This window comes from Schistocerca piceifrons, chromosome 8, assembly GCF_021461385.2.
Source record: "Schistocerca piceifrons isolate TAMUIC-IGC-003096 chromosome 8, iqSchPice1.1, whole genome shotgun sequence".
In the NCBI taxonomy this organism is placed as follows: domain Eukaryota; kingdom Metazoa; phylum Arthropoda; class Insecta; order Orthoptera; family Acrididae; genus Schistocerca; species Schistocerca piceifrons.
In genome coordinates, this window is record NC_060145.1 from 164,330,865 (window position 1) to 164,402,953 (window position 72,089).

The window sequence follows — 72,089 nt, forward strand, 5'->3', positions numbered from 1 at the left end:
GTCCTCATAAATCATAAACGGTTTCAGGTATCGAACAGAGATTTTAGCAAATGTTAGCAGGCAAAGATTATAATTGTATAAAACTTCACTATCTACCGTGTTATTGCAATGACTACAGACTTTTTCGGAGAAAGAATGTAATTTTAAAGGACCATCATAGTTGAGGAAACGAGAAATGCTGTGGGTTTTGGAACAACGTGTGTGAAGACATTACACTGTCCTTTATCATAAGCTACTAACTTTACTTTTCCTCAGTTCCTCATTTCATAAACCTAATAAACCACTGTTTCAGAATTCTGTCGCAACTGTGCTTGCACAACATGTTAGTGAGGTGAGAAAGTATAAACTCCACTGTGTTTTGGCAAAAAAAGCAAATTTTAACATGGAAAACCGAGAAATGTGTTGGTTTTAGTCAAAATTCGCCTCTCATGACGCTTCTCTGAAAGCTACAAGTGGTTAACAAGCCAGTCGAAAATAAATCGCTGCATTTCAGGGGAATTCTTTTTAGATGATAACGGAAGCAGAGGTGGTACCCGCCAGGTTAGCTGAGAGCGCTAACGCGCTGCTTCCCGCATTCGGGTAGGCGCGCTGGCCGCGGATCGAATCCGCCCGGCGGATTGGTTTTTAGGCGGTTTTCTACATCCTACTAGGTGAATACCGGGTTGGTTCCCACGTCCCGCCTCAGTTACACGACTCGCAGACATTTGCAACACATTCACACTATTTCACTATTTACACTGGACGCAGACAGCTGGGTTACACTAATTCCGTCCCGGGGGGTATGGGGTGGCAGCAGGAAGGGCATCCGGCCACCCCTTACAATTAACCATGCCAACTCCGTACTTAACCCTGCCGACCCTGCGCACAATGCGGGATAATGGCGGTAGAAAAAAAAAAGAAAAGAAAGAAAGCAAAAGTGACAGTATATGTTTTTAATGGTCACCCCTCAAGTGTGGAGGTGGAGTGGCTCCGATTAATATTTACAAAAAATATGGCTGTAGGCTTCAGTTTAGAACAGTACTTCCGCTGCACGGCATTTCCCGTACAGCACTCTGAACGACACCCCACCACTTCCGCTCTCCCTACGCTTCCTCAGCCGACCGCTCATCTAGCGGGCATGGCACTTTGCGCGCACTATACCAACGGCTTTGAAGTATGTCTGATCAGTGGCGAAAAGCGAAAATGTGTGCCGGACCAGTATTCGAACCAAGGATGTAGTTCTTATTAGGCAGTTTCAGTAAGCACTGCGCACCTGCACACAGTGTTTATCGCATATGCGCGGAATATCTCTGCACGCTCCCCGGCCGACTCACATTCCCACCTAGAACCACCTATCCGCATTCGCCATCCATCACTAATTTTAGATTCCCGCTGGAGGTTGAACGTAAATGTCCATCCGCTCTGAAGGTTCTTTATTCATTGCCCATCGAGGCAAATCAATTGTACGAATGTATGGTTTTTGTTGTTTCGGACGTGTCCACAACCTTCAGTGTGGATACAGATTTACTGCTGCCTACCAGTGGAAATAAAAAACAAACGAACTTGCAGGACATGGACAGCGACTGTGGATGCATGATAATAAACGCTCTGTACGGGTGGCGCGGTGGGTAACGCAACTGCCGAGTAAGCAAGAGATCCCAGGTTCAAGTCACCGTCGGGCACTGCCTTCACTCGCCACCGCTGATTCCCATAAAGTTCCGATGCAGCCGATATCATTAGATACTTCCCTTTCATTTTTTCCCCTCGACTTTCAATTTACATGATAATAACTTCGTGTGGCTCGCCACTTCGGCGACTTGTGTGCCCGCAACCTGCCTCAGTTACCCACTAGGGGAGAGGGGACCAACGGAAACCGAGCCACGTGTCGTTTTTGTCGAATCTTTACATGTTTAAGAGGAGAAGACTGGGTTAAAGGTTCTAATGGCCCTCCCTTGCCCACTAGAAAAATTATGAAATATTCCTGATCGAGAAGATCAAACAGACAGGCAGCCTCGAAACTTTTCACGTAATTGTAACTACTGCTGCCTACTCTTACCATGTCCTCTTCCCTTCCTAGTATTAAATGATTTATAAATCTGGCCTTTGGTGTTACTTTTTAATTTGAAAATTGACCTTTTCATTAAAAATAAAATATTTAGTACTGTTGATCTTAATTACTGTCTTCTTGGCTAAAAAATAGTAAATTATTAATTTTGCAGTAATCCGTGGCGACTCCGGAATGAAAACGAGCGCACCCAAGGTTCAAGTTCTTCTTAGCAGCCAGCGTAAGAAACAGTTTTTCATGATCTGCTTCGTAATGTAGATCTGAAAAAGTCTTGGCCATGTTATTGAAGATGAAGTGAAACGGATACGATTCTGAACAACTATAATAGTCTTTGTCGGTAGGGCAAGTTCTACAAATTTTTCCCTTTTCAAAAAAGAGAATCTGTTCATTCCAAAGGACCGTGATATTAATCAGGGATCGCACAGTACTACATCCTAAGTCTTCTGCTTACTTGCACTTTGAATTGTAATTACCAAGAGAGGAAAGATGAGCATAATATTCACTTCAAAAATGAGAAAAATTTTACCTTTCAAAGTAACAATTATTATTTCATGTAACGTTCTTCTCAGTGCTCAACTATTACAGCATATATCTATCTTCTTACAAGAGCGTATACTGACAAAAATTAAGATTTTCTTATATCTCGCAGCAATGGCGGCTGTCGATCCTTTTTAACAATAGAAGTACACCACTTCTTAAAATACGTCCTTCTGTAGTCAAGTCTACCATCAGAGAAAAAAAAATAAAATAAAAAATAAAAAATAAAAACATTGGTAAAGTCACTGAATACACAAGTGTGTTAAAAATCGGGGAACACTAACAAGCCAACATTATTTACAATGCTGCGCTCTCGCAGGCGAAAGCGATAATTCAGGTTATTAAGGGACACTATAAGATAAAATGGTTTGAGTTTTCGGGATTATCAAATCATAAGTATAAGCTAATTATAAGTACGAGCTAAACTACTAAATTTATATGCTCTAGAAGCCGCTCATTAACTGCACCTCAGTTTTCGAATCATAAGTACGAGCTGAACTGCCAAATTCATATGCTCGGGAAGCCGCTCATTAACTGCGCCATCAAGCTACCTAGATACGCACTCCGCCCACGGCTTACAACGCTCAAAAATTCCAGTTATATATCGCGAATATGCACCCCACATATCCACAGAATTGCCGACCGGATTTGTGTCGGACTCCCCGGCTTAGAGGCAGAGGTGCACCGCTAAACCATTAGGCCCTAAAAGTCGTTGGTTAATTCTAGGTTATCAAGTTACCAAGATCCTTACGTGCTCCGCTCATAGCGCAACAGTTTACAGCGTATGAAAATCTTTAGATATAACGAATATGTATCTCACGTATCTACAGAATTATAAATAACGCGATTATTCCAAAAGTGACGTGACGTCACACAACACATCCCTATACTACCCGCGATCTGTAGGATTATATTTGTCTTAGAAACTTCTTATTCGCTGTAAATGCATAAATTGTACCCTTTGTTTCCAATTTCTTTAACCGATCGTTTGATCTCTAGGCCAGTTTGATTTCATTCTTTCGACGATGGTTTGTGCATCAGGTCGTAGGATTTTTGTTTTGCACGTTGGTATTTCGGTTGCTATGGGTTTCTTTATCGATTGTCATTTTTCGTGTGTAACTCACTGTTGCTATTTGAGTTCACATATTTTCATTTTCTCATTTCGTGAGAGTAAGTGCAGCTGTGGACTCTAGAAAATTGAGTACGAAGTGGAAAAATCGGAATGTTTCCGACATATTCCTCTGTTTGAGTTCAATAGAGGGATGACAACAGCGAAGGCAACCAGAAACATTTTGCGCCTTGTGTGGAGATAATGCCAATGGACAGCGCACGGCAAGAAAGTGTTTTTTTAGTTTTAAGAAGGATCGTTTTGACACTGCCCACGTTCGAGAATATCTCCGGGGTTTGAAGAAGATCATTTAAACGCATTAATCCACAATGATCCGCGTCAGTGTATTCGAGAACTGGCCAGTATGATTAACTGTAATCATTCCATAATCGTGCGACATTTGCATGCTACGGGGAAGATTCAAAAATAGGGTGTGTGGGGGTACGGAATGCACTAAGCCAAAATCACAAAAATCAGCAGGTGACCAGATGTGCATCTCTGCTTGCTCGTCATCAGTTGGCTGGTGAACAACTCCAACCATTCCTATACTGCATCGTTACTGGTGACGAGAAATAGTGTCTTTATGCTAATATAAAGAAAAGAAGGGAATGACTGAGCCCAGACAAATCAACGGCTTCCCGTACAAAGACCCACGCGCATTCACAAAAGGTAACGTTATGCAGCTGGTGAAACAGCGATGGTGTGGTGTACTACGAACTGCTTCCCTGAGGTGTAACTATCACTGCTGACATTCATTGTCAACAACTGAGACGTCTTGCAGACGCAATCTGATCCAAGAACAACGGCGAAGATGACTGCGTGAAATGATGCTACTCCCCGATAATCCCTGCCCGCATTCTGCAAGACTGGAAAGAAAACACTGTACCGAAGCTGAGTTAGGAAATCATTCAGTGCCCACCTTATTCACCACATCTTGCACCCTCAGAATTTCACCTTTTCCGGTCTCTATCGAACAACCTTCAAGGATTAAACAACGCCTTCAGTCACAACTTTTTCATGTTTTATTAACTACGCGATGCAGGTGTAATATGTCTTAATAGATGTTTTATTTCTTCTCTTGAATGAGGTGAAACGCATATTCGTGTCACGAAAAAAGTTTAATGTTAGGTTATGAATTTCGTAAGTCGAACGCTGAAAATATGTGCAAAATAGTGGAAAGTGAACAGTGTAAACTTACCATAATCCAAGGAAAACATTTTTAACGTTTTAGCACCGGCAAACATTCTTTTCTCCGTCCGAAATGCATCGTGCAGTTAATAAAATGTGAAAAAATTGTGACTGAAAGTGTTGTTAAATTCATGCCTCCAATGTTTTGAATACAGTCACGTTTAAAGTTGCAAAATATGGATAAATTTTTTTAAAAAAAAGAAAAAACCTTCAACGAACTTCCTTTCCGAATGAAAATCCGCTCTGAACATTTCTCGAGAAGTTCTTTGCTTCAGAACCATGTAATTTCCTTAGTCCTTGGCGGATAGTTGTAAACAGTGAAGGAGAACGTATTATTGATGACTAAAGTCTCTGTTACGCGTATCTGATGTGTTCATTGAACTTACGGAAAAACGCTACGAGCTTATGTACCAACCCATAAATTAAAAATTAAATTTGATTTTTATCTAAGTTTTGTCACTCATTCCGCCATTGTTGTTGTTGTGGTCTTCAGTTCTGAGACTGGTTTGATGCAGCTCTCCATGCTACTCTATCCTGTGCAAGCTTATTCGTCTCCGAGTACCTACTGCAACCTACATGCTTCTGATTCTGCTTGGTGTATTCATCTCTTGGTCTCCTCTACGATTTTTACCCTCCACGCTGCCCTCCAATACTAAATTGGTGATCCCTTGATGCCTCAGAACATGTCCTACCAACCGATCCCTTCTCCTAGTCAAGTTGTGCCACAAACTTCTCTTCTCCCAATCCTATTCAACCCCTCCTCATTAGTTATGTGATCTACCCATCTAAACCGCCATTTTCCAGCTTAAAATTCGTGCGCTGCCACCAAAATAGTATTACATAGCATAAAATAATGCCATCTAGTAAAATAAAAAGGGTGCGACGCGTACGGGAGATGTTCCCGCGTCCATGTCTGTCGCTATGGAAGCCGAGCAGCGACGGCACTCGGCAGCACTGGCAGCGGTTTGATGTAGTTGACGCAGCGGACCATAGATGGCTGGACTGGTACGAATGCGTGTTGGCGGCCGCTGGCTCGTGCGGCACGATAATTACAGACAAGGCAGGCGTGGACGGGCGAGAGGCGCTTTGTTCCGGCTCCCCGTCATTTCCATGCAAGAACACAGCCGCCTACCCACCTCCGGTTGCCTGCAGCTGGGCTCGAGGCGACGTAAAAACATCCACAATTAGTTCCGTAACACTAACTTACACACAACACTACATAAAAGCTGTAGACTACTTTCCTTTATTTCAAAGTGAGTTTCGAAATCAGCACTGCCATTGAAAATACGTTTCACTGATGTATCGAAGTATTCATTATCCCCTGATGCATTTTATGAAACTGTAAAAATTTTTTCCGCCGTTTTCTACAAAGCATAAACTTTTTGCGATTGCATCCTATAAATATGTTTGACCACACATGCTTAGCTTTATTACATGACTGTAAGTTCTTATACGATTTTATAACAGAGGGTCAGAAAGAGATTTTTCTCATTGTGATGTACTAAATATGTTAATTTACATAAATCGTTTTCTAACTTCAGTTTAAATAGACGTCACAGATAATTGTGTTTTATGATATGAAGCTGGTGGTATGGGTGATATCCAAGAGCCATTAATAAATTTAAAAAAAAATTAAAATACTGTGTCAACAACAGTGAGAAGTGAGAGCTGAAAATTGGACCAAAATAGTTATGCATGAACTGTATTGGCAGTTGCGAATATGGGCAGCATCAGCTGTATAATGAAATGACGACAATGAAAAATAGTGGCGAACGCTTATTGCTAGCTGTCGCCTTACCGCCGATAAATGCGATATCGCAGTGCCTGTGTTACTCCGAATTACGACGCAATGTTCCTTCGGAAAATCCTGGTTGGAGTCCCGGCCTGACACGAATTTGCATTGTCGTCAGTCGACTGTGTAGCTGACGGTTTTCCATAGTCGCAACTGCGAATACGTCTGATGTATTTCATGATGGCTGTAGTTGCCGCAGTGCCGTAATTTGGAGTAACACAGGCAATGCAATATCGCAAAACGAGTGTTATTGTTGCTATTGCGATTATTTCACCTCAAATATGAGTTTACCTGGTTTTTAGATCATTCATTCTTTTTGAATTGGTACCCTGACATAAGCCACAGCTTCACAGTTTCAGGAAGAATTGCTTGAACTCCGTTCATTTTAAGTCCGGTACTGAAAGTTTCCGCTCAACGCATACAGCTGAAGCGACTGTCAGTAATTTTCGATAACCTTCCTAAACAGAATTATCTCGTTACACACGAAATGCTCTCTAACGCAAACGGATGTATGTTCAAAGATTCAAATAAACCAATAATTCGGATAGGAGAAAACACAATCATAGCAACAAAGAAAATATATTAACCCGAATATATCAGCTTTGGGCTGTTAACAAATTTCACTGATGCCAGTTACAATTTAAACTAATTGTCACTATAAACCATATATAAAGTGTGCTAGAGCATACACTGATAATGCTAAGCAACGAACTACGTGGTCGAAATCCCAGTCAGTGACGACGGATCACAAATCTACAGTCTGGAACCGAGCGACCGCTACCGTTGCAGGCTCGAATCCTGCCTCAGGCATGGATGTGTGTGATGTCCTTAGGTTAGTTAGGTTTAATTAGTTCTAAGTTCTGGGTGACTGATGACCTCAGAAGTTAAGTCGCATAGTGCTCAGAGCCATTTGAACCATTTTTTGATCGCAAATCTCATTTGTTGTCCAACCACCACGAAAATAGTACGAGAGACGAAATAAGTCGTTACATTATTATTGTCGGCCATTCACTCCTTTGTTGCCGATGATTGGGATTCGGCCCATATAGTTCACTTAGAGCGTTATCATTTTGTGCAATTTGGGTATGAGCACCCACTGTGTATGCTTGATACTAGAAATGGTCCACCGTATTCTTCGAATACCCTTAGATCAAGATGAAATAATAAAGTAACTGAAACATTAAATCAAATTGCAGCAGCTAATAAGCATGAAACCAAAAACGCCACTTACATCTAAGAGTATAAGAAATTAAAAACAGAAAACGGGAAACGGTGATGACAATAATTCGACTAGGAATAGTAAAGGAAAGCTGAAATTTAAAAGTGTTGCCATTACACGGGAAGAAAAAGTCTAGCAGAGAAGAGAGCAATGCTTTCAAAAATCTTGGTTGAAGAGAGTCTGAATTGAAGACAGACTTCCTAACCAAGAACAAATGGCTCTGAGCACTATGGGACTCAACTGCTGAGGTCATTAGTCCCCTAGAACTTAGAACTAGTTAAACCTAACTAACCTAAGGACATCACAAACATCCATGCCCGAGGCAGGATTCGAACCTGCGACCGTAGCGGTCTTGCGGTTCCAGACTGCAGCGCCTTTAACCGCACGGCCACTTCGGCCGGCTAACCAAGAACACCCTACAATTACGGCTACTTCATAAAATCAGTCCTAAACGTGGTAAGTTTCTCGTTTCAGGAATGTTCGTAAGGATAACAGCAGGGATTGTGACCAGTATTAGCTGCCCGCCAGACCCGCGCGGGATTAGCCGCTCGGTGTTAGGCGCTGCAGTCATGGACTGTGAGGCTGGTCCCGGCGGAGGTTCGAGTCCTCTGGAAAGGCGACAGGTAAGAGAAGTACACTATGTGATCAAAAGTATCCGGGCACTGTGCATTGTGCTGCCACCTACTGCCAGGTACTCCGTATCAGCGACTTCAGTAGTCATCAGACATTGTGAGAGAGCACAATGGGGCGCTCCACGGAACTCACGGGCTTCGAACGTGGTCAGGAGAATGGGTGTCACTTCTGTCATACGTCTGTACAGAGATTTATACACTCCTAAATATCTCTAGGTCCACTGTTTCCGATGTGATAGTCAAATGGAAACGAGAAGGGACACGTACAACACAAAACCGCACAGGCTGACCTCGTCTGTTGACTGACAGAGACCGCCGACAGTTGAAGAGGGTCGTAATATGTAATAGGTAGACATCTATCCAGACCATTACACAGAAATTCAAACCTGCATCAGGATCCACAACAAGTAGTGTGACAGACGGGAGGTGAGAAAACTTGAATTTCTTGGTCGAGCGGCTGCTCATAAGCCACACATCACGCCGGTAAATGCCAAATGACGCCTCGCTTGATGTAAGGAGCGTAAACATTGGAAGATTGAACAGTGGAAAAACGTTGTGTGGAGTGACGAATCACGATTCGATGGCAGGGTGTGAGTATGACGAATGCCCGGTGACCGTCATCTGCCAACAGCAGAATTCGGATACGGTGGTGTTATGGTGTTTTTCGTGGAGGAGGTCTGCACCCAGTGTTGTTTTGCGCGGCTCTATCACAGCACAGGCATACATTGATGTTTTAAGCACCTTCTTGCTTCCCACTGTGCAAGAGCAATTCGGAGATGGCGACTGCATCTTTCAACACGATCGAGCACCTGTTCATAATGCAGGGCCTGTGGCGGAGTAGTTAGTCAACAATAACATCCCTGTAATAGACTGGCCTGCACAGAGTCCTGACCTGATTCTAATAGAATACGTATGTGATGTTTTGGAACTCCGAATTCGTGCCAGGCCTCACCGACCGACATCAATACCTCTCCTCAGTGCAGCACTCCGTGAAGAATGGGCTGCCATTACCCAATAAACCTTCCAGCAACTGACTGAACGTATGCCTGAGAGAGTGGAAGCTTTCATCAAGGCTAAGGGTGGGCCAACACCGTACTGAATTCCAGCACTACCGATGGAGGGCGCCACGAACTTGTACGTCATTTTCAGCAAGGTGTCCGGATACTTTCGATCACATAATGTATGTGAGCGGAGCAGAGACGAAAGGCGAGTCATTCTAGCGACGGTAAGGAGCTCAAATGCGGAAATCTGCCGACTCAAGCGACTTCGACAAAAGCCAGACTGTTGTGCTTCAGCCGGCCGGAGTGGCCGTGCGGTTCTAGACGCTACAGTCTGGAGCCGGGCGACCACTACGGTCGCAGGTTCGAATCTTGCCTCGGGCATGGATGTGTGTGATGTCCTTAGGTTAGTTAGGTTTAATTAGTTCTAAGTTATAGGCGACTGATGACCTCAGAAGTTAAGTCGCATAGTGCACAGAGCCATTTTTTTGTTGTGCCTCAGTGCCTGGGAGCGAGCATCTCAGAAACGGCGAAGCTGGTCCACTGTTCGCGTGTTACTGTCGTGAGCATTACGGAAAGTGGTTGAGGAATGCTGAAACCACGAGCAGGCGACAAAAAGTAGGACGTCCAGACCTCATCACAGAAAACAGGGATTGGAGGCTTACGGGGCAGTCCGGCCGTCTTGGTGCAGGTCTTATTACATTCGACGCCACATTTGGCGATCTCCAGTCCTTGAGCGGAGAAAATCCCCGACCCAGCCGGGAATCGAACCCGGGCCCATAGGACGACAATCCGTCACGCTGACCACTCAGCCCTTTCTTTTTTTTTCGATATAGTTCCTTGCGTTTGGTCTGGGCGGACGTCACGAGACATCCGTTCAAGTAGATCGTTCTATCGGGGCGGACGGACAGAAACAGAAATCAATGTGTGTGAGAAGCACTTGGAACTGACGACTTCTCTTTGTTTAGTTTTGTTTGTTTGTTTGTTTTGGACGTAATTAGAACTGCACATCGTTCAGTGCAGTCGACTGTATATTTTATATCCTTAATATATATATATATATATACATATATATATATACATATATATATATATAGGGTGAGTCATCTAACATTACCGTTGGATATATATCGTAAACCACATCAAATACTGACGAATCGATTCCACAGACCGAACGTGAGGAGAGGGGCTAGTGTAATTGGTTAATACAAACCATAAAAAAATGCACGGAAGTATGTTTTTTAACACAAACATACGTTTTTTTAAATGGAACCCCGTTAGTTTTGTTAGCACATCTGAACATATAAACAAATACATAATCAGTGCCGTTTGTTGCATTGTAAAATGTTAATTACATTCGGAGATATTGTAACCTAAAGTTGACGCTTGAGCACCACTCCTCCGTTGTTCGATCGTGTGTATCGGAGAGCGCCGAATTACGTAGGGATCCAAAGGGAACGATGATGGACCTTAGGTACAGAAAAGACTGGAACAGCACATTACGTCCACATGCTAACACCTTTTTATTGGTCTTTTTCACTGACACACATGTACATTACCATGAGGGGTGAGGTACACGTACACACGTGGTTTCCGTTTTCAATTACGGAGTGGAATAGAGTGTGTCCCGACATGTCAGGCCAATAGATGTTCAATGTGGTGGCCATCATTTGCTGCACACAATTGCAATCTCTGGCGTAATGAATGTCGTACACGCCGCAGTACATTTGGTGTAATGTCGCCGCAGGCTGCCACAATACGTTGTTTCATATCCTCTGGGGTTGTAGGCACATCACGGAACACATTCTCCTTTAACGTACCCCACAGAAAGAAGTCCAGAGGTGTAAGATCAGGAGAACGGGCTGGGCAATTTATGCGTCCTCCACGTCCTATGAAACGCGCGTCGAACATCCTGTCAAGGGTCAGCCTAGTGTTAATTGCGGAATGTGCAGGTGCACCATCATGCTGATACCACATACGTCGACGCGTTTCCAGTGGGACATTTTCGAGCAACGTTGGCAGATCATTCTGTAGAAACGCGATGTATGTTGCAGCTGTTTGGGCCCCTGCAATGAAGTGAGGACCAATGAGGTGGTCGCCAATGATTCCGCACCATACATTTACAGTCCACGGTTGCTGTCTCTCTACCTGTCTGAGCCAGCGAGGATTGCCCACGGACCAGTAATGCGTGTTCCGTAAATTCACTGCCCCGTGGTTTGTGAAACCCGCTTCATCGGTAAACAGGTAGAACTGCAACGCATTCTCTGTTAATGCCCATTGACAGAATTGCACTCGATGATTAAAGTCATCACCATGTAATTGCTGATGTAGCGACACATGAAACGGGTGAAAGCGGTGACGATTCAGTATGCGCATGACACTACTTTGACTCAGTCCACCGGCTCTCGCAATGTCCCGTGTACTTATGTGTGGGTTCATGGCAACAGCAGCTAACACACCAACTGCACCCGCTTCTCCTGTGACGGGCCTGTTACGGACCCGTTTGCGTGCTACGACCATACCTGTTGCATACAGTTGGCGGTAGATGTTTTGCAATGTGCGGCACGTTGGAGGTTTCAAGCGTCAACTTTAGGTTACAATATCTCCGGATGTAATTAATATTTTACAATGCAACAAACAGCACTGATTACGTATTTGTTTATATGTTCAGATGTGCTAACAAAACTACCGTGGTTCCATTTAAAAAAACGTAGGTTTGTGTTAAAAAACATTCTTCCGTGCATTTTTGTATGATTTGCATTAAACAATTACACTAGCCCCTCTCCTCACGTTCGGTCTGTGGAAACGGTTCGTCAGTATTTGATGTGGTTTACTGTAACGTTAGGTGACTCACCCTGTATAAATATATATATATATATATATATATATATATATATGTATGTATGTATATAAAAATAAGAAAATCTGGCCGTGTAACTTCTGCCCTTTTATGCATCCAAAACAATTACTTTTGATGTAAACAAAAAATCTGTACAATTGTTGTTGTTTTTTTATACTCAATAGAACGTTCTTCATCATGATCAAAGGCAATGGTTTCCTGTTATAATTGATAAGTGCGTAAGCTGTTTGGCAATAACAGAAATATGTTTTGTATAAACTCGTCGAGGTACTAAAGCGATGTTTGATATGTTTTTGTTTTGCATTCTTTACTTTCCTTTTCTTTGAGGAAATTTCGTTTTCTAGCATTTTGTGATAAATCTGTATTTTTTTTACAACAATATCCCTCTGTTTCACGTTGCAAATCAACAGTTTTCGAATAAAACCTGAATTAAACAATGACAGTTTCAATTTTACTATAACTATTGCTTATTCTGAAGTAACAGACGTGAGGATAATTATACAGAAAAAAATATTCTGTAGTTTCACAGTCATTTATATATCCACACTTACTTTGTAAGTGGTTCACCGCTTCCGGTATCTAGGGGAATTTAGTAAGAGAGTCATCAGAACCGCAAACAAAATGATAAAACGAGGTAACTCCCGATAGGTATACAACACACCTAACGTATTGGTAACGCAGTTACGATCTTTTTTTTCCCAATGTATTGACTTCCGGGCAGTGTCCAGTCAGTAACTTCAGTAATAATCTCCATTTTGACGATACGAAAGTGAGGACAACATAACACCCAGTCCCGTAACGGAGGAGAGCTCCGAATCGTCCGGAAAACCAAAGCTACTACCGCAGTCTACGCTTACGTACGACAGTTTATGGTAGCCTGTGGTAGTTTTGTAGCTCTCTTTCTATATATTCTGGAACATACCGTATGAAGACAGCGTTCATTTGATTGTAGTTTTCATCTAGAATTTTGAGTATGTGGTGAAGAAAATGGCTGCTATAAGGCAAGTAGCATCATACTGTTTCATTTATGGGTAAATATACAGGAAATAAAATTAGTTGTCAGACAATCATGAATATGTGTTCCTTGTAGTTTGTGTGTAGCAAGTTAACAAAGAGAAAATGGCGAAGTTGCCTGCAACGTACTGCTATAAGTCTCTGATTTTTATAACGTAGAATTTAAGAATCGTATTTAGTATTACTGGTACCACATGATGTTTAGAAGTGATATGGTGAACTTTGTAACGCGTTCTGTATTTTAAGTTATTAATTAAATAATTTTTTGTATTACAGTATGGCAACTGAAAGCCATTATGGAAATTGGAGCAGAGATCAATAGCATTTAGTTTTAACGGTGTACCTAATGGAGACTATGAAATAGATAAATGTGCATGAATATAAAATGTGCGTAAATCAACAGTTAAGAGGCACAATGAAAATAAAAACGAACCTGAACACAGGGGATATAAAAGTTTTCCACCAAAATTGAAAGCGAAAGAGAAGAACATTCTTACCTTTGATGAGATAATATTTGGTTTAAGCATGTCGGCCGTAAGAAAATTTGGATTCAACTTTGCAAAACGAAATGGATTATCCTACAATTTCCATCCAGAGGAAGCCATGCCAGTCAAAAAGTGGGTTGAAGATATCCATCCAAGAAAAATCGCCGAATCCGAGAGCAATGATAAAAGCTCCGAGCAAAGCTTCAACACCTAACTGAGGAGTCTGCGAGCTTATGAGTAACCCATTCAGAAAATTCTTAACAGAGACAAAGGAGAAGAATCTAGAACTACAGTTCCATTTATGAAAGAGAAGTCTTTTGGAGACCCTGCGGGGAAGTCACCACAGAAACACATTCCTAAAACAGAGGAGTGATGTAGCAAGTTATGCGAGGAAGATTGAATAGACGAAATGATCAGAAGCGTGAAATGCAAAATGTTCATTCATGCAAAGTGTGTAGGGTTGGCGCAAGAAGGGAAAAAGTGATATTGCTCTGACTGCAAATATTGACGTAAGAACTAAAATGTGGAACATTTCTTTAAACTTGGGATAGTACGTATCTTTGTCAGAGACATAGCTTATAAAGATGGTATAATTTAGGCACCCACTGGTAGAAATTAGGTTCAAATGGCTCTGAGCACTATGGGACTTAACTTCTCAGGTCATCAGTCGCCTAGAACTTAGAACTAATTAAACCTAACTAACCTAAGGACATCAGACACATCCATGCCCGAGGCAGGATTCGAACCTGCGACCGTAGCGGTCACGCGGTTACGGACTGAAGCGCCTAGAACCGCACGGCCACACCGGCCGGCTAGAAATTAGGAAACGATTCCTAATATTTATGAGATATTCAGGAAATTAAGTGCAATCTCTTCATTTTTCTAAGAATATGCATTCTTTAATTCGAATGTCTAGAAAAACGTACAACAGTAGGGGAAGCTTACTGCTCAGGCTACGATAAATAAAATCACAAAAGTGTTAGAGTTTACGCATTATAGCTTAATACGAGGTGCGTCCAATAAGTAATTCAACTATTTGTTTCTGTAAACAGGTTGGTTTTATTCATGATTCCTATACACCATATTATTCCTCATACTTTTAGCTACAAAGTCCTAATTTTCAACATAATCTCCGTGCAATGCGACGGCCTTACGTCACCTTACTGGGAGGGCGCATGTGCCAACCTGGTATCACTCTAGTGCATGACGTCAGAGGCGACGTCCTGCTGCATCAATAACCTCGCCAACATCCTTGTACTGCTTTCCGTGGAGAGTATCATTCATTGGGCGAAAGGGATGGAAGTCATAAGATGCGAAATTCGGGCTGTAGGGTAGATGAAGAATAACACTCTAATGAAGTTTTGTGGACTCCTCCCGGATCTACAGACTTGTGTGAGGTCTTGCATTGTCATGCAGAAGAAGAAGTTCGTTTGCAGTTTGGTGGCTACCAACACGCCGAAGTCGCTCCAACATCGCAAATGTGTGCGGCCGGCAGGCACAGAAGAGATCGGACGGGTTTACGCGGCCTTGTTGCGATGATGCGAAACGTCTCGCTCAACGACTCACCGTGGTTTTGTTCACAGCGGGGCCTCCGCAGAACTCCTGCGACGCTGAAGTTTTCCGCCGTAATAAACTCAACTCATGGAACGCATCTCCGTTACAGACACCACTCTGAAAGCTGTGTATAGTGCCGCCATAACTCGGAACTTCATAAAACTATTGGGGCTGCAGCAAGAATTGTTGTTGTTGTTGTGGTCTTCAGCCCAGAGACTGGTTTGATGCAGCTCTCCATGCTACTCTATCCTGTGCAAGCTTCTTGAAACCCAGTACCTACTGCAACCCACATCCTTCTGAATCTGCTTAGTGTATTGATCTCTTGGTCTCCCTCTACGATTTTTACCCACCACGCTGCCCTCCAATGCTACATTTGTGATCCCATGATGCCTCAGAACATGTCCTACCAACCGGTCCCTTCTACTTGTCAAGTTGTGCCAAAAACTCCTCTTCTCCCCAATTCTATTCAATACCTCCTCATTAGTTATGTGATCTACCCATCTAATCTTCAGCATTCTTCTGTAGCACCACATTTCGAAAGCTTCTACGAGGTGTGGCTAGAAAAAAACCGGACTAGTACTGGTGAAACAATAAAACGAATGCAATAAGGCTGAAAGTCGCGTGGCCTGTCACGTGACTCTCGCTCCGCCTACTGCTCGAGTTTCATCTGCCTCCTGCACTCAGTCTGTCCGTGGCGTCTGTTTTAAGTAGTTGACGTTTTGTCTGTGCGTCGGAAAATGTTGAGTGTACAGAAAGAACAGCGTGTTAACATCAAATTTTGTTTCAAACTAGGAAAATCTGCAAGTGAAACGTTTGTAATGTTGCAACGAGTGTACGGCGATGATTGTTTATCGCGAACACAAGTGTTTGAGTGGTTTAAACGATTTCAAGATGGCCGAATGTCAAAATGGAAATTCAAGGCAATGATGATTGTTTTTTTTGACATCAAAGGGATTGTGCACATTGATTGGGTACCAGAGGGACAAACAGTGAATCAGCATTACTACATTAGCGTCCTGGCTACCCTACGTGAGCGAGTACGGAGAAAACGGAACGATTTGTCGAGAAAAAAGTCATGGATGCTTCACCAAGACAATGCCCCAGCTCACAGTGCGTTGTCAGTGAAGACGTTTTTGGCAAAACACAACATTCCCATCTTAGATCATCCACCCTACTCACCTGATTTGGCCCCCTGTGACTTTTTTCTTTTCCCTAAAGTCAAGTCAGCTTTGAAAGGAACTAGATTTGAGACTGTTGAAGCAGTAAAAGAAAAAGCGACGGAAGTAATGTATGGACTTACCGAAAATGATCTGCAGCATTGCTATAAACAGTGGAAAATTCGTATGGAGCGGTGTAGAGACCGAGGAGGAGAGTACATTGAAGGAGATAACATGAAATTGTAAATAATTGTAAATAAATGTTTTTTCCAGCATCAGTCCGGTTTTTTTCTAGCCGCACCTCGTATTCTCTTCTTGTCCAAACTATTTATCGTCCGTGTTGCACTTCCATACATGGCTACACTCCATACAAATACGTTCAGAAACGACTTCCTGACACTTAAATCTATACTCGATGTTAACAAATTTCTCTTCTTCAGAAACACTTTCCTTGCCATTGCCAGTCTACATTTTATATCCTCTCTACTTCGACCATTATCAGTTATTTTGCTCCCCAAATAGCAAAACCCCTTTACTACTTGAAGTGTCTCATTTCCTAATCTAATTCCCTCTGCATCACCAGACTTAATTCGACTACATTCCATTATCCTCGTTTTGCTTTTGTTTATGTTCCTCCTTTCAAGACACTGTCCATTCCGTTCAAGTGCTCTTCCAAGTCCTTTGCTGTCTCTGACAGAATTACAATGTCATCGTCGAACCTGAAAGTTTTTTTTTTCTTTTTTTTTAGCAGGAATATGTCCGAGAAAAAATTCCGCAGTTTTTCGACTGAAACGGGCCGAGTAAAGAGATATGCAACATCAGTCATTCAGCGCCCTTCGTATATCAGACCGAAGTCCTGAAACTTGGTGAATTTAGGCTCAGCCTCTCACATGTGGTGCGTAATTCGCCAGAAAGAAGGTGCCTCTTGCAGGTTGTGGTGTCTCTTCTCTGGTACCCGTACATCACCACCCGCCGTGCGGCAGCTAATGTCCTCCCGTCCCTCTCCCCCTTCCCTCACCCTTCCCCCCCCTACACATACACAACTCCTACACGGCCACACTCCCACTCACGTTCGTCTGCCATCATGGCGCAGCGCACGTTTCGCCGGCGAGCGGTCGTTAGGCGTGTTTACTGGAGCAGCAGCCTTCAAACTCGTTAATACCAGCCGAATAAAGAACGGCTCTTTGCATCTTAATTAGGAGGCTGCTGAACTACAATAACCAAAGGAGCCAAAAAAAACCAGAGCCACGTCCGTTGTTAAATATATCGGTGCGCTGGCGCTAGCGGTTCGTACGTAAGCCGCCGCCGGCCACCGCCAGCTTCTGCGAATTAATATGCGGCCGCCCGGAGAACGCGTCGCCCCGGCAGAGATCCGCGCCGTGGGGTCGGCGGCCTGTGGTGCGCACCAACGCTGACCGCCATCACTTTCACACTGCAGCATTGTCTTCGTCACCAGCTCATCTCCACCAGTGCTCGAGTAAAGTCTTTCGTCTGCTTGTCGTGAATGTACAGAATATCCGAACAGATAACGGGGAGGATTGAAGACATGCTGTGTGCAGTACTTTTCATATCGTTCTTGTTGAAGAGGCAAGATAGGATAACTTCCAAATTTCCCATTTCTCAGACTCGTGTGCTCTACAGGAGGTAGGGATAGGGAAAACCGATACCGCTATTCAGCCGCGAATAACAAGTATTTTTAGCTTTTGTTTGGGCTCCATTACAACAGATGTTTTCGATTTTTCACTAATAACCGAGTGAAAACCAGAAATATCACTTAGCCATAGCAGGGTGCTATAATTTATCGTTTTTAAATAAAGGAGCAATTCGTCCAATCCAAATGTGGCATACAGTAAACCAGTGCTTAACAGTATTGGTTAAAAACAGAAATACCAAATTAAGGTATTTGCTCTTTCAATAGGTGATCTGTTTATACATGCTTATAGGTTATCCAAATCTGCACAACGCGATCGCGATTCTTAAACAGATGTATTTGTTCTTTGTTTTCTATGTAGATAACCCGAAGATGCCTAAATAAGGCGAAACGCTTCGTTGAAAAATAAAAAAAATTAAAATTGCAACCAAGACTGTTTTTAACTAATAAAAGGAGCAACTTTTGTGTGTAAAATTCGCATTGGTTTTGAAGTACTGCGTTATTATAGAAAATGGGAAAACCGGTCAGTGCTATTTTAATAACAATGCCGACAGAAACGAGCAATAAACACGTGGCATGAGAACTGGTACAGCATTGCTGGCGTGAGACAATAACGTCCTCATTCCCGTTTCTCGTGGCTTGAGGTACGTGTTTAAGTGCAGTTTAAGTGCACCTGGTCTATAAAGCAATTTCTCGTTGTCTTCGCCAGACATCCGTCGAACTGTAGAATGGTACCAACCCTAGTCTGGAAATATTTTTACGAGGTGATGTAGCAATGAAGTATAATGCTTTATTTGCTTTAAAAGGTTAAAGATTCGCCAGCTATTTCTATAAAATAATAAAAGAAGGAAATTATTGTAACAGCAACATATTAACAACTTAACAATACATTCATAGTACGTAATAAAGATGGATAGTAACTGGTGTGCTGCCTGTGTCTACATAATATGCCTTTATCTGCCCTTGAAAACCGATGGAACAGAGTTCTTCACTTTCATTATTCACCCTTTAGCAGTGGTTAACTATAATTCCAAAATAGTAGTATTATCCCCAATTAAACATGATTTTTGAGCAGAGCTATAAAAAAAAATTAGAATGACGAGGAGAATACTGATGATTTTTTTGTAGTATTCAACTACCTGTTATTTTTCGAGAAAATCGGAGAACGGTAGACGGATTAAGTTTTGTTTTATTTGCCTATTTAATTTGATAATTTGAGTCCCTGTGTCTTGAAACTGCGAGTGTCCAGATTTTTCAGACTTTGTTCGATTTATTCATTTATTACAGGAAATAACAGTAACAAAAAACCGAATATCGGTTATTTTAGAAATCAGTTGTTTTGAGCTGTTTTAAAAGTCATGTTAAAACTGTCATGTTAAAAACCGATATGACGGAAAACTGTTTGTTTCAGCTATAACTGCCATCCCAGCCCATGGGATGGGCACTACTTGCAGCAGTCGTCGTCGAGTTCAGTTCTACATGGTGAAGGATGTGCTCTACAAAGTCAAAAATGCTGCGCGTCCGTGGAGCTCCACAGTAAAACATTGTAGTTGCGAACCTAACAGCTTCTCGCAGAGGTAATCGGTCAAAATGCTGTGTGACGTCATAGAGGCGCACGACAGAGTCCTCTTCTGAATTTTTGTGCGCACCGTGGAGCGGAAGGTTTGAAAGTAATACCATCTTAAAACTTATTTGTTTTATCTTTGTACCTCTTCGATAAGAACGACTCGATGATATGAACATAGGAAGTTTATATCCAAACTGCACATTTGCGGTCATGGGTTCCTCATTAAAACTTTATTTACTAATTCCCTTCTACAGACCCTGGAAGGCTATGACAGGACTTCAGTGAAACGCCCTAAATCAGGTGCAGAATATTTTTATTCTTGAGAAACATTACATCAGTATTTACTTCATATGTAGACTAATAATTATAGCTGTTAGAAATAATAATTTTTTTAGGTTGGTCAGTACTTCCAAGTACATGTAGCAAGAGTAGAGCTGTGCGCTATCAAAATTACGATTCTTAAGTTTTGTTGCAGTACATAAATGACGAACTATTTCGATAAGATTTAAGGAACACGGTTTCTAGGACAATCTAGTAAGACAATGTTCGCCTATGTGAAGGAAGTTACTGAAGTGAGGTGAAGCCTGATAGACATGCAACACGCCTAACGACCATGTAACGCGGTTAACATCATAACGACTGAAGCAACTACGAAAATTATTGTAGTCTATGCTTACTAACGGTAGTCTACAGTAACCTTCAGTAGTTTTACAGCAGTAGGCGAGAGCAAGCCTATAATACTTATTTTCCTCTGGGAAGCAGGTCAAGTGATGATGTATGGTCATATGGACGCAAAATGGGAAGTCTATACTGACAGGCATGGTACATATAGTGGTGTAGTTATGACTGTGGAGAAAACATGGAGTAGTAAATTATGTGACGTGTTCACTGGAAGACTGTTAGACATAGAGAAGAAAGAACTAATACACTGAAGCCGGTGCATTTTAAGGTACTAATGATCACAATATTCTGCACTTATACCTCTAACATGCTTTACCTTTCCACAAGACAAAATATTAGTCACTCCATTAAAAGAATACACCAGTCACCTAGGAGAGTTGTAGATGGCTTAGTTATGTGACCCTCCAAGTCATGATAGTGAGAGAGTGAAATATGCCAGTTGGTTGTATAGAGTCAGAGCAGTAAGTTAAGTCGACATAGATGTGTGACAGAGTTTCAGAAAGGTGCTATTAGGTTAGGACAGTTTTTCCTGGGTAGCCTTGTGCTCTTCAGTGACTTTGTTTTGTCGACATATTGTTATACAGTAATGAGGCTTTGGGACAGTATGCAGCTTATGTACACCCTTACTTGCTTTCTTTTCAACGAAATCGATTTATGCAGTTAATTCAGTAATGAATCTCAAAATGGATAGAGCATGAGTATTAGCTTCCCTGATACTTTTGTTGAGTGTTTCACTTCTTGTAGAATGACGTTTGATACTATCTTCGGGGTTTTGAATTTTCACGTTAATGTACATACGAATGTTCTGCCTTTCCCTCTCAGATACACTATGAGCAGGGATATGTGCAAATTTGTCCATAATGTGATGTGTAATGGTAAAATTACCTCGTTATATATCACAGTACAATCTTTTAAAAACCTTGTGTATGTTCCATTGGTATTGGTTGTCATTTAGTTGATTTGTTTTATCAATAACCAGAAAGTCGTGCTGTGAATGATTTCAACAATCTATACATGAAGTTGTAAATTCTTCGCGTGTAATGTCATTTCCTACATATGCCGATATTTGTGTTTTTAATCCACATTATCTTATTTGAAACTGATAATAAGGTTTGTTTTATCCCTTAACAGTTGCTGTCATATCCTAGAACATGTCTGACTCAGATAAAAGACATCAAGAGCCATGCATCACCCACAGCAGAAGTTTTTCCATATTTGATCTTGATTTTCCACTACATCATCACATGTAAACACAGTCCTGGCCTTTACTCTTTCAGGCATTGTTACATCACTGCTTTTGGTGAAAGTTATGTATGTTATATAGTAGATTCCTCAAAGTATCTCTTGCAATATGTTTGTATTTTGGTTGGAATAATTTTTCTGAAAATACATGTACATGTTCGAAGTGAATTCTATGTGATGGCATTAGCAGTGACATGAACACATTTGTCTTGCAGCAGTCTGATGGATTATCATCTTGTACTGTAAAGTAGAAGAGAACCATTTTTCTTATTTATTTTTACATAGTATTCTCATCCAAATCAGTTATCATGAAGTCTATGTGGAGAGGGTGTTTTGTCCAAACGCTCATAGTGGTGACTACAAGACTGCATTAGCATACATGAGATTTTATAGGGTGAAAACAAAGAACACACATGTCTTACACATTAATTTATATTTTATAAGATCTTACTTGTACACCCGCAAATAAGACTGTAATTCTATGCCTTTATACGATTTGTAAAGTCATACATAGTACCATCTACTGTCACCCAATATGCATGAAAATGCTGAGCTATGTTTCCTTCGATGGTATGTGGAGTTTACCGTGACAGTTCTATTAAACTGGTCCACATATTTACATAAAAGTCAGATACATGCAGCTGCCAACTCAATCTCTGGTCAAGTGCATACTGCATGGCCCAACTAACAAACATTAAATTCATAAAGGTCTGCTCCTGCATGGAAGTGGTTTCTGTTTCACTGAAAAGTTTAACTGTTCATAGGAAGTTGCCTGCACTGATCTTAGAATAGCCTAGTAACACCATGGGTATTTCATTATACTGAGGAAACATACCCACAATACTCATTGAGTTACTGCACAACTGGTGCCACTCTGTCTGGGACAACATCACTTTACTGAAACAACATCAGGGGTGTTCAAAATTCGCAGCTGTGTACCATGGCAGCCATAAAATAGTTACTTACAGGAGTGGGGGTACTGTATCTGGGGATATGGAGTAGTTTTAATATTTTGAAAGATAAAATGTGACTTGTAAGTGGCCAAAAATGTTCCAATACCAACCCTGCAAAAACCTACGGAATAACAACTTTCAGATCATTTTCTTGAAAGAAAAACATGTGACTACACTATATTTTTCCTTTCCCTAAGAGCAAAGGGGTGGGAGACATGTCACTCTCTCCTTGTCCCCAGCCATATGGGCCCTTGGTTGAGCAGAATTCACAATCAGACATCATCCCAACACTGACACATTTAGTTTGGCTAGAAATCGCTTAATAACATGTTGCACACTGGTATGTGCTCCTGCTGTGGCGTACTCATCAATCACCTGGAAATAAAAACATGTGAACTAAACCAAACACATGTATACATAAGCAAGCACATTGACACTACTTATGTGATGTTAATTGTTTTGGCACAGAATGCTTCATTGTGGTTCTGATAACTCTTCAGAAGCTCATTACTGTATGAAATCGCCCTTTATTGCCGTTATACATATTATTTCTTCATTGTATTATGGGTAATCTCAAAAACGTGTGTGGTTGTTATGGTACAAATAATTAGGGATTTTTTTTATACAGATTGAACTTAGTAGCTCTGACAGCTGCACCACATTGACCACAGTCTCTATGAACTTCCATGTAGCTGATAATCTAATAGAAAGAATACTACAGTAAGACTAACATTTTTTAGTTTCTTTATTCTCTATTTGACTTTCATCAGTTTTGACTCAACATGTTCTTTTGTTACCACATCAGAAGTTTTACAACGATCAAAGATTATAGATTTATTCATTATTTGGTGAACTGCTTGACTTGATGCCTCCCAAATTTATCCATTATGTGTTTGTGCGTGCCATGACTTGAAAACAACATACATATACACTCCTGGAAATGGAAAAAAGAACACATTGACACCGGTGTGTCAGACCCACCATACTTGCTCCGGACACTGCGAGAGGGCTGAACAAGCAATGATCACACGCACGGCACAGCGGACACACCAGGAACCGCGGTGTTGGCCGTCGAATGGCGCTAGCTGCGCAGCATTTGTGCACCGCCGCCGTCAGTGTCAGCCAGTTTGCCGTGGCATACGGAGCTCCATCGCAGTCTTTAACACTGGTAGCATGCCGCGACAGCGTGGACGTGAACCGTATGTGCAGTTGACGGACTTTGAGCGAGGGCGTATAGTGGGCATGCGGGAGGCCAGGTGGACGTACCGCCGAATTGCTCAACACGTGGGGCGTGAGGTCTCCACAGTACATCGATGCTGTCGCCAGTGGTCGGCGGAAGGTGCACGTGCCCGTCGACCTGGGACCGGACCGCAGCGACGCACGGATGCACGCCAAGACCGTAGGATCCTACGCAGTGCCGTAGGGGACCGCACCGCCACTTCCCAGCAAATCAGGGACACTGTTGCTCCTGGGGTATCGGCGAGGACCATTCGCAACCGTCTCCATGAAGCTGGGCTACGGTCCCGCACACCGTTAGGCCGTCTTCCGCTCACGACCCAACATCGTGCAGCCCGCCTCCAGTGGTGTCGCGACAGGTGTGAATGGAGGGACGAATGGAGACGTGTCGTCTTCAGCGATGAGAGTCGCTTCTGCCTTGGTGCCAATGATGGTCGTATGCGTGTTTGGGGCCGTGCAGGTGAGCGCCACAATCAGGACTGCATACGACCGAGGCACACAGGGCCAACACCCGGCATCATGGTGTGGGGAGCGATCTCCTACACTGGCCGTACACCACTGGTGATCATCGAGGGGACACTGAATAGTGCACGGTACATCCAAACCGTCATCGAACCCATCGTTCTACCATTCCTAGACCGGCAAGGGATCTTGCTGTTCCAACAGGACAATGCACGTCCGCATGTATCCCGTGCCAGCCAACGTGCTCTAGAAGGTGTAAGTCAACTACCGTGGCCAGCAAGATCTCCGGATCTGTCCCCCGTTGAGCATGTTTGGGACTGGATGAAGCGGCGTCTCACGCGGTCTGCACGTCCAGCACGAACGCTGGTCCAACTGAGGCGCCAGGTGGAAATGGCATGGCAAGCCGTTCCACAGGACTACATCCAGCATCTCTACGATCGTCTCCATGGGAGAGTAGCAGCCTGCATTGCTGCGAAAGGTGGATATACACTGTACTAGTGCCGACATTGTGCGTGCTCTGTTGCCTGTGTCTATGTGCCTGTGGTTCTGTCAGTGTGATCATGTGATGTATCTGACCCCAGGAATGTGTCAATAAAGTTTCCCCTTCCTGGGACAATGAATTCACGGTGTTCTTATTTCAATTTCCAGGAGTGTAGAAACACCCAGATGCTGGAAACTAGCCTTCACATTCCTAGTGAGTGAATGTTCGTGGGGAAAAAAAGTGTGTTTTGGCAAATAGTATTGGGGAAACCACATCAGGTAGTGGAATTTGATAGCATGGGAAAAGAAAAATGTTTTTGCACTGCTAAGTGCTTTCCTATGTTGGCATGTGACATTCCTGGCAAATGAAAAACATGTTTTTGTGCTATAATTAGTGATGTTGCTAAGAGCATATTCATGTTGGGGACGCGGCCGCACAGTTAGGGACCCATATCACGAACTGCGCAGCCCCTCCAGCCGGAGGTTCGAGTCCTCCTTCGGACATAGGTGTGTGTGTTGCCCTTAGCGTAAGTTAGTGTAGGAATTCATACACACACATCATGTTGGGGAAAGTAAGTCTCTTATGATTAGCGAACCTGCGATGTTGTTCGAATGTGCTGCAGGTACTGGCATGCACACACAAGTTTTAGGCTGCAGGGAGGAAATGTGTTTGAAACAGCTATAAACAGAGTGGGGAAAACGCCAGCATCACAAATATCATGCTTGTTTGGATGCATATAAGATTAGGATCGCACAGGCTCCAGCCTGTCGGCTAATATACACGAATACCAGTGCAGTGTGCTACTTTCCACGGTCGGTCGGTGTCATCCCATTTGAGTCAATTGATGTTTCAAAGTACTGTACTGGAAAGGTGTTTGAATGTTGTGCATGTGTGGTTAAATTTAACGGAGCTAAACTTCTAACTGTTGTTATTTATAGATCCCCAGACTCCGATTTCACAACATTTTTGCTAAAGCTAGAGGAGGTTCTTGGTTCACTTTATAGGAAATACAAAAAGTTAGTTATATGTGGTGACTTCAATATTAATTGTATAAGTGATTGTGCAAGGAAGAGGATGCTGGTATACCTCTTTAATTCATATAATCTTATGCAAACCGTATTATTTCCCACGAGAGTGCAAGGGAACAGTAGAACAACCATAGACAACATTTTTTTTCATTCCTCATTACTTGAAGGGCATTCTGTTAGCAAAAAGGTGAATGGCCTTTCAGATCATGATGCACAAATTTTAACTCTAAAAGATTTTTGTGCTGCATCACGTGTTAAATATAGTCATCAGCTGTTTAGGAAAGCTGATCCAGTTGCTGTAGAGACCTTTGTAAACCTCATCAAGAAACAAGAGTGGCAAGATGTTTATAGCGCTGATACAGTAGACGATAAATATAACGCTTTTCTCAAGACTTTTCTCATGCTCTTTGAAAGTTGCTTTCCGTTAGAACGTGTAAAACAGGGTACTTGCACAAACAGGCAGCCTGGATGGCTGACTAGAGGGATAAGAATATCTTGTAGAACAAAGTGGCAATTATATCAAAACGTTAGAAACAGTCAAAATCTAAATGCAGCAGTCCATTATAAACAGTATTGTAAGGTGCTTAAAAATGTTATTAGGAAGGCAAAAGGTATGTGGTATGCAGATAGAATAGCTAAGTCTCAGGATAAAATTAAAACCATATGGTCAGTCGTAAAGGAAGTTGCTGGTCTGCAGAGACAGGTCGAGGATATAGAATCAGTGTGTAGTGGGAATGTCCGTGTTACTGATAAGTCGCATATATGTACAGTATTTAATAATCACTTTCTGAATATAGCAGGTGAACTAAACAGAAACATAGTCCCAACAGGGAATCACATAGCGCTCCTAGAAAAAAGTGTTCCGAGACTGTTACCTGAAATGCTCCTCCATGATACTGACAAGAGGGAGATTGAGTTAATAATTAAATCACTAAAGACCAAGAACTCTCATGGATATGACGGGGTATCTAGCAGAATACTGAAGTATTGTTCTATGTATGTTAGCCCAGTTCTCAGCCATATCTGTAACTTTTCCTTTAGGAGTGGTCGGTTTCCTGACCGATTAAAGTACTCGGTAGTGAAGCCACTTTATAAAAAGGGAGACATTGATAATGTTGACAATTTTAGACCTATTTCTATGCCATCGGTGTTTGCTAAAGTTATCGAGAAGGTTGTATATACAAGGTTACTGGAGCATTTAAATTCACATAATTTGCTCTCAAATGTTCAGTTTGGTTTTAGAAATGGTTTAACAACTGAAAATGCTATATTCTATTTTCTCTGTGAGGTTTTGGACGGATTAAATAAAAGGTGGCGAACGCTAGGTGTTTTCTTTGATTTAACGAAGGCTTTTGACTGTGTTGACCACAAAATATTACTGCAGAAGTTGGATCATTATGGAGTAAGGGGAGTAGCTTACAATTGGTTCACCTCTTACTTTAAGAACAGAAAGCAGAGGGTAATTCTCCGCAATATTGAGAGTGGTAGTGATATTCAGTCCCAATGGGGCACTGTTAAGTGGGGCGTTCCCCAAAGGTCGGTGCTGGGGCCACTGCTGTTTCTTATTTATATAAATGATATGCCTTCTAGTATTACAGGTGATCCAAAAATATTTCTGTTTGCTGATGACACCAGCTTGATAGTGAAGGATCTTGTGTGTAATATTGAAACAGTAACAAATAATGTAGTTCATGAAATACGTTCGTGGCTTGTGGAAAATAATTTGATGCTAAATCACAATAAGACTCAGTTTTTACAGTTTCTAACTCACAATTCAACAAGAACCGATATTTTGATCAGACAGAATAGCCATATTATAAGCGAGACAGAACAGTTCAAGTTCCTAGGCGTTCGGATCGATAGTAAGCTGTTGTGGAAAGCCCGTGGCCAGGATCTTGTTCAGAAGCTAAATGCTGCTTTATTTACCATTAGAACAGTATCTGAAATAAGTGACACTTCAACATGAAAAGTAGTCTACTTCGCATATTTTCATACGCTTATGTCGTATGGTATTATTTTTTGGTGTAATTCTTCTGATTCAAAAAGGGTATTTTTGGCTCATAAACGGGCTGTTCGAGCTATATGTGGTGCAAGTTCGAGAACCTCTTGTCGACCCCTATTCAAAAATCTGGGAATTCTGACATTGCCCTCACAGTATATATTTTCTTTAATGTCGTTTGTTGTTAGCAATATTAGCCTATTTCCAAGAGTCAACAGCTTTCACTCAGTTAATACTAGGCAGAAATCAAATCTGCATGTAGAATGCACTTCCTTGACTCTTGTGCAGAAAGGAGTGCAGTATTCTGCTGTATCCATTTTCAATAAGCTACCACAAGAACTCAAAAATCTTAGCAGTAGCCCAAACTCTTTTAAGTCTAAACTGAAGAGTTTCCTCATGGCTCACTCCTTCTATTCTGTCGAGGAGCTCCTGGAAGAGCTAAAAAATTAAGCAAATTCCAGTGTTACATTGTTGATTTTCTTCATTTAAACTTACGACTTGTCACCTGAATATGTTTTTTTATATTTCATTTTATCTGTTTCTAATATCGTGTTATAATTTCATGTATTGACTCGTTCCATGACCATGGAGACTTCTCCTTAATTTGGTCCCACGGAACAATAAGTAAATAAAATCATGCTGGGCGCTGTCCTCTGTCTTGTGGTCATGGGCGTGATGGATGAAGTGGTAGGCGGAAGTGTTATCCACTACCCAAAGCCACACATGTCTGAAAAACAGCTTTACGCAGTCCCGTGGTGGGTAGTGACATACACCGACACATTTTGCCTACCCAGTAGGTGGTAACCATCTTCTCTTGGCCGCACACGTTGTGGTGGAGATGAACGACCAAGTAGCAAGTGACATCGTGCAGGGGCAGCGGCATGGGAAGGCAGGTGTCCCTCTTGTGGCACATGTTTAAATAAAGAAGCAGTTGTTTTTATCCGGTTATATTAAGTGTACTACAAATGTTTAAAAAGCACAGATGAGTTACATAGTTTTAAACATAGTTTAACTGGTGGGAGCATATCGTTTAAACATACAATCTTAGTCAATGAATTCAGGTCCCAGAGGGGTGGAGGAAATTGTTTAGATGTTATTTTAGGACAACTAGAGTATCTGGATTTTCCACCATGCGGGCTGTGCTAAGGTCAGCCATCTTTGATTATAACATCATAGGGCTGGGGAAAACCCATGATATTTGGCAACAATGCAGCCTGCACTAAAGACAGCCATCTTGGATTGTGATCCATAGGGCTACACTAACATCCACATAATTGGACCGCCATGTTGGATTTTGACATCATAGAGATGCACTAAGGTCAGCCATCTTGGACTGCGATGTCATAAGCCTATGCTAAGGTCCGTAGTCTTTGGCCACCATCTTGGGTTCTAACATAGGATGTGCTAAGGTCCGCTATCTTAGATTTTATACTTAGAAAAATCGGGTTAGATCCAACATCTTGGATTTTTTAATTTTCTCTTATTTTATACAGAGGTAAATTGTGCTATTTTGTATTACCCACTGTGTTATAATAGGACAGTTAGCATATGATATCAGACGGGTGCATGGAGGAGATGGAAAACTGGTAGTAGTGCACGGTGAGGTCATCGCTTTTCTCCAAAGGTCTCTTTAATTTTCTTATCTTACTCTTAGTTACACACACTTCTCCAACTTTGCATTTTTCTGCTAGCGATTCCTGATAGGCCGTTTTGGACTTTCTGCCAATCTCTCCTTTTATATATCTGTATTCCCTTTCGCCTACTTCATTTGCTACATTTTCATATTTTCTCCTTTTGTGAGGTGTATTCAACATCTCCTGTGTTAATCAGAGCTTTGCGGTAAGCCTTCCCTTTGTACGTATTTAATCTTCTGCTGGCTTCATTCCCCATTTTTTTAGTTGCATTCTCATGCTTTTGTCAAAGGTTTCTTAATGTTCTCTCTGAAGCTCTCAATAATCACTGGTTCTTTCATGTTATCCATACCCAATTTCCTTAATTTTCTAACCTTTTGCACTTTATCATGTCTTAACTTATCAATTAATTAGTTAGAACCTACATCCACCCTTGGAAGTATTTTTCAGTTTAAAATATGGTTTCGAAATCTCTGCCTTACCACTACATAATCAATCCGAAACCTACCAGTGTTTCCAGCTCTCTTCCAGCTAAACAGACATATTGCATGATTCTTAAACCAATCGTCAGCGATGATTAAATGTGCTCTGTGCAAAGATCTACGAGGTGGGTTCCTCTATCATTCCTTTTCCCCCACTCATCTTCTCCTACTATTTTTCCTTGCTTTCCTTTTCTCAGTATCTAATTCCAATTCCTCAACATAATTGAATTTTCCTTCCCTTTAACAATCGAAACAGTTTCTTTTATCTCGGTATACATCCTTTCAATCTCTTCATTATGCATGGAGCTAGTTGGCCTACAAACTTTTACTAATGTGGTGAGCATTGGCTTCGTGTTTGTCTCGTCTGTTATGAAGAGCTCACTATGCTATTCGTGGTAGCTTACCTACGTTCATACACCCTTATCCACCATCAGACTTATTCCTGCATTACCCCTGATGGATTTTGTGTTTATAATCCTCTACTCACCCATCCAGAAACCCTGTTCTTCCTGCCACCACACTTCACTGGTTCCCACTATATCTAACCATCAACCTACCCATATATATTTTTTAATTCTCTTAACCTCGTAACCCATTAAAGGATCTATATTTAAAATTTCCGACTCTTAGAATTCCAGTTTTGATTTTCCTGGTTACGATATCCTCCTGAGTAGTTACATGCCAGAGGTCCTCAATGTGGCTATTTCACCTTCGGGATATTTTACCCAAGAGGATGACGTCATCATTTAATCCTACAGAAGTGCTGCATGCCCACAGGAAAAGCAACGGCCATAGTTTCTCCTTGCTTTCAGCCATTCGTAGTACCAGCAAAACATGTTAGAAGGTCACGTCCGTCAATCATCCAGACTGTTGTCCCTACAACAACTGAAAAGACTGCTGCCTATCTGCAGGAACCACATGATTTTGTGGTCTCTCCACAGATACCCCTCCATTGTTGTTGCACCTACTATTCGTTCTCCTATATCATGGAGACACTCAAGCAATCCCACCTTGGCAAGGTCCATGGTTCATGGCGAGGTTCTCTCCTATAGTGTGAAAATAAACTGCACAACATGGAACACGAATGAGGTCCTTTCAATCTATGCCGTTACTTTGGAGACCATATCTTATTATCTGTGTACAATGTACAATTCATATCCACTTATGATCTATTACCCAGTTTTCTCATTAAACCGAGAAAGTTATAGATCTGTAGGCAGCAAAAGTTGGATCGTTGAGTCCTCCAGCACTCATCATGTTAACTAATTTCACATATGTTATGTGATATACCGTAACGGGCTTATTTGACGTATGTAACTGTATTGTACTTCTTCCACTAGTAATTGTTTAGAACTCTGTAAAACATTAATGAAGTATGTATCTAGTTAGTTTTCTGTTAACATTGCTTGTCTTGAATTATAATGACTTGATGTGTACAAATGCAATATAATTTATTATGTAAAATCAAAATTGTTACTTATTTTCATGCATGTATGTAATTTCACTGTAATTTTAGGACCTTCGGCCCGTTATGAAAATTAATATCTGTGGCTAATGTTACGAAGAGACAGTTGAGGAGCGATGGTGAACTATATTGCGTTGCAGCAACGATTAAAGCTTAACACTAAGAGTGAAACGAACTGTTGTCATTCGCGGCAGTGAACTGTCCATGGTCTGGTTTGGTATGCTCAAAACTGTATCGTAATCTGGTTGAGGAGCGAACTCCTGAACAATTTAATGTTAATGGTGTAAAGAATAAACAGGCAGACTGCACGTTAGGGTGGATATTCGGCCAGCCATCCACTGCTGTTGCTGGAAATTATCTTATGTTTTAATACAAAATTAACTCGATTGGCCAATCCTGTTCTGCTTTTTAATCAGTGAAAGACTATTTATGGTGTATTCTAGCAGACCAGCGAACATCGAGACAACGGAGCATCGGCACCAGAGATCGTACACCAACCGTTTCAGATAGGGAGTTCCAGTATCCACATCTCTGCAATCACAATGTCAACTGTCAATTGACGTTTTCATTACTACGGGGTGCCAATACGAAAGCCCATCAATAAATATTATTAAAGGGTATTACATACAGTCAAGTCAGATTTCAATTTACCGTTCAACAGGTCTCCTTCAGTAAAACCTCAAATTGAAATATATTTGTGCTATTAAGGCTATTTCTATTTTAGAACTTTACGTAGTTTTCACTTAACGAAGTGCGCTGACATAGCAATCATGCTGAGGACACTAGTTCTCCATTGCTGTGTTAATTCGTGGTAATACAAAAGACATAATTTAACTAGTGATACTTTGAAGAAATTGGACATGGAGACTGAACAATTTTGTTCTAGTGATATGTGAACCCATGTTATTAAAGCTAGTGCTCGTGAAGCAGTAGTGACATTTGTAATCAGTTAACAAAGGCTTGAAGTCGAAACTATTTACTGCTGCGTCATTTCAAACCAGGTCATCACTCATTCTTTAGTGCTGACATTAATTTTATTGCAATCAGGGAACATTTACTTCTTTGTAATGCTAGATAATTAAAGTTTTTCACCAAAGACATACAGAATACCAACAGGTTCAAGTTGCCGTCAGCAATAAGTCAGTTACTAACTAGCTAGGTGAAAGACGTTTTTGTATGATAAAGTTGCACTGCTTATCCACATATAGATTTTCAACAACAATCAGTAGCCCAGAGTTATTTGTCGTTATAGCTTCTCTTGCTAATAACATTTGTACACAATTTATCTGTTTGTGTGTCTCGTTTATATGTATCTATTTTGTATGTGATTGAAGAGTGCTTGTTTTCCGTATTTGCGATATCAGTCAATCTTTCTTACAGACAGACGCTATCTAGTAGATAACATCGCACACATATTAGTGCAGGATAGAAATAGTCTGCTTAAGGGTTGGATTAAATGAACGGTAGCGTTACGCTATAATTCCAGCAGTTTTCGGGGTGTTTTGGTGAATGTTTTGATACAGAAACTTTACGTGTTACTTTCAGAAACACAATTTCAAGTTTTACGAGCTAATTGACAAGGTGGGGGAAGGTATCAGCTACGTATTTACTGGTAGGAAACTGTGGAAATCATTAGAGAACACGTAGCCTTATGACAGTCCCGGCAACTTTTTCATAAACAGTAGTAAATAGGAATAAGTCAAAGTAAAGAAGAGAAGTTAGGACCGTTTCAATACTCCATAAAATTGCATTGCAGCTTGAAAAATGTATTGGTTCTAGGTAAACTACGCCGACCGGAGTGGCCGAGTGGTTCTAGGCGCTACAGTCTGGAACCGCGCAACCGCTACGGTCACTGGTTCTAATCCTGCCTCGGGCATGGATGTGTGTGATGTCCTTAGGTTAGTTAGGTTTAAGTAGTTCTAAGTTCTAGGGGACTGATGACCTCAGAAGTTGAGTCCCGTAGTGCTCAGAGCCATTTGATTTTTTTTGGTAAACTACAGTACACAAATTCTCTCGTAGTGTCTGGATTTTAAGAAATCTACACTATTGGAACGTCAACTGAAAATTTTGAATGAATTTTAGAATGAACTTGGATTAAATTTGTTAAACGTCTCTGAATAGCGATAATAACTTTTGTTGTAAATCAAAATGGACCGACAATTACGCTGTGTACCTTGGAAAACGAAGAGTGCCGTAAGATAGAGTACCTAAATTAAAATAACCTTCTCTAAGCCCAACATCGCATCATCAACCTTAAGGTTGATTTGAACCACCCAGTTCTTTACCAGCCCTTGTCTTAGTCAAGGTGGTATGGCCTTGCCGTCCTCTGACCCCTTAGACGTTGTAAGACGTATGCATTGCCGGCGATGGGCGAGGCATGGCAGAGTCTCTGACCAGAGAGTAGTATGTATTTAGTTGTTGCTTGTCGCTAGTCGGCGTGAGTCGGCAGTAGTCTGTAGTAGTCGTCAGTCCGTGCTAGTAAGCTGTAGTCGACAGGAGTCGGCGCGTGCCTGCGCTTGTCGGCAATCTGCTCTGGTCGGGACTCTGGAGGATGGGTATTGTTGTAGAAGGTAAAGAAGCAGTCTTGCGCATATCTAGTAATGTATATTAAATGTCAATTTAAAAAAAAAATGCCCCAAATAATAATTTTTATAATATAAAGTAATTTTTTTTAAAGAAAAGCATTCATTTCAATTTAAAGAAAATTTCCATTGCATGATCATTCCCTCCAACAATAATATATATATATATATATATATATGCCAGCATTGCATGAAGCTGTGCCAAAAAAAAAAGGTTCTACATAAGAGCAGATATATATATTCGCAGTTTTTATTGAGGTAAGAATTTTTCCTTTTTTTATTCAGAATACAGGGCCGAGGCACAGCGCTGCTGTCGTCATAAAATTTACCAGGTTACTGAATTTTTTATTATTTCCGCGTTTAGGAATTGAATTTTGTGGTTACATTAAATGTGAATGCATTTCTGCACGGAGACTATAAATGGGAGCTAATTTTGTTCAGAGGTTACAGTTCGTTTATCATTTAATTATTATTTTATGGGGAGTTTACACATGGTTCATTTTTATTATTTCTGTGGGGAGGTTACACTTGGTTCTTGGTTTCTTATAATTTAAATAATTTTGTGGGGAGGTTACACTTGGCAACCCTGCCAGGATCATATTTCTTTGTGAATCTTCTGATAAGTAGTCATATATCTGCTCTTATTTAGTTAAATGTAGTTTGCATCTGGCACAACACATTTACTAATTTGTCACTCTTTCTTTCACAGATCATCGGCAATTTGTTGCTCTTTCTTGTAATTGTGTTTGTTGCATTTTTTGCATTGTCTTTGTTTCATTTTTGTGCTTAATTTTGATTTGTGTAAAAATGCCACGAAAAACTGTTAACAGTGCATCGCGATGTGCAATGAGCGAAATAGCTGACTCGAATAATTTGACCGATAATATTTGCGACACTCAGTGTAATTATGACAATCCTCCATTTACAGACAATCAGTGTGTACCGACCACTGATATTGATTTTGATCCTAGTGATGAAAAAACAAATTCAATTGTGTCCTCTGTTAATTTAACGACAATTGATGATGCGGGACGTATTGTTACAATGAACACTGCCCAGCTTGACACACCTGGTTTGCAAAATTTACGTAATGAACAGATAAATTTTTCTAACGAAAATGAACAATGTACCCAAAGTACGTCAAATTTATTTGATTCCGATTTAGCGACCAATAGTGTACATCTGATGAGCAAACCTTTTTAAGAATTGCAGAATGACCAAATGGTTACAGATAACATGACACATGCAAACACACCATCACACAGTACAGAGAATAGAGTTGCTAATTTTAGCTTGGATCAAATTATGGCATTCTTGCTACAAATTAATGAACATAATAAAAAACAAGACGAAAATTCCAAACAACAGAATGAAAAACAAGACAACAATTTCAAACAACTTAATGAAAAACATGACAACCTCAATGAAAATTTCAAACAACTTAGTGAAAAACATGACAACCTTAATGAAAAATTAGACAACAATTCCAGACAGCTTAGTTAATAGATTGCAGCCATTGCCGCACAATGTCATGATACTAAAGAACAATTACATGAAGAAATTAAGGCTTGTGCTAGTAAAAGTAGTGAAGAAATTAGATCTGTTGCACAAGAATTAAGTAATATACAAGCAGCCACAACAGAATCACTTAGACACGAAATTAGTGCAGTCGTTAAACAATGCTCTGAAAACACAACACAGTTACGCGAGGAGTTTAAATTAATGTCAGCAGAACTTTCGCGCACACTGGATGCAAAAGTAGAAACGAAATTCGACCAACAGAACAGTCAAATTGACGAACGTTTTAATCACCACCTACAAAACAGTGAAACGCATTACCGTAAATTCATACAGGAACAAAATAAAGTAAAACGACAAGTCATGGAAACAATTACCGCACAGAGACAGGAAGATAAACGTAAATTGTTTACGAAAGCAAAAACATACGTAGAACTTTCGCGCACACTGGATGCAAAAGTAGAAACGAAATTCGACCAACAGAACAGTCAAATTGACGAACGTTTTAATCACCACCTACAAAACAGTGAAACGCATTACCGTAAATTCATACAGGAACAAAATAAAGTAAAACGACAAGTCATGGAAACAATTACCGCACAGAGACAGGAAGATAAACGTAAATTGTTTACGAAAGCAAAAACATACGTAGAACTTTCGCGCACACTGGATGCAAAAGTAGAAACGAAATTCGACCAACAGAACAGTCAAATTGACGAACGTTTTAATCACCACCTACAAAACAGTGAAACGCATTACCGTAAATTCATACAGGAACAAAATAAAGTAAAACGACAAGTCACGGAAACAATTACCGCACAGATACAGGAAGATATACGTAAATTGTTTACGAAAGCAAAAACATACGTAGACAACAATATTGCTACAGTATCAGACGAAATTAATACTATCAAACAGTTGAACACCGAATTGCGTGATGAAATTTCCGACCTTAAATCAAAAACAGATACACACACAGTAGACTTTCAGACAGTGAGCGACAGACTTGAACAATTAGAATTAATACAGGATCCCGATGCCATCAAAGCAGACATTAAAAAATTGAACGAAACCACACGTAAGATACAAAAACAAATTAATGCTTGTGATAATAAAAACGATGATCAGGTAAAAATACTGACTGAAAAATTTGATGAATTGGCCAGTCGTATTGACGTTATTGAAAGTAATAATGACAGCAAATCAGATGATTCTTCACCGATTTCGTTTAATCAAACACCTGAATTTCAAAATATACAGCAGATGATCAGTGAGATAGATTCGTCCAGTAATACATTACGTAGAAAATTGTCAACTTTACAGCAAGAAGTGACACAGATGAAAAATGTTTCAGTCAACAACACGTCACAGCATATGGCATATTCCGAACATTTGTCACACTCACACAGCCAGTATAATTCAGGTAATTTACAGAGAGTACGTGAGTTAGATTCCGAACAATCACAGACAAATAGATTCTCATACAATCCTGAACCTGTTCAAACATTCCGAGACGATAATTTTGATTACAAACATTTTCTATCCGTGAGAAAATTTAAAGTATTTAAAAATGACAGAACACAGATCCACCCCTTGGATTGGATACAACAATTTAGCTTTGCTTTTCCACCAGCTTGGCCCGTAACACATAAACTTGAATTTATTTACAGTTTTTTGGAAGGCGAACCAGCAACTCATATGAGACCGATCGCGAGACAATGCTACTCGGTAGAAGAATTTCAGAATGCTTTTCTGTCAGCATATTGGTCGAAGACGACACAGCGCAGAATTAAGGATCAATTAATTAGTTTACCGAATTATGAGAACTCGAAATTTTCCAGTGTCACGCAATTTTTTGAACACATGGTCCAACAAAACCAGTACTTAAGTGAACCATATAGTGAATCTGCACTTATTCAATGATGCATTTCTAAATTGCCACGATCATTAAGAGTGTCACTTTTAACGTGTCAGCAGAAAGAAAATATTTCGGCATTCAGAGATCTGTTACAACTTTTGGAAGTGCAGCAATCGGATTATTCCTTTATAAACAAAAATTTTTCATATAATAACCAAGGCCAACAAACATACAGTAATTACGATCAGCCACGCAATTTCAATAGCAAAGGTAATAGACGCTTCAGGAACGACAACCACCAGCATAACTTTAATAAGAGACAAAAATTTAATTATCAGTATCGTCAAAATTATCAGCAACAGGAACCACATTTTGGCAACAATAGAGGTTTTTCCCAACAAAAACATCAAAACCAGCCGGTTAGCATACCTAACCAACAATGTAATGTACAAGGTCAACCAAACTTTAATGTTTCGCCGACTGCACGTATAGCGTCAGCTCCAACAAATAGTAACGCACAGCAACAAGGGAACCAGTACGTACAGAAAACACACTATTTCAATTCCTATCGCAATGCACCGTATAGAAATGACTATCATGACAGACGTAAAAGTAATGAGCACGATTTTCAGCGTACGTTTAATAACAGTCGGTCTTATCAGCAGCAAAATCATCCGGAACAACATATTATCATGAATGAACCAGACAGTAGATATCATCCCGAACGTAATACGTCAGGAAGAAATAACAGAACAGTTCAAATAGTGGAAATGCCACAGCATCCTCCTGAAAATAATAGCACGTCAGATAGAATTTGACTAAATTCAGTACAGGTTGCATCTTCCAGTAACGTAAGCGATACTTTTGACACAGAGAATCATGCTCACGAAAATGTTATTACTTTTGACGACATCCGAGACACTCTTTTGCAGGAAAGACCAGTTATTCAAATAACCATTTCACACCCTGTCATCGAAGTAAAAATTGGATCATCGAAATTTTCAGCAGTAATCGACTCTGGATCTCCTATGTCAGTCATAAATGAGGAAACTTTCAACGAATGTAACAAAGAGAATACCTATCCTACGTTACCATTAGGCAAAACGAAAGTAAAAGGAGCAGTATCTGGTAAAGGAGTAGATGTAAAATTACAGACACATTTATCATTTTGTATTGCAGGTCATACGTTTCACTCAAATTTTTGGATTGTTCCCTTACTGACGATAGACGTTATTTTGGGTACGAATTTTCTGGTACAACATGACACAATTATTGACTTTCAAAATTCCTATTTAATGTTGAAGGATGAAAATGTGCAACTGGCTCTAGAATTTCAGCACTCTTTATCTGCAGAAGAACAAACAATTAATCGCACAGAGGTCATTTCCGCATCACGTAACTTAGACTGTCATTCCACATTGTTCACAGATACGTACGTACACAACTATAATATTCCAGACGAAGCCGACTATGACGTTATGCAAATGATTTCTGATAAAGTTAAACAGAGCAGTGCAAATACAGACGACGAACGCACGCAACTACGCAAAATTCTTTTACAGCAAGCTCCAGTTTTTGACAACGTTCCTGGTACTATGTCCAGTTTTATGTATGAATTTCAAGTTAAACAGCACGACACATTTAAAGCCAATCATTATCCCATTCCGTATATTCACAGAGAACAAGTTAAGAAAGAATTGCAAGCTATGCTTAACCAAGGAAGTATTGAACCGGCAGTTAGTCCGTACATAAACCCGTTCCATATTTTTAAGAAAAAGGATGGTTCACTTCGCCTCGTACTTGATTCGCGTCACATCAATGACATTATTATTAATGAAACGGATCGCCCACAGACACTAGAAGAACTACAGAGATTTCATGGTACTGCTATTTATTCCACATTAGGTTTGAAATCGGGATTTTGGCAAATTCAACTCCATCCGAAATGCAGAAAGTACACGGCTTTTCTCTATTTTGGTGACTGTTATCAATTTTGTAAATTACCGTTCGGTTTAACTATTTCTTCAGCAGCATTTATTCGCGGTTTGAATACAATACTTCCGACAGAACTTAAAAGACAGAATCACAACGTACGTAGACGACATTCTTATTGCAGAAGCTAACTGGTCTGAACATAATCTGATTCTTGAACAACTGTTGGAAACTTTTCGTGCACAAGGACTCACAGTTAATCTCAGTAAATCGCACTTTGGCTAAACCTCTATAAAATTTCTTGGACATGTAATTTCAGCAGAAGGCATTGCGCCTGAACCGGAAAAACTTCAAGCTTGACGTGACATTACTGTTCCTACGACGAAGAAACAACTACGCAGCTTTTTGGGTTTAATTAACTTTTTTCCTAAATTTATACATTACTCTGCTTTAGACACCCCTAGATTATGTCAATTGACAGGTAAAAACTCTATTTGGCCCTGGCATAAGCAAGTACATTCTGAATTTATGAACCTGAAACATGCTTTGTTGAATGCACCACTGTTATCACATCCAGATCTTACTAGAAATTTTTCCATTGCGACCGACAGTTCTAACACCGCTTTAGGCGTACACATTTTTCAGGAAATTGAAGAAGATGGTTCTATAGTAATTAAAAACATCGCCTTTGCGTGTCGCATACTGTCACCTGCCGAGCGCAATTACTCTGTTACAGAACTTGAAACATTATGTGTTGTATGGGCATTTACGAGATTTCGGCATTTCCTTTATGGAAGACATACGACCGTTTACACAGACCATAGAGCTATACAGTTTTTACTTTCGGCTAAATTTACTCACGACAGATTAAGCAGATGGAAACTTTATTTACAGGAATTTAATTTTACAATTGTTCACATTCCCGGCACACAAAATATTGTAGCAGACGCACTATCCCGTTCTCTCAGCAACAATCAGCAAGACATCGCAACCAACTACTGCAAAGCAAATTTCAGCGTCATGTACATTCAACAAGTTGCATTTGAAAATTTTATTTCGTCGTCATTACAAGACATAGCACAAGAGCAGAGTAAAGACAACGTATGGAAAGAGGTTAAACGCCTTTGGCAAGATAGGAATAATGTTACCATTAGAAACCATTACACTGTACGCAATAATATTCTGTTTCGCCGCTCTCACCCTGACAGCAACAATTGGTTATTATGCATTCCTGACGAACTTGTTCACAAATTAATTTAGTATACTCATTTAAGTTACGCACATTACGGAGCCAGAAAATGTTTTCTTATACTGAGACAGAACTGTTATTTTGCGAACATGGAGAAACGTATTCGACGAGTTTTAGCGTCATGCAAAATCTGCCAGAAAGCTAAGTCAGATACGATTTCACATATTCCTCCATTACATCCCATTGTACCTGTTAAATTGAGACACATGGTCGCTGTAGACATTTTTGGTCCGATTCCCAGAACTAATAGAGGTTTTTGCTACATCTTTGTCGCTGTTGAACTCACTTCAAAATTTGTTACCTTCACACCGTTACGCAAAGCTACTGCTAAAACTGTTTCGAAAGCATTTGTAAAACATTTTCTATTTCAAGTAGGGCATGTGTTGAAAGTAATTTCCGACAATGGACCACAGTATCGATCTGCTATATGGACACGTATGTTACGAACTAGAAACATTTCTCCGATCTATATATCCAGGTACCATGCTTCTTCGAACCCTTGTGAACGATTAATGAAAGAAATTGGTAAACTGTGTAGAATATACTGCCATAAAAAACATATTGATTGGGACACACACATACTTTCATTCCAAGATGTAATTAATTCCATACCAAATGAATCTACTATGCTATCTCCGTCTGTTATACTGAAGAATGTTGAACCACCTAACAAAATTAAAGAATTAAAACCTTTCCTACATCTCGTCGACTACGACACCATGAAATAATTGACATTGCGCTGAACAACATCAAACGTGCCGCAGAGCGCCGGAGAAGACAGCAAAAACAGGTTTGTACACGCCGTTACTTTCACATTGGTAAGAAGATATTAGTACGTACACACTATTTATCCAACGGAGGAAAGAATAGATGCAGTAAATTTGAGCATCTATATGTAGGTCCATATCGAATTCGCAGCATTCCTCACCCCAATGTAGTACACGTTGAAACTTTGAGAACCAAAAAAAGCAAGGGCAATCACCATGTCTCCAACGTCAAACCCTTTATTGAATGAACATACTTTATGATTTATCACACTGTAATGCCATTTCCCAATTTTTTTTTTATGACCACTTATGCAATTATATTCACATGAACACTTACTGATGATTATCGTATTTTTTCTTGGCAAGTGCCCGGCAAGGTAAGGTTAGCCGGTCGCTCTTCTTGTTGTTACACATCAGACCGTGCATATTTTTCCAGATGAACTTACGCATTTTATGACCCTTATGCAATTATATTTATGTGACTACTTACTGATGATTATCGTATTATTTCTTGGCAAGTGCCCGGCAAGGTAAGGTTAGCAGGTCGCTTTTCTTGTCGTTACACATCAGACCGTGCGCATTTTTCCAGATAAACTTACATATTTTATGAACAATTATGCAATTCTATCTAGTGACATATTAATCTTATCAAATTCTCTCTCCATTAAAGTCTTCAATTCTCGCCTCTATTAACTACACAATATACAAGCTGAATACAAAGAAAATCATTTCTTGTCGTTACACATCAGACTGTGCACATTTTCCATTTTTTATGTATGTATGATTGTTTTCCTGTTTTGTTTGTATGCACTATGAAAGATTTAAGATATAACAAACACCAGTTGACTTTAACATTTTGCCTTATGATATCTCAACGTCGTGACTATTTTACATTTTTTTTTTTTTTGCTGCTACATTGTAATACTCTGTGTACATTTTTGCACCTGTACACTGTCTGTGTTTTTGACATATTACGTTTTCCGTCATGCTTTGCTGTATGCTCAATTATATCACTAGAAACCAGTTTCTATCTAATGGGTATATGATTTAAATGCAAGACATTAATCTTTGTTCATCATTTTCAGAAAGAAATCACGTGTAAAAGAAATAAATTAAACAGAAATGGGAATTTCACCTTCGGAATGAACGAAAGAATATGCAATACCTCATCACGAAGAGTAAATGGATCAGAATTAACAAGCATTAACGAGAATATACTATACACATCGTATGATAGCAGTCTTAACTAATCTTTTTCTTTCAGAATACAAGGCGATTGATGCAGGCTGTCGGACAGAACTACACATCTTAGTTTTAGTGATGAAATATGCTAGAAATAAGGAATAGTTGTATAATGAATAATGAAGTGACTTTTTTGCAGATGATAATGAATGGTGATGAATAATGATGAAGAATATGTTAATATGGATAATGAAGTTTTTCTTTACAGGTGATGATAATAGTGGAGTTATGATGATATGGATAATGAAGTTTTTCTTTGCAGATGAGGATAATGTTGAAGTTTATGTATTTATGCTATGTAGTTATTTAAGTATTTGTTGCAGTTCGTTTTGACAGTATGTCTTATGTCGCGTGGTATGATGACTGAAAGTTTTGGAAAGGACAGCTAGAGAACATATATATTTTATACACATTTCACTACCTGTTAATTCGAAGTTCACTACTTTTCAGCATAATATGCGTTTCTTCTTTCAGCTTAATAATCCATTTTGTATTTTTCTAGGAGAAGCTACTCACGAAATTAATACGCTATAAGCAGTTAATCATTAAATGTGTGTCATTCATGAATGTGATCACATATACTCTGCTTGTTTCATAGCCTTGCTACAGCTGACTCATGACGAATGACGTTACACATCTTCATTTGCAGCAATAACTCAAAAGCAAATATTGTTATGCCCCAGTTATTAATTATCGATCCCAACGCTATGCATTGCTAGCACAAAAAAAAGTGTATTACCTGTCCCAAATAATGCTACCAGTTTAAGAGAGTTCTGAGTAATACTGAATGATGTTTTCTAGTCACAGACGTTGAATAATAGTTACAGTATGTTACATTTTGAATATGTCCTATGTCACTTGAATAATCAGTTCTGAGTAATACTGAATAATGTTTTCTAGTCACAGACATTGAATAATAGTTACCGTATGTTACATTTTCAATATGTCCCATGTCACTGGAATGATCAGTTCTGAGTAATACTGAATGATGCTTTGTAATAATGCATACATGCTATGCCAATAATTTCTGTAAATAATAATTTTGTTATACTCTATAAATGCTATGCCAATACTTGTCTCTCATTTTGAATGATAACTTCTGAATAATACTGAATAAGGTTTTATAAAAATATAAGAATACTTTGTAACTGGCTAATGAGTGCCAATAATTATTTTTAAATATGTCATATGTCACTTGAATGATGAAAAAGGTTTTGTAATATTCAGTACTTGCTATATGTTTAGTAACTGGCCAATGAGTGCCAATGATTACTGTGACTGTGGCTTCTGATGGTTTGTAACTGGCGAATGAGTGCCAATGATTACTATAACTAGATGAATTATGTAAATGGTATGTCATTAATTAACTCTTGCTTTGAATGATCACTTTTAAATAATGTATAAAATGGTTTGTAACTGGTCAATGAGTGTGAATGTTCTCTGTAAACAGATTACTTATGAACATTATTCTGTAATACTTCATACATGGTACAGAAATGTTCAGTAACTGGGCGATGATGCCACCAATTACTCAAATCAGTTGTTAGACTAGTGTAATTCTCAATGAAGACTAGTATGTGACTTAATGTCCTACACCTTCTGACCTAATTACCAGAAATTACTGCAATATCCGTTTGTCCTGTGTATCCCCATGATCATGGAGCACTATATTTGGTTTTTGCACTAATTCTACATTGGTGTACCTTACAAGAACGTGGTGTTGACACGACATGCTGTCCACCACCTTGAACGATGGAGATGTTACTATGGTTCCACTGTTTGGTGTACCTAATGTACTACCAAAATGATAACGTGGAATATTACTACGACATTTCAGTGTCTTGGCTACACTGATTAATACTTCAAGGAAAAGAACGTCAGATTGTCTCACTTGGTGTTGTGCTTCTGTAGAAAGACATGGACTTTCAGTGCAGCTGCGTGCAACGTAAAGTGCTACAACCATGATGCAATCCTTCCCTTTCCTATCTTAGTTCTTGTAAAATAGTAAAAAAAGTATATACAGTGCGTGTGCACCTTTTGTCATTTGTTAATATGATTTGTACTCATTGCCTATACATTTGTGATTTCCTGATATGTTCAGTACTACAGTGCGTGTGCACTTTATGTCATTTTTGTTAACATGATTTGTATTCATTGCATATACATTTTGTGATTTGTTGATGTATTCTGAACTACATTGCGTGTGCACTTTTGTCATTTTTGTTAACACGATTTGTATTCATTGCATATACATTTTGTGATTTGCTGATATGTTCAGTACTACAGTGCGTGTGCACTTTATGTCATTTGTTAATATGATTTGTACTCATTGTGTATACATTTTGTCTTTGCTTGATACGTTCTGTACTCAGTGCATGTGCACTATATTTTATTTCATGTTCTGCACTTATATATATGTATATATTCTGTGACTGTAAACTTAGTTAATTAAGAAAAATTTGCTGCTCATGGTAAGTCCAATTGACTCACCATCGCTGCCAAATTTTTGCCCCCCCCCCCCCCCCCCCCAGTGGAGGGTTATGTAAGACGTATGCATTGCCGGCGATGGGCGAGGCATGGCAGAGTCTCTGACCAGACAGTAGTATGTAGTTAGTTGTTGCTTGTCGCTAGTCGGCGTGAGTCGGCAGTAGTCTGTAGTAGTCGTCAGTCTGTGCTAGTAAGCTGTAGTCGACAGGAGTCGGCGCGTGCCTGCGCGTGTCGGCAGTCTGCTCTGGTCGGGACTCTGGAAGATGGGTATTGTTGTAGAAGGTAAAGAAACAGCCTTGCGCATATCTAGTAATGTATATTAAATGTCAATTTGTTTTTTTTTTAAAAAATGTCCCCAATAATAATTTTTATAATATAAAGTAATTTTTTTTAAAGAAAAGCATTCATTTCAATTTAAAGAAAATTTCCATTGCATGATCATTCCCTCCAACAATAAAAAAAAATATATATATATGTATATATATATGCCAGCATTGGACGAAGCTGTGCCAAAAAAAAAAAAAAAAAAAAAAAGGTTCTACATAAGAGCAGATATATATATTCGCCGTTGGTTTCTTATAATTTAAATAATTTTGTGGGGAGGTTACAACGTTGACCAGTCACATTAACGTGATTGCCTCTCAGAATCCTGAATAACCACCTTTTGCAGCAGCGTGGAAGTTACCGACAAGGACGTGGAGCCTGACGATGCCAGGGCCGTGGCCAGTTGCGTTAGGTTTCTCGCCTGAGGATCCATGGATCGAACAGCCCATCGAGGTAGTCCAACAGAGTCGCGTTTGGATTTAAATCCAGGGAGTATGGTAAACTCCTCCTGGTGCTCTTCGAACCACGCTCGTACAATGCGAGCTGTGTGACACTTGTATTGTACTACTGGTAGATGCTAGCATGCTGAGGAGTAAACAAACTGGACGTAGGGGTGGACACAGTGCCCAAGAATAGATGCATACGTGAGTAGATCCACTGTGTCACCCAGAGAGATGAGACCACCCGCTGAATGCGACGAAATTTCCCAGGCCATCGAGCATCTTCTTCCGGCTTGGACCCTTTTGGTGACTGCCCGGCCGCGGTGGCCGAGCGGTTCTAGGCACTTCAGTCTGGAACCGCGCAGTAGTTCTAAGTTCTAGGGGACTGATGACCTCAGATGTTAAGTCCCATAGTGCTCAGAGCCATTTGAACCATTTGAACCTTTGTTGCAGGGCGTTGGTTTTCAGACGTTCCACATTGCACTCGCCAACGGCCATCTGTCATTTGAAAAGACCACTTGTCACCACTCAGCTGTGGTCGCTGATGGACAGCTGTCAGAATGGGTGCATGAACCAAGTGCCTGCTGCGGAGCCCCATAAGCAGCAACGTTCGCTGAACAGTCTTTCGGAAGACATTTCTGGCAGCCTCTAGGTTCATCTGCACTGTCAGCGCTCAACAGTTGCACGTCTATTCGCCCGGTAACCCTTGTCATCTCCGGCCCGTGGTGCATTACAACCACGTTGTGCTGGTTTTGATTTGAGTTGATTGATTTTTTTTTTTATTTGGTCCTGTTGATTATATATTGGACAAAGGGTGTACTAGTAATGTAGGACAAATCAAATGAAATAGTACAAAATTATGTGAGCATTTTATATGTCATACAAATACTTATTTTCTATGAACCATTGATTGCAGATGTAACAATCTGCATTTTCCTAATATAAGTTCAAGTGAACGCTTAAAATGGCAGAATGAATGGAAGTACACAATCTTAACCAAGTGCCACAAATAAATGATAAAATTTAGGTTTTTTTCATTATGAATTAAGTTAAAAAACAAAATTTTTATCTTCATCACCTAAGTAAGTTCAACTGATGTAGAACAAATGGTAGTACACATTTTAACCTATGATATAAATAAACTGAGGTTTTATCAATATAATTAATGTTAGTAGTACACAGTTCCGTCTCCACGACATAAGTAAATCTTTTATTTCCTCTATTTTTACTCAAAAGGATGCCTTATTACTCTAGGAATTCATTCATTTTAAAATAAGCTTGTTCTCTGAGGAACGTTTTTAGTTTTCTTTTGAATACCTGCATGTTATGAGCTTTTGTCAGAGTTGCAGGGCCTCGGTGGATATTTTTCTGCTGTCTTGTGTTATGTTTTTCAGGAATAATTCCTTGCTGCCGCCTACAGACAACATCAGTGAGTATATAATATGATTTGTAGCAGTAAATATCCCGATAATCTTAAACAGACTTCTGCAGGATGTTCTGTTAGAGACCGCACATAGCAACCTCACTGCTCGTGTTTGAAAATTCTTTCAGCCCCTGTACCATTTCCCAGAAGATAATACCATAGGAGATTACAGAATGGAAAAATGCAAAATATGATAAAAGCAATATTTCTCTGATAACAAGGTGAGAAATAGCTCTCAGGGCAAAACAAGTTGTGCTTTTTGACCAGATGATCAGTTTGCTCTGATCTTAACTGGCTGTCTATCTGGATTCAGAGGAATTTTGTATGTGTGGTTTCACAAATTTTTTGGTTCTTGATCTCCATTTCAGGAACTTAGACACTTTCATTTACTGCCTGAAACAGTATACTGTTAGTTTTTGAAAAAAAAGTAGGGTTAGGCTATTTGCTGTGAACCATTTGTGTACTTGGTTAGTGACTGTCAGGGCTGTACCCTAAACTGCGGAGTTGGGCCTCTTGATTAGTATACGCATATCATCCTCAAACATGGCTGTTTTTGGTCTGTCATTAATTGTAACTGGTAGATTTCATTAATGTAGATCAGGAAAATCAGTGGCCCAAGGATCGAGTCCTGGGGGACTCCGTATTTCACATTTTCCCAGTCTGATTTTACAGTTACACCTGCCCCCAAATGATAAGTCTTTGCTTCCTGTTGTGTAGATAGGATTCTAGCCATGTCAAAGGTTTGAATTTGATGCCATAGTGTGGAAGCATTTTTATCGATGTGTTATGATCTACACAGTCGAAAGCTTCACCAAGGTCACAAAAGATCCCCATTGGATACCTTCTGAGATTTAATTCACCTGGAGTTTCATCTGTTAGGTTAAATATAGCTCGCTCTGTATAGAATCCCTTACGAAAGCCGAACTCTATAGATGTCAGTAAGCCTTTTAGTGTCATGGCCTTAAATCCTATAATAAACTACTCTCTCAAACACCTTTGAGAACACTGGCAGCAAAGAAATAAGCCAATAATAGGATGACACATTCCTTGCCCCGCTTTTGTGGATGGGTATCACTACTGCATGTTTCTGTCTGTCTGCAAATGTCGCAGTTTTCATTGACTGGTTAAGTCTGCACATGATTTTAGAATTCTATTTGACATTCGATCATATCCAGAAGATCCAGAGCTTTTAAATGATTTTATGTGAGTCGTCCCGCCATTAAGTTAGTAGACTGTTTTGTCTGGCGCTACTAGCTCAAGGGTAGTATCGACTATCACTCTTGCGGCCCTGTTGCCAAAATCTATGAGGAAGAGTTGGTATCTGTGGGTTGTTTCCTCAGAAGCTCTTTGCTTGCCGATATATATACGGGTTCTCTGGCCCGAGGAAGGAGGCACCAACTTTGGGGACTGTCGGTGGCGCTGCGACAAGGAGTGGTCAGGAGGTCCGAGCGGCTGAAGCCACTAGCTGCGCAAGAAGTGTCTGAGCAGAACGAAGAGACTGGAGTATTTCACCGGGGTCAGCGTCGACCACAAGCAGCAGGCTGACATTCCGTCGGCTGGTTGGCAACATTTGTGTCGGACGACCGCTCGTGGCCTGGCTGCCCCCTTATACCTGGCTGTCGTCGGCACCACTCAGCAACTGCCGCGACGTACCGTGGGTCCATGGGGGAACTTTGCTGATAAAGGGGAGTAACACTCTGTAATCCTCGTGGTGATTGGTGTCATTGTCTACCCGACTTCCTAATTATTTTCTGGTTTGTACCCGACCCTCAGAGTTTTACTCGGTCAGCTCCTTGGTCGTAAATATAGACTGTAGTATTGTACTAGACACTAGCTGTCGTTTGAAAATTTGTTCTGATATTATATTGCCCTTCCTATCTAGCGCATACCCGATCATTACGGTTTTAATGAATCAGGTCCTGATCGGAAATACAGTCGTAACAATTGTACCAAGGCACAGGTTGCAGTTAAAAAAACAGGAGTCTTGTGGTTAGATTTAGGTGTTAACCGGTTCAATACCTTGATTTTAACTGTATTTTAGATAATCTGAAGTACCTGTTGCACTGAGCTGTGCATTGCTGTCTTTGAAAGACCGGGCTATTATTGGTGTATTTTTAACTGGATCTTGTGGTTCCGCCGATTGAGTTCTTTTGTAATAAGTATTGATGCGTTATGTTTCAAAACGTACCTTCCGAGTGGCCTTCATAACTGAGAAGCAGTTTAACTTTTGACATATTAACAGCCAACTGTCACCAGGGCTTAGGTCAGAATAAGAGTGTCTAAAGGGACGGGTTGTTATCCAGTCGCACCTTGTTGCTGATTGAATGAAAAGGTTGCTCGCTTTTTCCTAATTTGTTTAACCTTTAAGCATAGGTGCACATCTTAACCCAGAACCTTTCGGCATAGTTTCCAAAAAAAGAAAAAAAATGACGTCATTTGTTTGAGTAATTGAAACACTCTTGTCATCGATATTACTTGTATGTTTTCATGTGTTGCAGAACGGCATTTAATAAGAGTAACTGTGTCCAGCGTGGTACTAACACCGCTGTTTCACCCAATAACGGGCGCGCTGCAGGTCTAGGCCCTTGTAATTACTATCATGTTGTTCTTGTTTTGATCTCTCTTGTAAAAGTTTACTAATTTCACAAATTTGTTGATTTGTAAAGAAAACAATTTTATGATTGTATATTCTTAAATAAACAGGTTGTGTGAAAAGAAAGTTACATTGGTGGGTCCTCCCTTCCACGTTTTCCTTAATACCAGTAAATACTACGTCTCATTATGATTTTTTCAATTTCATTAGGAGTTGTGCTTTTGAAATGAAGTACTGTATTTGGTGTGATTTGCATGTGATTTAGCAGCTATATGGCTTCTGTGGGAGACTGTTTATTATGGTTCGCTGTTCTTTCAGCTATATTGAGATAAAAGTTATTAAACTCAGAGGCTCCAACTTTTTGATTATTCTGGTCTGAACCTCTACCAGAAGACTGCGGAGTCACTGCTTGTTCGGATTTTATTTTCCTATTCGTCTCACTTTTTATGATGTTCCATTTGGTTTTTAATTTATTGTTTGACTTGTTGATTTTTTTTCTGCACAGTGCATTATTAGGTATTTCTGATTACACATGTTAGAATTTTACAGTACTTTTTGTAATGTAATTTCACTGCTAGGTTTGTACTAGCGCTTTGTTCTCCATACAGGTCTCTCTCGTTATCAAATGATATTTTGGTGCCACTGTTATCCACTCTTTCCTTTCACAACAGCTTCACTTTATTTTAATCTGTCTTTGGACGAAGCATGCTTCAGAATGTTTGAGAAATAAGTCCAAGAATGAATTGAAATTGTCATTCATTGTAACTGCGTGGTGCACTGCCTCCCATTGTTCATGGTGTACACTGTTTCTAAACAAGATAGTAGATTCCGTATTTATTCCTCTAATACATTGTAAGTAGGCTGTTTATGTTTTCTTGTTGGCAACGTTACGTAGCGCTCTGTATGAAAATCACTGGCTGTGCTGTGTGCAGTCTGTGGCTAGTTCGCATTGTTGTCTGCCATTGTAGTGTTGGGCAGCGGCAGCTGGATGTGAACAGCGCGTAGCGTTGCGCAGTTGGAGGTGAGCCGCCAGCAGTGGTGGATGTGGGGAGAGAGATGGCGGAGTTTTGTAATTGGTCATGAACTGCTATATATATTATGACTATTAAGGTAAATACATTGTTTGTTCTCTATTAAAATCTTTCATTTGCTAACTATGCCTATCAGTTGTTAGTGCCTTCCGTAGTTTGAATCTTTTATTTAGCTGGCAGTAGTGGCGCTCGCTATATTGCAGTAGTTCCAGTAACGAAGATTTTTGTGAGGTAAGTGATTTGTGAAAGGTATAGGTTAATGTTAGTCAGGGCCATTCTTTTTTAGGGATCTTTGAAAGTCAGATTGCGTTGCGCTAAAAAAAAAAAAATATTGTGTGTCAGTTAAAGCACAGTCATGTACAATTGTTCAAAAAGGGGACGTTTCATATGACGACCCTGCCAGGCTAATAAGATTTATGTTGTAGAATTTTTCAAATACTGTGTTATTTTCTTCATAAAGGTGTTTAGACATTATTTATTCTGTTTTGTTTTAATGCTCATATGTGAAGTTGATGTTTCAAAAGTTATTCTGATCTTTATGTATGTACTTATGTCATAATTCTTGTAACACTGATATGCATGTTTATTTCTATTCTTTTGTAAAGCCTGTTTTACTACAAATGTTATCTGCACTATTATTTTCTTTAATGATGTATTTTGTACCTTTGTTATTGTTTTCTTATGTTATAAAATTGTAATTGACACCAGGTCATCAAATTAAGTAACCTGTAAGTTCCTTTCACTGCACACATTTCTGTTGGTCATAGTATATGGGTAATATGTGCGAAGTAGGGACTGTTAGTGTTTGCACGTGTGTTAATAATTCCGCAAGGGACTGGATAACAGCATTGCTGGTTCTAAGGACAATTCCAAAAACTTTGTGAGTGCACAAGTGGTGGTTATGGACTTGCTATATTATCCACAAGACTCTTCGATGGTGATTGTGCACCTGCACAGTCGCAACAGATCGCAACAGATGGCTGCTGGCCATCTCTACAAGGACTACAGTGGGCCTGCATCTTTGATGACCCACCAATATCATTATCTCTACAAGGACTACAGTGGGTCTGCATCTTTGATCACCCACCAATACCATTATTTCTACAAGGACTACAGTGAGTCTGCATCTTTGATGGCCCACAAATACCATTATTTCTACAAGGACTGCAGTGGGTCTGCACCTCTGGTGACCCACCAATACCGTAATCTCTACCAGGACTACAGTGGGTCTACTCTGTGATGACCTACCTACCAATATTCTTAAAAACGTCGAATGACTCTGCTGTGGGTTTGCTCTGTTGTGGCCCATTACCTGTCAGCATGTCAAGAGTCAGCACTGTCTTTCCGTTGGAAGGACAACACTACTTCTTCAAGATTGCATGGAAATCCACTACTTCTGTGTGCATTTTCTTTTACTGCTCAGACTTTGAGAAAAACACTGCTATTTTACTGTGATTAACGATTAGGACTGTCTTTATGGACTGTGAGAAAGTTTAGCTTTTGACCAACATTGTATCAGTAAGTGTGTGCATTTGATATCTTTGTTATTGTAATTATGAAAAATTTTATCAAATCATTATTGGCCACTGCCCAAAACAATTTGTAAAATTTTTTGTGGGGAGCATGGGGACTATGTAAGTAGGCTGTTTATGTTTTCTTGTTGGCAACGTTACGTAGCGCTCTGTATGAAAATCACTGGCTGTGCTGTGTGCAGTCTGTGGCTAGTTTGCATTGTTGTCTGCCATTGTAGTGTTGGGCAGCGGCAGCTGGATGTGAACAGCGCGTAGCGTTGTGCAGTTGGAGGTGAGCCGCCAGCAGTGGTGGATGTGGGGAGAGAGATGGCGGAGATTTGTAATTGGTCATGAACTGCTATATATATTATGACTATTAAGGTAAATACATTGTTTGTTCTCTATTAAAATCTTTCATTTGCTAACTATGCCTATCAGTTGTTAGTGCCTTCCGTAGTTTGAATCTCTTATTTAGCTGGCAGTAGTGGCGCTCGCTGTATTGCAGTAGTTCCAGTAACGAAGATTTTTGTGAGGTAAGTGATTTGTGAAAGGTATAGGTTAATGTTAGTCAGGGCCATTCTTTTTTAGGGATCTTTGAGTCGGATTGCGTTGCGCTAAAAAAAAAAAAAATATTGTGTGTCAGTTAAAGCACAGTCATGTACAATTGTTCAAAAAGGGGACGTTTCAATATTTAACCTGGATGTGATCATTGACTGTTTTTATGTTTTGGATAGCGCCATTTTGCCATGCACTGTATGCTTTAACTACAGCGGCACAAGAACAGTTTACAAACTTAGCCATTTCAGATATGCTGCCACTCTTGGCCCGAAAGCCAATGATCATGTCCTTTTGGACAAAAGCGTTTCTTTTCGCATTACGACAAAGACGGCGCTGTTATCCCCCCCCCCCTCCCCCCCAACACGACTTATATACCCTCCACTGTTAGTGCTGCCACCTGTCGTCTGTGAGAGGTTACTGCACTTTGACGTCAAACATAGGCGGTGGCCACATTAATGTACTGGACCGTGTGTATAAAACAGACAATCGGCAATCGGAGGACAGATTGGCCCATATGTCTATAGGGATTGGTTTCCGGATATAGAATTACGTAAACTTTTATTCTATTTACGACCAGCACTACCTCCTGTAGGAATATGTGACACTTTTGTTTAAACAGCCTGTATAGATAGATACAAGTATCTCGTAATGGACCACGTAGACAATACGACACTGAAGAAGATTTAGTAATGAGCAGGAAAGTCGATAGCTACTCAAATAGGAAGTTCACTCTAAATGTATATGCGTAACCTTTGTCGTAATTTGCGAGTAAACGCTAGCGAGACGAATTCTGCATCGCTTGACTTGGCTGTCCGACACAAAAAGTTAATTAACTGCCCACCCAGGGAAGCGGAGACTTTCCTTGGGTTCTGCTGCCGAGTGAATAGCAATCAGGTCCTGGGGGCGTGCGTGTCTGCTTGTGTTCACAAGGAGCGACGATCGTTCGCTGCCCATCACGGCCGACGTTAAGCGCGAGAGACAAACTTAACTTAGTGCCGCCGACAGGGAAAAGCCCCTGCTTGTCCGGAAACAAAGAGGAAAGCTTCCGTTGGACAATGGAAAACTACAGCGACTATAAGTGAAAACTACGTCCACGCCAATACGGCGTGACCGAGGCCGCTTGGTGTGTCAGAAACATTTTACTTCCTCTTGTTTCTTTCATTGTAGGTAGACTGGGAAGGACGATATCGTTAAGTCCCTGTAGGACCTTGAATTTCTAAAATTTTCACCTATGGGCATTAAGCTAGATATTTGTAACACAAAGCAATATCGGGTCTCCGTCCAACATAGCGTCTTTCGCTTGAGTATGCCTTTGGACTTACAATCTGTTTTGCAGGCTTATAGGGTTGCAGAGGAGACATAGTACATAAAGTTTTGGTAAGAGGCTCATGCCCGGAAATGTTCCGTTTGGAGAAAAAATAAGTCTGAAGTGACCACTTTCATATCTCCCGCACACAAGCTGAGAAGAGCGTCGCTGTCGCCATTCCCAGTTGTAATTATGACACATATCATTATCTACCGACTTCAACAACGGTTGGGACCAACTGGTACGTTCGCTGCCTCACTGATGCGCCATACTCCCGACTTTGAAGAGGACGTCCTTCGCCACGTAGAAGACAACCCCAGAAGAAGTACTCCAAACGTTGCCCATACCAAGGACTCCTGTAGAACACAAAGGTCAGAGCTCATCGTATCCGCAAGAAACGCACCGTGAAGCAGGGGATTCGAAAGAGATCCGATCTTCAAGCTTACTTTATATGCAAACGGTACATTTCTGAACCCTGATTCCTTGTCAAAATTTTATCTACTAAGTGCCATCTACAAAACTTAGAAGGATCTACTAGGCCGCTCGGGATTAGCCGAGCGGTTTAAGCGCTGCAGTCATGGACAGTGCGGCTGGTCCCGGCGGAGGTTCAAGTCCTCCCTCGGGCATGGGTGTTTGTGTCTGTCCTTAGGATAATTTAGGATAAGTAGTGTGTAAGCTTAGGGACTGATGACCTTAGCAGTTAAAACCCATAAGATTTCACACACATTTGATCCACTAGGAATTGTGGGATACGCTGTATGTAACGCGCCAGAGCAGACGTAACAGCCCAATGGCATATCACTTATTCCTTTGAGTATTCTATGTAGCTCTCTCCCGAACGACCGACTAACTACAATCAAAACTAGCTGAGTACCCATATTGCACATTAGTCCTTCATCCTCTCTCTATCCATCTCCACCCACTTCTCTCTGTCCAACTCCACCCACTTCTCTATGTCCATCGCCTTCTCCTCCATCTCTCTGTCCATCTCCTTCCCTTTCTCTGTCAATTTCCTCCTCCCCCTCTCTGTACATCTCCTCCCCCCCCCCCCGCTCTCTCATCCTATCTCTTCCTACCCCTGTCATTCTACATTTATTCGTCTTTCCTTTCTGTGTCCATCTCCTCCTCCTCTTCCCTGTCTCTGCCCCACTGCCGCTCTCTCTTTCCATCTCCTCCTCCCCCTGTCTGTATCCATGTTCTCCTTCCACGTTGCTGTCTGTCCATCTCCTCACTCCCCACGTTATCAGGCTCACGCCAATAGTACGCTTGTGGTTTTTTCAAAATGGTTCAAATGGCTCTGAGCACTATGCGACTTAACTTCTGAGGTCATCAGTCGCCTATAACTTAGAACTAATTAAACCTAACTAACCTAAGGACATCACACACATCCATGCGCGACGCAAGATTCGGACCTGCGACCTAGCAGCCGCGTGGTTCCGGACTTAAGCGCCAAAAACCACTCGGCCACAGCGGCCAGCTATTTTTTTTTTATCCTCATCGTATTTCTTTGTAGGTTGTCGCTAATACGTGTACCAAATTTGAGGGAAATCGTTCTACGGGCTTAGAATCAGCATTATACCCGCGGCTTTGCCCGGGTGCACACATTTAAAATATGTTTCACATGTATTAAAAATATTTCACATATATTTGTACACATAGTTCACCTGTATGTATAGCAAATTTCGCCCTACAGTTTCATCTTCACGCAATTTAATGTTTATGATGCCATATCTCCTGAACTATGTGCTGTACAATGACACAATTTTGCAGATACATCCAGTGGTATATATTGCTACTGTCTGCGTTATTTTTTGTGAGTGGAATTAATAGTAAAGAGGCAATAAATTGAATCGTCATGAATGATGCGGCAGTTTTTCACACATCGCAGTGTTTATGATGTCATATCTACTGAATTATGTGTCGTATAACCACATATTTGTGTAGATACATTCAACAGAATATGTGGACACTGTAAGTAAAGTCAAGTCGAATTAGTAGTAAAGAAGAAATAAATTAAAATGCCGTGCTTCGTGTAGCAGTTTTACGGCATGAACGGCGAAAAGGTACTGAGTGGTTAACTTTTACCTTTTAATCATTTTGTGGGGTTTGTCAGCAAGGGAAAGTTTCGTAACGGTTTGAAATCATGTGTCAAGTTTGCTCCAAGTGTCTAAGTGTTCTCATTCTCAAATATCGGATGATTAAAGTAGGGATATTTGCGCATTGGGGGCTACGCCACTCTTTAATCCTCCTCTCTCCCCCACCCCTTTAATAGATTTGTATGTATTACTACAACAGCAATGACTTCCAGAGAGTAAGTGACATGTGTAACAAGTTTGGTTGAAATCGGTCCTATGGTTCAGCATTAGATGAGGAACACATATACATACATACATACATATGTACAGGCTGATTATAGTTAAACTTTCAAACGGCTATAGAAATAACATCGCTTGTCAGAATGACGTCAAATTGCAACGGAATGTTGTCGGAGAAGGGGGAAAACATACGGCAGAAGAAAAATAAATAGTTACAAAATCAAAATGTAGCAACAGATGGCGCTGTAAGCATCATAATTTAACAGTGGTCGACTACAAATGACAAATGAAAATCATACGACAATGTCTAAGGCGTACTTTTGACGTTAAACAAACTGTACTACTCAATGTGCATGGGTGTACAGGTGCGATACATTTAGTTACGTAATTCCATCCTCCACAACAAGGTCACATCATATCGATTGGGAAAAATCTGTTTTTAATTGTCCTTAGACCAAAAGCCGAATGAAAAGAATCGATCAAAATCAAATCGAAATTTTAGTTTCCGTGTGACTGGCGCAAAACGTGTGCAATACGCTGTCCGCCGTTTTCTGCAACAAGCTGAAATCGAGAAACACCATGTTCCACAACTGCTCGAGGTGTTTCCGGAGTCACGTCCATAATTTGTTGCGTAATGCGTGCCTTCAATGCAGGTAATTTGCAGTCGGAACACTTAACACGATATCTTTCAGATAGCCCCACAGCCAGAAGTCACACGGGTTAAGAACAGGTGATAGGGACGGCCAGGCTGTAGGGAAATGGCGGCTGATAATTCTAGCATTTCCGAAATAGCGCTTCAGCAGCTGCTTAACTGGATTTGCAATGTGTGGAGGCGTGCTATCTTGCATAAAAATGATCCCAACCACTCATCCACGCTACTCGAGAGCTGGAACAACTTGCCTGTGCTAAAGACACTCATAGCGCTTACCAGTGACGGTACAGGTAACAAGATACAAGCATCTCTTCGAAAAAATATGGCCCTACGATAAATGATGCTGTAACTGCGCACCACACCGTGACCTTTTCAGAATGAAGTGGTACTGTTTGATTTGCGCGTGGATTTTTCGTTGCCCATATTCGAAAATTCTGTGTATTGATTTATCCTGTCAGACGGAAGTGGGCTTCCGTTGCCAATCATAGTCCACTTCCACGCGAGCAAGAAATTCTAAAGCAAAGGTCTCTCCCGCTGGCTGGTCAACATGAAGCAACTCGTGCATATGGGTAATTTTGAACGGATGTTTTGTAGGATTTCACGCACCGTGCTCACGGGAATGTCCAATGATCGGGCAAGTCTCCGTGCACTACACGTTTGCACACCGCCACTCGTCTCCTCCTGCATTGCTGCGGCCACAGCTTCCACTGACGCCGAATCAATTCCTTTCGTCCTTCCACCAGATTGTAGACCAAAAGAACCCGTCTTTTCGAATTTCCGAATCATTTTCTCCAGTCCTACAGCAGTCATCGGACTAACGCCTTTTTTCAAACTCTTCAGTGTCCGAAACTTCTGCAAAGCGACGTGTGCACAGTCATCATTCTTGTAATATAGCTTTACAAGCACAGCACGACCCTGCGTTGAGACAGTCCTGGCGAACGTCACAGACGCCAAAGGGGAAAAACCCGTGTACCCAGCGCATTTATACCAACTTCAATGGGTCGGGCACATGACAACTGTTTTCATTTACGTATTCTGAGAGATTCAGCACCATCTATTGATCTATCTCCAAACTATTCTTTTTTCTTCTGTCATACGTTTCCCCCTTCTCCGATACTCGTATTCCGTTGCAATTTGACGTCATTCTGACCAGTGGTGTTATCTCTACAGCGTTTGTATAATATGTACCGATTTGCAAGTGTTTTACAAGATGTCTCTCTCGTTGCCATAGTACACTCCTTAAGAACTCCTGTTACAAAGCTCACTATCATGATTACCACCTATGACTCCTCAGACTCCTCTCTGGCCGGACATCAGGGTTGAACCCCTCTACCATCCTCCACACCTACAAATCCTTAATCCATCCCTCCTGGATATCCACACCCCACCCCCCAAATTCTGTAAGTCCCTCCAGATCCTCGAGCACCATACACTCTGCCTCACCTTCCGTATACGCTTCCCGTCCCCCAAGCGGATCCTCTACGACCCGATTCCTTTCCCCATTCCGCTCCTATTCCTCGAACATGTCTGCATACTCTACACCTCTCACTGCCTTGATCCCCCCCCCCCCCCCCCATCCCCTGGTTGCTCCTTTCCTCTCCAACCCCCACCCTCTGCCGCACCTTCACTGTTGTGCCCCCCCCCCTACCTTCCATCTCTACAGCTATCATCTCCTTTCCCAAGGTGGCTTCCGTCAACTCCCCCTCCCAGATGACGCCCTCTCTCCCTCCATTTATCCCTCCTGTCAACTCTGATCCTGACCTCCCCCTCGTTTCCTCTGTCCTTTCCCTGGGCTCCCTCTTCCTCCCCTTCCATCCCATTTTTTCCCTGCCTACTCTCTCTCTGCCTCCCTTCTCCCCCCCTCGAGTCCTTTTGCATTCCCCTCCTCTGCCTTTCCCCACTCCCTCTTGCATCTGCCCAGCCCCCTCCCCCCTCTTGTGAGTCCTCATCCTCCGTCGGCTCCTTCCCCCGCTCCCCCCTTCGTTTTTCCTCTCCTTCCCCCTTTCCTTTCCCATCATCTGTCCAGGTTTCCCCCTCTGCCCTCGGCTGTGATGTGTCATATTTGTGCCAACTTTTTAGTGCAGTGTTGAAGTGAGTGTTCAATGTTGTGCGTCTTTTACAGAGTGTTGCGAACAGAAATCATGCTGTCGCTGGGTGTCATTTTTTATATCTCTTGCGAACAGAGACCAGACTGCCGCCATGTTTTTCAAATTGTTTGTCTATTATGTTACCTGTCTACTTGCTGTGTATTTTATTAGCATCGCCAACCCTTTGTTTTATGTTTTAAGTTCCACAATTTTCCGCCATTTTACCATTTAAGTCGCCGATTTTATCGCCTGCTTTTATTATTCATTATCTTCATTTTTTTTTTTTTAAATTTTTGTAGGCTGAAGAGCAGCGCACTAAGCTGCTGCGAGCCCACCCCCTTCGGGGGGAAATCTAATCTCAGTAAAGGAAAAAAAAGTTTCATGATTAGAAACTGTTCCAGCACTCAACGGCAAACATTTAGCTCTGCAGGGAAGATTGCGGAGCGTGTCTGTGAGATATTCACACTTATTTTAGGCCACATACTAGCTAAGCGCGTCATGCTGGCATGGAAGCCCAGAGTGTTCGATTAGTGGATTGCCACAATCTGTAAAGAAAAAAAAAAGAACACTTTGTGTAGTTCTCAGCGAAAGAACACGAAAGACGTCATGCGGCATCCGCAACGAACCATCTGACTCTCACGTGGAGGACCCGGGTTCAGTTCCCGGTACTGGCAGTGAGTTGGGTTCAGTTAGTAATAGATACGTTGATGCCATGGAAGATTGGAAGATAGTGAGCTGTGGGAAGGACCCACCTTGGTACAGCAAACATATTTTGAAGCTGCTAGGAAAGGAAAGGCAGCTGTATAGCATATCCGATGGGCACTGAATCCCGCTAGCAAACAGAAGCTGTTGGAACCGGAAGATAATGTTAGAAACTTGTAACTACATGCAGAGCGACTTGGAAATGAATTTTGGAAATTTGTGGTAAGGTCTTACGGGACCAAACTGCTGAGGTCATCGGCCCCTTAGCTTACACACTATTTAATCTAGCTTAAATTAACTTACGCTAAGGACGACACACACCCCTATGCCCGAGGGAGGACTCGAACCTCCGAAGGGGGGAGCCGCGCGGACCGTAATAAGGCGCCCAGACCGCTCGGCTACCCCGCGCGGCACTTGGAAATGAATAGCGCTAGGTGCAAACATGAGGAAGTGACTGAAAACGTGAGGTAATTTACGTAATTAGACGAAAGCATCCAAAATCGTCTGACTTCGCAATTTATTTACTTAGCAGTTTCTGTTTGGAGAGAATAAAGGTATAACGAGCGCAGACGATTAGCTATGATGCAGGTTAATACTACAAGCTAATATTTTGGAATAATCGCCAGGAAGTGAAATTCACGTACAATAAAAATAGCTTTCAGACCTTCGTTCGATCAATTTGACCATTTCACCAGGCAGGAACCCTTACCAAGTTAGATTAAGAAAAGAGAGAGAAGTGATTGATAGAAGAGTCATGCGATTGCGCATGGTTTTGTTTAGTCAGCATCAGATTAGTCTCAAACTCTGTAAATTTCACAAGTTAGATTTTAGTTATTTCATTAATATTAAGAATGTGAAAAAATACAAGATTGGATTCACCAGCGGCATAGGAAAAATAAAGAAATGCAGCAAAACGTCGAAGTGTTTAATGCTGAGAGGACTGTAGTCGGCGTTCCCCACACGATTTGCTATAAATACGATAAGATCTTTGGTACTGACGATGCAGTGCGAAACAGACACAAAGAAGGAAGGTAGGTTGTAGTTTGACGTCCAGTTGATAGAGTGATGCCTAAGCACAGATTAACAGCTTAATTAGAGGAGAAATTCAACGTTACCGACTACGGGTCCCGTTCCCGAATTTACGAGAAGAATTTGTTCAAGTTCAAGAAAAGCTAGGAATACGTTATATAACGACCAGGAGTGTGGGATACGTGATCAACGCCTCCCAGTTAACAAAGAAGTAGATTGTACACTGTTGCTGATAAACATAACAACCGCATAAAGTTGTCCGTGCCTCTTGTTTTGAACGGTTCGTCGCTATTTGCAGGACCGGTATATATCTTGGAAGTAGCCACTGATTTCTGTAATTGTGAGATGATGGTTCCCCACATCGGACTTGGTCAGGAAGGAACACTTACAACGTTCCTCGTCATCGACGTGTAGAGGAATTTGCAAAATTGCTTACAGCGACAATACATATAATCGCACATACACTACTCTGAGGATAAATTTCGGTAGTTTCTGCGTTACGAGCATTCAGTAACATTATCGTAGACCTGATGCGCAGAGGACAGGAGAAAGAACCGTTGCAACCACTCTTCAACATGTACCATGAACGACAGGGAAATGACTACTTCTCGCTTACTACAATCGTGCGTTCAACCATCGCAGTTCGTTTCGAGTCATATTTCGGATGTGTGGAAAATTGACTTAGTGGATAATTGCTACACATTTACGTTTAACCTTAGCGGGAATTTCCTAATATTAGCGTGACAGCTCAAGGTCACAAAAGCTGCCAAGAGAAAGAGTTCCACGGTCACCTTCTCACAACGCCATCGGCGTAGCAGTTACCCGCTCTGCCGTCGAAAGAAATAGCCACCGATGGTATGGAAACAACTGCCTACCGATAGCGACACGCAATATTTTAGCAGAGGCATAACGCCGACAGATGTAGCTACCAATCCCTCCATATCAAGAACCTAGCAATTTGATCATTTTATTGGATGAATATAATAAATTGACAAAAGAAGACAGTTATAAAAATTATTTGGTGCCATAATCATTATAGTCTGTCGGGCCATCCAGAGCCTTCACGACGCTTGCGTATTTTATTATTTTACACACATGTAAACGCCTTTGTGCAAAGAAGTTAGTGCAGTCCAATTGGTTTCCAGTGATCATCTGTGTCTGAGGATGATACCTTTCTATACTAATTTCGTTGATCAAACAGTTGTCGAAGGAGTGCACCTTTACTCATATTTAGGTCTGGAGAGCGTGCTAAAACGCTTGCAGCACCTAGTAAATCCCGGCCGTTTGCATTCTGGAGGTACAAGTGTGTGCTGAAAATCCTTAGCGGGGTGTATCGGGAACCATTCTTTTCGATGTCAGTGCGAAGCTAGTTGATTGCAGCGACGGGTATTAGTCGGGTGGGGAGTTCAGGAATGTTACTTAATTACTCCATTTGAGCAGGCTAAGCACATGCTGATGTGTGACAGTGTAGAAGCAGTGTTTTTATCTACATTAGGCGGAACTGCTGTATTTGCTGTACAAAGTGATCGGAGAGTCGACAGTCCGTTGACACCATACAGTAGCAGGCTACGTCACTGTAGATAATGCACAGTGTGGCATCTTCTCATGTTAATTAATTTCGTCTTCCACTTGTTTCTTCCGTTAGAAGCGTTTAAGTACAAACTTCTCGCTTATCTACTCATAGTTTTGGTAACTAATGTGTACCATTGAATGCTCGTATGCGATCCATTATCTGTCGATCGACTGACCCTCTACTTCTACTACGAGTTATGGTGCCTTTTTCTATACATGGACATTCACATCTACTTTTATATCTACACTCAGAAAGCCACTATAGTGTGTGATGGAGAGAATGTTGTATGCGACTCTTACTTCTCTTTCGTCTTCCAGTCGCGAATCGTTGCCGAAGAGGACGATTCTTGGTAAGCATCCGCGTGGGATCGAATTTTTCTATTAGTCTTTTCGCGAGATTTATGCAGGAGGAAGCAATATATAGGTTGACTCTTCTATGAAAATACGCTGTCGAAATTTTTATAGTAAACCACGTCGTGATGCTACTAGAGTTTCTTGAGGATATACTTGACGCTTTCGGACGAATAATACTCAAGTATCGGTAGAGCTACGGTTTTCTAAGCTACCGCCTTCCGTAGGTACAGATTATGATTCTCATTGCGGCATCTGCCTTCCCTATTAATAGCTTTATGTGGACGCCCCACAGTAAGGAGCACTGTAGGCATCCTTCTACAGGAGAGAGATAGATAGATAGAGATAGATATACATAGCTATATGGAGAGAGAGAGAGAGAGAGAGAGAGAGAGAGAGAGAGAGAGAGAGAGATAGAGATCAACAGAGAGAGCCCATCGTTGTCCCTGGTGTCTCCAGATACGTCTTTGCTGGTCATCAGGGTTCAGTTCGAAAAGGGGCTCATCACTGAAGACAATTATACTTAATTCAAAGAGATTCCAGGCCAAAGACTTATCTGGAGACGCCCCAGACATCAGGTACACCAGCCTCACTGACGCCCGCCACATGATTCCACAAACAACCATGAATGATGTGACAAAAATAAAAACACCTACAAGCGTCATGATTTTATTTTATCGCTACCAGTTTCGACGCTTCATTGCGTCATCTTCAGGTTGTTTTGATGCGGTACAAGTTGATACGATCCCCATGCACAACCCATCAGTTACTGGATTCGCAGATAATGTGTCAGCACTCCAACCATCAACTGCCAACTGATACGAGAATGGTTGATGGTTGGAGTGCTGCCACATTATCTGATCGAAAGTATAAAGATACACCTCTATAATGCAGAACTGACCTCTATACGTCACGGGGACGGACCCACCAGTATTAATTTTACAGTATTATGTACTACATACAGTAGAGGTACAGTTCGTAAAGTAGCATCTGTGACCCGCTAGTATGTGGACAGTACCATTCCAGATCTGAACCCAATAGAACATCTTTGGGCTGAGTTAGAACACTGACTTCGCTGTAGACCGCAGCGTCCAACACCACTTCCTTCCGTTGTTTCGCCTCTTATGGAAGAATGGGCTCCTACAGTCACTCAGACACGTCATTAAAAGGGTCTCCAGAAGGGTTAAAACAATCACAAAGGCAAAGACTAAAACACCCCTATCAATAGGTGTGCGCATACTTTTGATCGGTTAACATTTAGTTGATTCTAGACAGTAATTCACATTTACTTGAAAACCGATATAAACCAATAGAACCTTGAGAGTGATGTTTTGATGCTGTAATACATTTACCACATAAATTTCAAAATTTCAATCTCTTAGCTTTAAAATTTACCCAGCGGCCATGCCGCAATGGTAACGCTAGTTCCTGTTAGATCGCTATGGGCATAGCTAGGACGGTTGACCGTCCAGATGTGCCGAGCGTTTTTGGCAAGTGGGGCATACTCATTCCTTATGAAGTCCGATCCGGTAGCTAAATGGTAAACGTGGCGGATTGTCAACCTTCTGGGTCCGGCATCGATTCCCGGCTGGGTCGGGGAATTTTCTCCGCCCAGGGACTGGGTGTTGTGCTGTCCTCATCATCATCCTATCATCCTCATCGACTGCAGGTCACCGAAGTGGCGTCAAATTGAAAGACCGGCACCCGGTGAACGGCCTGCCCGACGGGTGGAGGGGGGGGGGGGGGGCTAGCCATACGATTAAATAAATAAATCCCTTGTGAGGCCAACTGAGGAGCTACTTGACTGAGAAGAAGCAACGGCTCCGGTTACGAAAACTGACAGGTCTGGTGTGTTGATCACATGGCCCTTCATATCCGCATCCAGTGGTGCCTATCGATGAGGTTGACACGGTGGTCGATCGATAGCGTCGCGCCTTCCGAGACCTGTTCGGACGGAGTTTCGTTTATCTTTATTAAGGTTCTGCGCCTATAAACTTTTTGAACAATATCGATTTTTAATAAAATTATTCTGGTTAAGGTTAAACTCAGAATCAGATTTTTTTGTATGACTCTGAACAGTTTTGGATACAAATTGCATAATTTTCAAGTATCACGATTTTTAACATACTGTTGCAAAGTTATGCTACAACATGGATGGGTACAGCAGAGGAGATGAAGGGAGGGATGGGGAAATCAAACTGTTTCCAGGTTTTTTTTTCAGAAAAACAGAAATAAAAATGGCTAGCTTACAATGAAATGACATAAATAAGTCGGTGCTATCCTGTAACTATCGAGAGCGATCGAACTCACTCGCTTCCCCACAGGACGCTTGTATTTCACAACTCATGGACACAGCTAAGGAACAGGTTTGTTTCCCTCCCGGACGCCCCTCCGCCGTTTCCCAGCAGAACCGTCTTATATTTATCCCGAACTGTTTGGGGAAGTGAAACAGGTCACAGTTCTCACGATCTTCCCGCCCGCCATATGAAAAGACGCCAGCCGGCGCACGAGTGATCGGCCCACTCCTGTGGAAGCGGATTCTGCGGTTTTTATTTCGGCAATTAAACGCGAGCGGCGGGTGGCGGGCGGCGACTGAGTGACGCGTTAATAGGCGCTCGGGGCCCCGCCATTGGCCGGCTCCGCTTGTCGCCGTCATTATGCGGCGGTGATACAGGCGGCGAAAAAGCCGCGAGGTCCCTGCCACCGCCGCCGGTTCCCACGGGCGCCCTCTTCGGGGAAGGCGACTTCTTCTGTCTTTAATTGGCTGCCCGATAAAGGTCGAAATAAGACGAGAGCGTGCCGCCTCCATCACGCACGTCGTCCGCAGACGCCGAAAATGGCGAACTGCTCGCGCTTCAGGCTGCCGCGGCCTGCCAGCTCGCGACATTACTTACCGGGCTCTGTAGTAACTCCTCGTTGTTCACGTCAATGAGACGGCACTTGAAACGCTTTCTACGTCAGTACTTCGAAAGAAAGGTTGACTGAAATAAAACGCTCTGGAAATATATATTTTATTTTGATTGTGAGCAGCCCTCTCAGATTGTTTTACATGATGCTGTCGTTTTCTGTCTAGTAAAGACACCGGAAAATCAAAACGAATTGCAAAATGAGCTGGCCAAGATTTCAGTATCTGTAAGTCTATTTTTGCACTGAACGGTTTTGGGACCTCGGCTGTTCAGTGTAAAACGTCAAATCAAAACGCCATCACTGGACTCGCATTCGGGAGGACGACGGTTCAATCCCGCGTCCGGCAATCCTGATTTAGATTTTCCGTGATTTCCCTAAATCGCTCCAGGCAAATGCCGGGATGGTTCCTTTCAAAGGCCACGGCCGACTTCCTTTCCCGTCCTCCCCTAATCCGATGAGACCGATGTCCTCGCTGTTTGGTCTCCTTCCCCAAAACCAACCAACCAAAACGCCATCAGCTGACTAAATTTCCAGTTTTATCTTCCTCTTGTTCTTTTGTTGCCAGTTTCAGCGTTACATTGCGCAATCGTCAAGCCCCTTGACCAAGTGGAGGAAGAATCCTACGTCTTGTGCAATATAAATAGGGGTGAGCATGGTATCCTGGTATCCGTAGACTGCAGATGATGATCGAAAGATCGCTTTGTTGAAAGTCTACAGCTCCCAGCGGCTGTACGATGGCCTCTGTTTTCATCGTACGCGTCGGTCAGCGGGCCTTAAGATGGCGTAATGCTACGCTGAAACAGGTAGCAAAAGTAAAATAAATGTGGGAAGTTAGACGGCTGAAGGCGTTTTGTCGCAAGGAATATGAAAGCCGTTCTAATAGCAGTGAGTAGAAAAAAAATGACTCAGTTTAGTAGACATTTGTGATCGTGCCTCGTATTGTATAATGCACTAAATTTAAGTACCATTTCGTAAAGCAAGTACAGTGTCACAACTTTGCAGTCGCTCAAGGTGCCAGCGTTCTGAAACGGAGAACAGTCGACAAGTGTTCCAAATGATGCCGACTTTTAACCATCAGTACTTGAAACTAAATGAAATGAGGTTTTTGTTACGCCATACGCTTTTGTGAAACTCCTTAAGTGGCGATTTGTGTACTTATCAATATTCGGCGTTTCACCAACACATGACTTAGCACCTCACTACCACTATTCACTGTCGCTTAGATTTTATGTAGGTCATCAATTACTATTGAGATCGGTATGTATGTACCTCCAGATGTCGCCCTCACGACGTCAGTACTGGCTCTTGAGCAAAAATATTTGATGGCCACTTGCCTAAAGCATTAAATTAACACGAGCTGAGTACCCGGCGCTGCCCGGGTATGTGTCTATTGCAGTCTTCTGTTCGTCCATCTGCCCCTTCCCTCTCTCTCTGTCCATCTGCCCCTTCCTCCTCTCTCTGTCCGTCTCCCTCCTGCCCTTTTCTCTGTCCATCTGCTCTTCGCTCTGTACATCTGCTCCTTCCCCGTCTGTACGTCTCTTTGTACCCCTTCTAGCCCCACCTCTTCATCCATCTCCTCCTCATCTCTCTCTCAGTCCATCTCCTCCATCCCGTCTCTCTTCGAACTCCTCCACCCCCACCACCTTTTCTTTAGCTTCTCCTCCCCCTACCTATGCCAATCTTCTCCTTCACTCTCGCTTTCTGTCCATAGTCTCATCATACTTCTCTTACCATGTTATCATGCTCGCCCCAACAGGGAGCTGGTTGTTCTTACCCGCTCCCCCTCCCCGCCCCCCCCCCCCCCCTCCGCCCACAGGATTTCTATCCAGATAGTAAATAATATGTGTCCGCCCCGATAGCTGAATGGTCAGGGCGACGGAATGCCGCACCAAGGGTTCGATTCCCGGCTGGGTCGGGGATTTTTCTCCACTCAGGGACTGGGTGTTGTGTTGTGCTTCTCCACGTCATCATGTTGAATTGTCTTCATCTCATCTACCGGGGTGAAACAGGAAGGGCATTCGGCCACCCCTTCAATTAACCTTCCCAAAACACACGATAACCATGCCGACCCTGCGGAGTGCGGGACACAGGCGCAAGGAAAGACAGAGTAACTAGTATGAGTACTACATTTGGTGTAAATCGCTCGATGCATTTACGATCAGCTTTGTAGCAATAGCTTTTCCCAAGTACGCATATGTCAAATATAATCTACATTTATTTGTCATTTTTACACTTTCTGCACATATATTTCACTTCTACACCGTCAAGTCACTTTAAGTGACCATCTGTCAAAAGCCTGAGAAACACCTTTTGCAGCGCGCACCACTGTGAGACGTGCAAGAAGAGAGTCAATGAATTTCTGGAAGGTACCGACATGGATGAAGCACCATGCCGACTACAATTCTGTGGTCAGCTGCTCTAGGTTTCTCGATTGAGGGTCCGTGGTGCGAACAGCCCGATCAAGGTGGTCGCACATATTCTCGATTGGGTTCAAATCCGGAGAGACTGGTGGCCATTGGAGTACGGTAAACTCATCGTGGTGCTCTTCGGACCAAGTGCATACAATGCGAGCAGTATGATAAATGTCCTGCTGGCAGATACCAACAACCTGCAGGTGGGGTGGACATGATACCAAGGATAAATAGATACTTATGTTGATCCATTGTGCCTTCCAACGTGACGAAAGCAGTCAGGCAATGCCGCGAAATCATTCCCCAAACCATAAAGCTCCCCCCTCTGGCATAGATCCTTCCGATGACTGTTGCAGGGTGTTTGCTTTCAGACGTTTCAAACCGTAAATGGCAACGGCAGTCTGTGCAATGGTGCTTAAAACGTGATTCATCTGAAAAAAGCCAGCTGTCACCACTCAGTGAACGTCCATTTGCGGTCCTGATGTGCAGGTTCCATCTTTAGTCTTTTGCGAACAGTAGTCAGCATGGGTGCATTGACAAGGCTCCCGGTGCAGAGGGCCATGAACAGCTACATTCACTGAACGGCCGTTGAGCAGACATAGTTGGTAGCCCGTCGGTCCGTTTCAGTGGTCTGTTACTCAAGTTACACGTCTGCTCTCCCGTACACACCTCTGCAATAGTCATTCACCCCTGTCACCTATGGGCCGTGGTACACCACAGTTACCTCGGTATCAGTTTTGGATAGCGCCATTTTGACTTGCACGATTTACTTTAACTACTGCGGCACCCGAACAGTTTACATACAAAACTGCTGCGGAAATGCTTCCACCCTTGGTGTGAAAGCCTAGATCATGCCCTATTAGAGGATAAATCGCTCCATTTCTGCATTGAGACAATGACTGCACTGATTTCCACGCCCCCCTCCTCCCCTCTCCCCTCCGACAAGAGGTATATGCCCTGCACTGCTAGTGCTGGCGTCTGTGAGTGGTTATTTCACGACGACGGTGGTCACACTAATATGACTGGACCGGATACATTTAGCGAAGTTCGCCCTATAGTTTTCTTTTCACGCATTCCAGTGTAAATGACGTATCTCCTGAACTATGTGCTGCACAACGATATAATATTGCAGGTACATCCAATGGCGAATGTGGCTACCGGCTGCGAAATGTATTACGAAGAGTGTTAGCAGTAAAGAATTAATAAATTTAAATGTCATGAATGAAGTGGTAGTTTTCCACGCGTCTCAGTGCTTACGAAGTCATAATTCCTGAGCTACTTGTCGTACAATGATATAATTCTGCTGGTACATTTAGTGGTGTATCGGAACATTGTCTGCAAAATGTGTCAAGAATACATTTAGCAATAAAAACTAATAACTTAAAACCTCGTTTTACTGCATAAATATCGAAAATGTAGTAAACGCTTTTTTCTTTCATTATTTTGTGAACATCCAGGTGTGGTCCTGATGAGCAGGTTCCAGCTTTAGCCCATGGCGAACAGTAGTCAGCATGGGTGCATTGACAAGGCACCTCGTGCAGAGGCCCATAAACAGCAACATTCACTGAATGGTCGTTGAGCGGACACAGTTGGTAGCCCCTAACTGATGATGGTCGAAGCAGAGAGGATATAAAATGTAGACTATCAATGGCAAGGAAAGCGTTTCTGAAGAAGAGAAATTTGTTAACATCGAGTATAGATTTAAGTGTCAGGAGGTCGTTTCTGAAAGTATTTGTGTGGAGTGTAGCCATGTATGGAAGTGAAACGTGGACGACAAATAGTTTAGACAAGAAGAGGGTAGAAGCTTTCGAAATGTGGTGCTACAGAAGAATGCTGAAGATTAGATGGGTGGATCACATACCTAATGATGAGGTATTGAATAGAATTGGAGAGAAGAGAAATTTGTGGCACAACTTGACTAGAAGAAGGGATCGGTTGGTAGGGCATATTCTAAGGCATCAAGGAATCACCAATTTAGTATTGGAGGGCAGCGTGGAGGGTAAAAATCGTAGAGGAAGACCAAGAGATGAATACACTAAACGGATTCAGTAGTACTGGAAGATGAAGAGCCCGCATCTCGTGGTCGTGCGGTAGCGTTCTCGCTTCCCACGCGCGGGTTCCCGGGTTCGATTCCCGGCGGGGTCAGGGATTTTCTCTGTCTCGTGATGGCTGGGTGTTGTGTGCTGTCCTTAGGTTAGTTAGGTTTAAGTAGTTCTAAGTTCTAGGGGACTGAACATAGATGTTAAGTCCCATAGTGCTCAGAGCCATTTGAACCATTTTGAAGATGAAGAGGCTTGCACAGGATAGACTAGCATGGAGAGCTGCATCAAACCAGTCTCTGGACTAAAGACCACAACAACAACATTTTGTGGGAGTCGTCAGCGAGAAAATTTTCCTAAAGTTTGAAATTACATGTAAATTTCGTTGAAAGTGCCATCGCGTCGTGGGCTCCACTGCTTTTTCACACCCACATCCACCCCTATGACAGGTAGCTGGTTCTTATTCCATAGTGATTCTTCCCAGACAGTAGGTGATACGTGTACCAAGTGTGGTTGAAATCGCCGGCCGGGGTGGCCGAGCGGTTCTAGGCGCTACAGTCTGGACCCCCGGGACCGCTCCGGTCGCAGGTTCGAATCCTGCCACTGGCATGGATGCGTGTGATGTCCTTAGGTTAGTTAGGTTTAAGTAGTTCTAAGCTCTAGGGGACTGATGACCTCAGAAGTTAAGTCCCATAGTGCTCAGATCCATATGAACCATATGTGGTTGAAATCGGTCTATTGGTTTAGGAGGAGGTGTGTAACGTATATACATACCTACATACATACATGTAGACATACAGAATGTTTCACAATTCATATTACACACATCTAGAGGTTGTAGAGGGGACTTAATAGATCAAGTTTTACATAGGAACCCACCTCTAGAATGTATTTGTTTCCATATTACTAGGACGACAAGAGCTATTCAATAGCGCGCTAGATGTTTCTTACGCAGTTCCTCTGTTAATGGTAGGTGACCCACATTGACGAAGGGTACGAGACGCTATGACATATGATGTCCTCTGTATCCACCTGCCATTTTTTCATGCTTCCTCGTGGCGTTTCAGTTGACATTGGGGTGACCAGTACTGCAGTAACAGGATCCATGAGTACACGCTCAAAGAGTACACCGATATTTTGTTAATTTACGGTGAAGCTTCCTGAAATGGAAGAGAACGTCTATACCTCGAGTACTTTCCAAATTGTGTGATTGCCATCCCCTCCCATGTCTGCTAGAGTAGAACAACGGCTGCTGAAAAGTGAGGCATTCAAAATAGATAAAGCAAATTCTGGTGCTACAAGAAGGCGGTGCACTGTCGTATTAGAATGGGAAGTGCTTCACCGAAGCGAAGAGAACCCTTAGAGGAGTACGCGAGCCATTGTACGTGACTTCCACGTGTATCACTCGTCTGCGTGAACAGCAACTCCATCCATAAAGCCCCTATGTCTTTTATTATTTTAGGACAGTTGCGGAAATAAAAGAAATTCATTGCATTCATATCACCCTTAGAAGGTACAGGCGACGCTCTCGTCAGATTTTGCCTCACGTGTCAATTTCTGTACTTGGTTTTCACACCGTTGTGTGGGTTTTACCCAGTTTCCCAAGCGAATTTTGTTCAACGAAGAAGAGCATTTCAACATGGAAGGTGTTTCGTATCCTAGAAACAGCCAGATTTGGGATTAAGAAAATCTCAAAGCTACGTGTACACGACGATTTCAGCACGCCTGCGGCAGGTA